Source organism: Colletotrichum graminicola, assembly GCF_000149035.1.
Source record: "Colletotrichum graminicola M1.001 genomic scaffold supercont1.52, whole genome shotgun sequence".
Taxonomy (NCBI): Eukaryota; Fungi; Ascomycota; class Sordariomycetes; order Glomerellales; family Glomerellaceae; genus Colletotrichum; species Colletotrichum graminicola.
In genome coordinates this window covers 237,908-305,294 of record NW_007361056.1, presented here as the reverse complement: position 1 = coordinate 305,294, position 67,387 = coordinate 237,908, and the positions used below count along the sequence as shown (strand labels likewise).

The 67,387-nt window shown below is 55.7% G+C and overlaps 18 protein-coding genes across 18 annotated transcripts; 9 read left to right on the top strand and 9 right to left on the bottom strand.

The window, feature by feature from the left end:
* Positions 1 to 6,327: 6,327 nt before the first annotated feature.
* On the bottom strand, positions 6,328 to 6,642 carry GLRG_09825 (uncharacterized protein; the record flags this gene model as incomplete). Its single annotated transcript, XM_008100510.1, has 1 exon — positions 6,328 to 6,642. A coding segment is annotated over one exon (315 nt), but the record flags the coding sequence as incomplete, so codon positions are not given.
* Positions 6,643 to 8,089: 1,447 nt separating this feature from the next.
* On the top strand, positions 8,090 to 8,546 carry GLRG_09824 (uncharacterized protein; the record flags this gene model as incomplete). Its single annotated transcript, XM_008100509.1, has 1 exon — positions 8,090 to 8,546. A coding segment is annotated over one exon (243 nt), but the record flags the coding sequence as incomplete, so codon positions are not given.
* A 2,099-nt stretch (positions 8,547 to 10,645) lies between these two features.
* On the top strand, positions 10,646 to 18,906 carry GLRG_09823 (alpha-1,3-glucan synthase; the record flags this gene model as incomplete). The annotated part of the gene is made up of 7 exons (XM_008100508.1): positions 10,646 to 11,149; positions 11,210 to 11,470; positions 11,550 to 14,587; positions 14,654 to 14,895; positions 14,972 to 15,309; positions 15,995 to 16,339; positions 16,426 to 18,906. The coding sequence occupies 7 exons, from the start codon at positions 10,646 to 10,648 to the stop codon at positions 18,904 to 18,906; spliced, it is 7,209 nt and encodes a 2,402-aa protein (XP_008098699.1).
* Positions 18,907 to 19,578: 672 nt separating this feature from the next.
* On the top strand, positions 19,579 to 20,045 carry GLRG_09822 (uncharacterized protein; the record flags this gene model as incomplete). Its single annotated transcript, XM_008100507.1, has 3 exons — positions 19,579 to 19,658; positions 19,720 to 19,912; positions 19,995 to 20,045. The coding sequence occupies 3 exons, from the start codon at positions 19,579 to 19,581 to the stop codon at positions 20,043 to 20,045; spliced, it is 324 nt and encodes a 107-aa protein (XP_008098698.1).
* A 523-nt stretch (positions 20,046 to 20,568) lies between these two features.
* On the bottom strand, positions 20,569 to 20,748 carry GLRG_09821 (uncharacterized protein; the record flags this gene model as incomplete). Its single annotated transcript, XM_008100506.1, has 1 exon — positions 20,569 to 20,748. The coding sequence occupies one exon, from the start codon at positions 20,746 to 20,748 to the stop codon at positions 20,569 to 20,571; it is 180 nt and encodes a 59-aa protein (XP_008098697.1).
* Positions 20,749 to 20,818: 70 nt separating this feature from the next.
* Positions 20,819 to 22,343, bottom strand: GLRG_09820 (homogentisate 1,2-dioxygenase; the record flags this gene model as incomplete). The annotated part of the gene is made up of 2 exons (XM_008100505.1): positions 20,819 to 22,151; positions 22,276 to 22,343. The coding sequence occupies 2 exons, from the start codon at positions 22,341 to 22,343 to the stop codon at positions 20,819 to 20,821; spliced, it is 1,401 nt and encodes a 466-aa protein (XP_008098696.1).
* Positions 22,344 to 23,500: 1,157 nt separating this feature from the next.
* On the bottom strand, positions 23,501 to 24,294 carry GLRG_09819 (uncharacterized protein; the record flags this gene model as incomplete). The annotated part of the gene is made up of 4 exons (XM_008100504.1): positions 23,501 to 23,668; positions 23,726 to 23,909; positions 24,021 to 24,072; positions 24,168 to 24,294. 4 exons carry the CDS (start codon positions 24,292 to 24,294, stop codon positions 23,501 to 23,503), a joined length of 531 nt encoding a protein of 176 aa, XP_008098695.1.
* A 4,025-nt stretch (positions 24,295 to 28,319) lies between these two features.
* On the bottom strand, positions 28,320 to 29,018 carry GLRG_09818 (uncharacterized protein; the record flags this gene model as incomplete). The annotated part of the gene is made up of 1 exon (XM_008100503.1): positions 28,320 to 29,018. The coding sequence occupies one exon, from the start codon at positions 29,016 to 29,018 to the stop codon at positions 28,320 to 28,322; it is 699 nt and encodes a 232-aa protein (XP_008098694.1).
* A 523-nt stretch (positions 29,019 to 29,541) lies between these two features.
* On the bottom strand, positions 29,542 to 30,857 carry GLRG_09817 (kelch domain-containing protein; the record flags this gene model as incomplete). Its single annotated transcript, XM_008100502.1, has 2 exons — positions 29,542 to 30,637; positions 30,703 to 30,857. 2 exons carry the CDS (start codon positions 30,855 to 30,857, stop codon positions 29,542 to 29,544), a joined length of 1,251 nt encoding a protein of 416 aa, XP_008098693.1.
* A 1,677-nt stretch (positions 30,858 to 32,534) lies between these two features.
* On the top strand, positions 32,535 to 34,323 carry GLRG_09816 (uncharacterized protein; the record flags this gene model as incomplete). The annotated part of the gene is made up of 3 exons (XM_008100501.1): positions 32,535 to 33,568; positions 33,647 to 33,890; positions 33,955 to 34,323. 3 exons carry the CDS (start codon positions 32,535 to 32,537, stop codon positions 34,321 to 34,323), a joined length of 1,647 nt encoding a protein of 548 aa, XP_008098692.1.
* A 335-nt stretch (positions 34,324 to 34,658) lies between these two features.
* On the bottom strand, positions 34,659 to 35,879 carry GLRG_09815 (glucose N-acetyltransferase; the record flags this gene model as incomplete). The annotated part of the gene is made up of 2 exons (XM_008100500.1): positions 34,659 to 35,305; positions 35,369 to 35,879. 2 exons carry the CDS (start codon positions 35,877 to 35,879, stop codon positions 34,659 to 34,661), a joined length of 1,158 nt encoding a protein of 385 aa, XP_008098691.1.
* Positions 35,880 to 37,246: 1,367 nt separating this feature from the next.
* GLRG_09814 (WD domain-containing protein) lies at positions 37,247 to 38,881 on the top strand (the record flags this gene model as incomplete). Its single annotated transcript, XM_008100499.1, has 5 exons — positions 37,247 to 37,296; positions 37,323 to 37,462; positions 37,519 to 37,981; positions 38,017 to 38,389; positions 38,435 to 38,881. 5 exons carry the CDS (start codon positions 37,247 to 37,249, stop codon positions 38,879 to 38,881), a joined length of 1,473 nt encoding a protein of 490 aa, XP_008098690.1.
* A 3,911-nt stretch (positions 38,882 to 42,792) lies between these two features.
* On the top strand, positions 42,793 to 44,100 carry GLRG_09813 (TfdA family Taurine catabolism dioxygenase TauD; the record flags this gene model as incomplete). The annotated part of the gene is made up of 3 exons (XM_008100498.1): positions 42,793 to 42,960; positions 43,034 to 43,766; positions 43,853 to 44,100. The coding sequence occupies 3 exons, from the start codon at positions 42,793 to 42,795 to the stop codon at positions 44,098 to 44,100; spliced, it is 1,149 nt and encodes a 382-aa protein (XP_008098689.1).
* A 1,508-nt stretch (positions 44,101 to 45,608) lies between these two features.
* On the top strand, positions 45,609 to 47,740 carry GLRG_09812 (major facilitator superfamily transporter; the record flags this gene model as incomplete). The annotated part of the gene is made up of 8 exons (XM_008100497.1): positions 45,609 to 45,878; positions 45,955 to 45,984; positions 46,054 to 46,116; positions 46,176 to 46,223; positions 46,285 to 46,478; positions 46,552 to 46,716; positions 46,781 to 46,966; positions 47,029 to 47,740. The coding sequence occupies 8 exons, from the start codon at positions 45,609 to 45,611 to the stop codon at positions 47,738 to 47,740; spliced, it is 1,668 nt and encodes a 555-aa protein (XP_008098688.1).
* Positions 47,741 to 48,253: 513 nt separating this feature from the next.
* Positions 48,254 to 49,428, top strand: GLRG_09811 (uncharacterized protein; the record flags this gene model as incomplete). Its single annotated transcript, XM_008100496.1, has 2 exons — positions 48,254 to 48,610; positions 48,682 to 49,428. Coding segments are annotated over 2 exons (1,104 nt in total), but the record flags the coding sequence as incomplete, so codon positions are not given.
* Positions 49,429 to 49,926: 498 nt separating this feature from the next.
* GLRG_09810 (uncharacterized protein) lies at positions 49,927 to 51,234 on the bottom strand (the record flags this gene model as incomplete). The annotated part of the gene is made up of 1 exon (XM_008100495.1): positions 49,927 to 51,234. One exon carries the CDS (start codon positions 51,232 to 51,234, stop codon positions 49,927 to 49,929), a length of 1,308 nt encoding a protein of 435 aa, XP_008098686.1.
* A 1,137-nt stretch (positions 51,235 to 52,371) lies between these two features.
* On the top strand, positions 52,372 to 53,046 carry GLRG_09809 (cytidine and deoxycytidylate deaminase zinc-binding region; the record flags this gene model as incomplete). Its single annotated transcript, XM_008100494.1, has 1 exon — positions 52,372 to 53,046. One exon carries the CDS (start codon positions 52,372 to 52,374, stop codon positions 53,044 to 53,046), a length of 675 nt encoding a protein of 224 aa, XP_008098685.1.
* An 8,046-nt stretch (positions 53,047 to 61,092) lies between these two features.
* Positions 61,093 to 62,307, bottom strand: GLRG_09808 (vegetative cell wall protein gp1; the record flags this gene model as incomplete). Its single annotated transcript, XM_008100493.1, has 1 exon — positions 61,093 to 62,307. One exon carries the CDS (start codon positions 62,305 to 62,307, stop codon positions 61,093 to 61,095), a length of 1,215 nt encoding a protein of 404 aa, XP_008098684.1.
* Between the last annotated feature and the right edge of the window lie 5,080 nt (positions 62,308 to 67,387).

Here is a 67,387-nt window from a genome sequence, read left to right as displayed (position 1 = left end):
TTCCAATGCTTCACGAAAGTACTTACTAGCGAACGAAAGTCGTAGACTCAGGGAGAAAACAAAATAGCATGACCCACGTCTGTCTGCTCCTGGTGGCACTGCCATATTTCGAAGAGTGTATGTCCGGAACTGCGTGGAAGGCAGAAGCCATTCTTGGTCAAACTTGCAACTTATAAAAACGCAGTCCACAGTAGAAGAAACCAAGCAGACTTACAGTATCGGAACGGCTCATGAGACTTGGACGACGTGTACGGTGGCATGCTACCAAAAGGATTCACCGTCCTTGGGTTCCTGGGAAGCTGCCAGACGGTATTCCACCTACCCCTTGCTACGAAGTTGGGACGGGACCTGCTTGGAACGCTACTATCACCGGTTTCGCTGATCCATCGTTCAAGCGGTGGATAGTCGCATGCCGTATCTGTAATGAGGCATTTTGTGCTGTCATAAAGATCGGAGAAGCTTTGCTAGCTTCTGCTTGCCACATATAATAAAGATCTTTCATACGGCCACCCTCGCAAGCGGTTCATAGGCTCTGAAGTTTGCGGCAAGATCGTCTGATTATCATGCACCGCGCTTATAAAATGAACCTGCCTCTCATGCATTGCGCGTCTACCCGGCCCAGAGGGGAAACTATCGTGACAGGTTCAAGTTGCCGATCTGGTATAATGAAGGGCTAGAACAGGCACGGGAGCACTACGAGAACTCACCAGATTGGGCTTTTCTCGTCGCATCGATGGTGTCTCGCTTTGTAGGCGCCACACCCTGTCCGACTGCGTATGTGACGCTGCCTTCGTCGTGACGACAGCTGGGGCGCTTGCAATATGTTGCACCCACACGACGCGCGATGCTTTTGATTTTAATTTGACGGTGTATCCGGATATCAAGCTACCTCCTAAGCATTTCCAGAGCGTGAATGAACTTGGTGACGGGGTTCAAAGCCTCCAACCAAGATAGCTAGTTAACATCTCCTTTGTCCATTGTGTGGCAACGCTAACTGACTAAAATCCGAGGGGCAAGAAGTCTTGATACGTATAATATACACCCATAACACAACCTTCCGAGTTGCTCCGGTCTTGTACTGCCGCAGGGGTTGGTTAATTGCTAATCTCGAAATGCCCAGGCCAATACGACGGCCTAATAAAACACGTAGGATGTACCAATGCTTGCATCCATCCTGCCATAACGCATTAGTACTAAGCTCTTCGGGTGTGTTTGACGTGGGTTGCGTGATGCATCATGCCCCAGGACGGCGTTAGCCGGTCATTTCCTAAAAAGGCTGCAGTTGCCTAACTATTAAACCTGTTTCACATCTTCTTACTGATAACGGTCGTGTTAGCCCTGAGGGAGAGTTTACTGCGAGTGGTTTGTTTAATATGGTGCGGGGCTTAATAACCACTTAGCATTATGATAGTATTAACTGTTTTTTGCCCGAAAAAGAGCTGCTGACTATGTTTAGTATCCTTTACGAAGGCTTTGTTAATATAAGTAAAACCTTCTGTTTTGAACTCTTGAACTGGGAATTGGGATGTATGTTGATTGCAAGAGAGTCGAGTGCCCTGTCCAAGATATCTATAAAAGACGAGGATGTTGCATTTGGGAAGTTGGAATACCCAACCTTATATCTCATTATACCTGGAATTAGTACTATAAACTAAACCCTGAGCCACGGACATCAGATCTCCGACGTGTGGTGGAACGATCCGATCTTTAACAAGGGCAAAGACTATCATGGGTGGAGCGGGTAGGGACAATCCAAGGACGGAAACATCTTATTCACCGTTGAATTAGCTCGCATATTGAAGAATCGCGGGATTGTGTCTATCTGGCGAGTGTACCACCAAACTACCAGCATGTGAACGCCGCCTAACGCGACATCAGTCCACCCCGGAAGCATTGCAAATACTGGCCCCTTCAACCACGTCCCCATGACAGAGTTGGAATCGGGTGACGAAATATCTAGAAAGAACACTGGGTTGCCTTTTGCAATTGACACGCCATTCAAGACGGCTTCTCAGGGATGTTCGTCTGCTTTGGCGGCTGCGCTGAGTCCCGAGCATGCAGCCCACGCCAATATGGGTTTCAATGCGGGTGTTAACGATGCAGTTAGAGCACCGCGCTTCCTTTTCTATCTTTCCTAATACCACGCTCTTTGTCTCTCCCTGATTGCCTTTATCTCTCTGTGTGTTTCTCTCAATAAAACTACTAGCAGCCATGTATTCTCTCCGAGGAGACTGAGGCTGCTGTTAAAACCCACTGCTATCGTATCTCTGCACATAATTGACGTATTGTCAACTCTATGGTGTATCTTTGAAGTATTGCATGCTACGAATTCAACCGTCTGTTACGACCCAACAGACATTACTGACCAGGGGCAAGAGGCTGAACCAAAACTCAACTTTCCCCTTTAAAAACAGGATCAGTACACGTATAAGACAGGGTGAGTGCGCGTCTCTAAACGCTAGTTACTGTAGTCAATAGAGTTTGAGATGAAGAGGCAACGTTATAGCAAGGACTTACTTTGTGCCGTGAAGTATGACTGAGATAGGAGCTTTGCTGTCACGATGGCTTCCTACAGCACCTGTCAACTATCATGTGCCATATCACGTAGCGTTTCACTCTTTACTCACATTGTACCTCTATAGGGCTTTCCCTTTAAATTTATTTTTCTCATAGGAATAGGCGTTTCTTGATGCTATTCTTAAATGACCTGCTGTGTGCTCTAACTCGTGACATTTCCCTTCTAATAATACAAGGGCCATGCTTGAAACAAGGAGTCTAAGAATATGACATCTAAGACTTCATAAGGTCCGGATTGGTTAGTAGTTGAGTCGGTGACGATCACCTGATACCTGTTGTTGTATGTTCTTTTTTGGAAGGGGGTATAATTCCACATGGGATGTTACTGAATAGTGTGTGGCCTGGAGAGGCAGACGTAACAATCAGGTTCAATAGACACAAGGTTAGTAATATCATTACTCTATAAACCCAAATGACATCCTAATATACAGTAAATGGGAGCTCTGTGCTGTCTAATATATTTTGTGTATCTTCAGATGCAGCAGATATGGTTATAGTATAGAGGAGAGTACAATACTAACAAGAAGAATCAGAAAAGGGGGGGGGGGGGGGGGGGGGGGGGATATTTATTCAGTGCTAAAGTTTAAGGTCTGTTTCATGTTAGCTAGAAATCTAAAGTAATTAACCTTTCCAAGTCATATTCATCCAGTCCCTATTCTTGAAAGCTATCCGTGTTGGACATGGACGGATGGAAACAACACATTATGCGCAACCTGTTTCGCGCTGCAGTTCAGATGTGAGCCTGGCCACTCAAAATGACCAAAGTCAATGCTTGGAGATAAGAAGTTCAGCACTTGGTTATATCTAGAAGGAGTTAATCCGAGTTACGCCAGTGCCTCCGAACCTGTGTTGCTGCGAATCTCGCACTCACTGCTCAAAACCAACGAAACAGTAGGGTGTCTAGCTGATCAAGTGATGCTTGTAAATGACCGTCGAATTCGTTATTGGTGTCCCCTATAATACCAGCCTTGAGATTTTCTTAGAAGAAGACATAAAGTTTGTTTTCGTGGGTGCAGCGGGCCCCAAGACTGTCCTTTCCGTTGTGTGCCACGCAGATGAATGCTAGACAAACACGTTGCCTCATTGATGCGTCCTTAGTGTACATGAGTCTGGCAGAGCCTGAGGCTGTTACGGGAGGTGAACCGCGGATAAAGATGTTATATGAGACCGCAGGCTGTAAGTCATGGAAAAACCTCGCTCACGACGCGGGGCAACAGTTGACCTCAGTCAAAATAGCACTGCGATGATATCTTATGCATCCAAAAGTCTCGAAGAATCTGTATCTTGACGACTTTTGAAGGGTCCTCCATGCATTGTGACCTGCGTGGTAGTTAAAGTTGTCTAGTCTCAAGTTGGGTGTGGCGATGATGTTGGTTCCTCATATCAAGTCCTTGGTCATTACCAAGCAGGGATCTTCACAAGGACCGTTTCGTGCCTGGCAACTTATGGTGTGTGCGCGGGCAGTACTCACCAAACACGGGCAGGTTGGGACGATGAATTAAATCCACGTTATCTCGAGCTCCATCAACAGCCATTCGCGGCCTAAGAGGACTCATTCCATCACCTTGCAGTATTCCCAAGCAGCTGTCTACTCGACATAGCCAACTTCCATAGAGCATATTGAGGATGGTATGGGGGGTCACACGTGGAACCGCTGCTCGAATATGGACGGTTTGATACTTGCTTGCCACAGGGTTGCTGATGAAAGTGATTGGAGCGTGTCTATTTGCATCCTCGAAGTCATCGGAACAAGTTCACGACATGGTCAAGGATGCGATGACGGCGTTGGGTTGTGTTGAAGAGCAGCACGGCAGGTTTCACAGATGGCATGTTCACCAAGCGGAGAAGGCTGGTCTTTCGACTGGTTTCAACGTCTCCTGGGGGTCGAGGGCACAGCTCGTCATCAAAGACCAATTGATGCGATGCGCGCGTCATTCCCACCGCGCACATTCTGGGGTTGCCGAGCCAAAGTCCTAGTCCAGGGCTCAGTAGGCAACGTGCTTGAAGCTCGTGATAATGGCTGACAGACACAAGTGCCTCCCACCATGCAGGATGTCTGGTTCCGATTTTCGTATCAGCGACTTATGGCACAATCATGATCGTATTCGTCCAGGGCCATCGCGTATGCAACCATGCCACGAACGACATAGGGCGGAATCACATCATTCATCAAGGAAGTGAGTCAGCTCCCAGCCATCCGGCCACCGCACGTGCTCGAAAGATAAGAAATTGGTGCCCCCACCCTCCGTGTTAACCGCCTCGGGCGGGATTACCCTGCATGATGGCGGCACAAACACGCCGTGAGGTAGCACTCAAGACGACCGTATCTCCTTTGGACCTTTAGAAACGAAACTATTCATCGAGTACCACCCGCGCGGCGCTCTCCATTGGAGGTCTGACTCGGGCCACGAATCGTTTCGAAGCGCGGAAACAGGTCGGTAGAAACAGCTCGTAACGGGCGGCGGGCGGCGGGCCGCAGTCGCTTGCGCCGTTTGCTCCCGCCGAGGACTTGATGCGTCTAGGGGCGCAGAATTACTTTTTTTCCTGTCTGTCTTTCTTTCTTTCTTTCTTTCTTTCTTTCTTCCCTCCCCTCTACCGCCACGGCATGGGTATATGACTAGGTATCATGAGAAGATAATCAGGGCAAAGGGGAAGAGAAAAGAGCATAAACGTGCAAAGGACCTAGATGGATCGCCCCCCCCTCGGGATCACAAAGCAAATACTCGCAGGTTACCCGCATCACTCGACCAAGCGCGCACGGCAGAGGTGCACGACAGACAGTCGAGCATTTGCGTCAGCCGTCAGTCAGTCCACACCGACACACACTTTGGGCCGGCGAACCCGTATTTCCACCTGCCACCCGCCGCCAGTGGCGCTGGTGAGCCAGATCCGCGTCATTCTCTCCCGGAACACCCGCCCTCGTGGATTGCCGGCGGTGTCTGCTAGTGGGGTGGAGATGCTCTTTCGGACTTGGAGCGAAGCCGTTGTGGATGACACGAACTATAGCGCGCAGTAGCTCGAGGTATCTCGGCGGTTCTTTGTTCAGGCACCAACGGGGCACACCATACACAGCACGTAAACCAAGGACGCAATGAGAAACAATGCGTGATGTGGCGATGGGATGGACTTGACTGAATAAGCTGTTTGCTGAGCGACACACACACACACACACACACACACACACACACACGCTGCTGTGGTAGCGAATGGTGCCAGGGCTCCACGCGGGCTCTCTTCTGGATGTGTTCGTTCGGGTACGAAAGGGATGGGACAATATTAATTAGAGTGAGGTCGGAGCGTTACAGTACTACCGAGATGATGGACCAATATTAGGACGATATTTCCAGCTGAGTATGAGTCCAGACTGAATGCGGAATAGTTGTGTAACCTTCTGATTGTAATATGATTGCAGCAGCAATAATTGGGCGAACAACGCACGATGAACCAGGCCCCGGAATCCGACCGCTGGGCACCACAACCTAGCCACGATGTGTACATGTTACCGAGCTTGCGCCATTGCGGCGGCAGATCCCTCCGGCACTCTGGCACCGTGGGGCCCTTGGGCCCTTGGCGGGGAAGCTTGCCAGATCGCTGGCGACCAATATCTCTGATGAGCTCAGGAGAACAAAGAACATGGAACAAAGAAAAGGCTGGCCCCATTTGCCGACAAAGACTAGTAGTAGTATGTGACAAGACCAAAAGCCGTTGAGAGGTGAACCCTAAAAAGGGGAGAGCGGAAATACCGGAACCTTATGGGCACTTGTCAGCCTCGACCTTTCCTGCTTCATCTCCTCCTTTTACGCCCACAACTCCATCAAATATGCTTTGCGACTTGGCCTGCGCGACCTGCGAGTGTTGATCTGTTCCAGATTGATCGTGATCCGTCTTGAGGTTTCGAACCAGACATGGACTGAAAACCCGATGCTCCAGTATTTCCTGATTCCAAGGTACGGTATCCGTACGGATAGGTAGATACAAGTAGTAGAGGCTGGGAGGCCCCCAGCCCACCCGAGCGGAGCAGGGGAGGGGTAAGAAATTCTCGAGTTCACTCAGCTCAATGTCTCGGCGGTCAGCCAGGCTTGTGGGGACCATGAGCCGGGCTGGACGTGGGAGGAAAAAAGAAGACAATAAGAGAAGAAATAACGCCAAGAAGACCGGGAAGGGTAGGAAAAGGGAAAAAAACACGAGATGGCCACTGGGGGGGGGGGACCCGCGGTGCACACTGCACCACACACATACCTAGTTGATTGAAAACTCATCCACAGCGTCGTACAAAACAAACTGCTGGGCCCCAAAACTTGGCACAGCAAGTAACAGAGCGGAAGGGATATACGACGTACACGGCAAACAGGCCAATGGCAGACGCCGCAGTTAGCAAACAGAAGGGTTCGTTGCGGTTCTACCACCGATACCAGAGGTATTTATAGCAACAATCACCACAAGGGGCGCAGGCACGAGGCCTGTAGTGCTACGTGTACATGCCTATACGGTGCAACCCAGCGCCACTGCCAGTAGCACGGCCTCGTGCAGTTCGTGACGAGACTCGTCCTGTCCTTGTCCTAGGGAGTAGAGAGCCGCCAGACCGCCAGGTTCGAGAAGCAAGGCGCCATGGTTGAGAAGCAAGGCTGTGTGAGGTTGGCGCCGCTTTTTGTCTCTGGAAGAAGAACTTGAAACAGAGCCCATTTAGATTAGACCACACTGCAATGGAGGGTACGGTGGGTTGACCAATGGTGATGGGCTGTTCAGGGGTCACTTATCCAACTTTGCTCTGCTTGTGGCGGTTCATCGGTATAACGATATTCTTCTACTACCATGTGTATATCGATCGATCAGGATAAGGGGAAGAGGAGGAGGGATCGCAGCAATCGGGTGAGTGAGAGGCAGTGGTGTGCTCGGTCTGATGAGCCGAGGCGCCGTGGCTCTCCAAGCAGCAGCCTTGCATACCTACTGTACGGATAGGTACAACTTGGATATGGTTCGAGTGTGTGTGTGTGTGATATATCCGTAACGGGCGGGCGTCTGGAAAAAGCACATACAGGCGTGGATGTATGCGATGCGATGCGATGCGCGCCACTTGCTTCTACGAGGATGTGACGTAAACCAGATACACAGCAATTTACCACGTATAGTGCATCCGCACATGGTGTACGGATACGGAGTACGGAGTATCGCACAAGTAAACGCTTCTCCACTGCGGACCGTATTTCCTTTCCAGCCGCGTCATGCTAACCCTAGATAGGGGGTGACTGACCAAGCTTCTGGCCAACGGGGGCGGGATTTTATCGTGGATACGATAACCCTGCTGACGAAGCCTCTTGACTCTCCACCATGTGGCGGGTTGGCGCCTCATCGATTGGACGAACGGGGAGGATGCCCCCACTGCTGCGTGAGAAGAAGAGAGTCTCTGCTGATTAACCTTTCTGCTCGCTCTCATACTCTCTCTCACTCTCTCTCACTCTCTCTCACTCTCTCTCACTCTCTCTCACTCTCTCTCACTCTCTCTCACTCTCTCTCACTCTCTCTCACTCTCTCTCACTCTCTCTCACTCTCTCTCACTCTCTCTCACTCTCTCTCACTCTCTCTCACTCTCTCTCATCCACTCTCATCCACTCTCACCCTTCTTTCTTCTCGCACCCACCCAACTGGGACCAGGGTCCAGCGAGCCTTGCTGTTAGAGTTTCAGCTTGCAAGGACCAGCTTAGTGCTACACTTCCCGCGATTCCATCGCCCAATTCTTGCTGCCTACACTAACTAGTATGGTACATAGGTAGTAGCACACAATCCAGCTCGACGGTTCGGATGGAATACGAACATCAGATGAGCAACTGACAAGACGCTGTGGGTAACTGATAGCCGCCCGCCGTTGAGTTCACCTGTGCACTATTACCCGCGGGCTTCAGCGCACCGAAGGCGTCTATCATCGCCAGAGCTTAACGCCCCGGCATCGTCCAAGTTGCTCCTTGAAGTATTGGCGATCCTTTTCCGGGTTAGGGGGGCCCGGAGGTCGAGAGAAGGATATTTATCCATATTAGTGTAGTACACTACCGTGCCTAGGCGGGCAAAGCAAGCAGACAATCATGCATGGTTCAGGTAGGGCTACCTACGGTGATACTTCAGTATCTCTCTACACATTGCAAGGATGAGAAAAGGAAGGTGACCGATTGTCGGCTTGACTGATAACCAACCGATAACCCACCCCGTTTGCCATGTCTGCCGTTGCAGTGAGAGCAAGCCACGGGTTGCATGCACCGTTTCGCCACCAATGAAGCTGTCGCAGACCCTGTCCAGGCTAAGCCCATTACGTGACGTAAAAAACCGTACACTCTGTCGACATTCGACAAGACAGGGTAACCAACCGAGAGGGATTCCATAATCACGCTCAGTTCGCTCCATCCCAGCCGCCGGGAGTGGGGTGTTGTGGCACCGCCGCCTCCTGACTCGCTTGGCGGCTCCGTCTCCTTATCAAACACGCACGCACACACATGGGAAGGAAGAGTCTTCCCGAAAATTCTCTTACCAATGTGTGTGTGGGCATGAATGCATGAAAGACAAAATGGAACAGGGAAAGAAAAAGACATGTCAAGGCTGGAGAAGAAGGAAGAAGGGGGTCTTCTGCCGCGAATCCAGAACTGAGAAACGCCCAGAACCACAATACGCTCGCTACTGGGCGGTCTTATACGAACAAGTATGCAATGCCATGCAATGCAATGCTATGCAATGCTCCGATAGCACTCGGTCTCTCCTATCCTCCCCTCCCTCCTATCTTCTGTCCAACCTCCCCCTCCCCAACCGGCATGCACAAGCCTCTTGTTTTTGCCATGTGTTGGCGTTCAAGCTACTGAAGCTTTTCTCTGCCGGCTCAGGGTTTGCCTGGCCACACAAGTCGAGTCATCCCGGGAGGATTCTGGGATCAACTACGGAGTAGATTCTCGGGAACAAAACAGACACCCATGTCAGTCCAAAGATGTACTGGGTAAGACGCAGCAAAGAACCCATCACTCTCAACAGGGCCGACTTTTCCTCCCCCCCCCCTCCTGCGCAGTTCCACCCCCTGCTGACCTGTGTTGCTAAAGTTCCTTTTACGCTACCCATCCCGGGCACCGCGGAAGAGTTCGTCAGTTGGTACTGATGCTATTAGCATACGGATACGCGTGAGAAGGATGCCACCGCCGCCGCCGCCGCCGCCAACTGTGGACGACTTTGAACGAGGACCCCCCCCCCCCCCCCCAAACTCTCCAACACCCGGGTTCCCGACCGGGACGATCTCTCTTGTTGGCCAGAGTCCACCTCGAGCTGAACCTGGCCTATAGCCTGGGAGGATATTCATAGTATCCAATCGGCCAGCCTCCGCAACCCTGCCTGGAAAGCCGAGGGACACCACTGAGAGGGCCATCTCCATACGTATGATGCACACATGAGTAAACGTCGAGCTCGTATCCTAGAATGGCAGTCTCCGCAGGTGAAGGACATGACGGCTAACCTAACTGATGTCCCTAGTTTTCGTGAGGCGATGCTGGCCATACGGGGCGGGTCTGACTATGTCTCCATGCATCCTCCTGCCACCCCTTACCACTCAACCTACTCACACGCACACGCGCGCACACCACCGGCCGAAGACATGGGAGGCCGGAGCAAGCAGGCCAGCAAAATGCCGTGGTGTTCAAAGATTTCCACCCCCCATAGTAAAAGTAGTCCATAGATCCCGTAGACCCCCCAATCTCTGACGTACGTTGCTTTCTGGTTTTCCTGCCTAGCTCTCGTTTCTGCTTCGGGCTGTGTATTTTGTGGGAAAGGGAGCATCTCTACTATCGCTCATCCATCTTTCCCATCCATCGTCTCTCGTTCAAACCGGATCCCCAAACACTGGCATCACTCGCTTCCGCCAGTTCATGAATGCTGTTATAACTTATTGACTTTGTTCTTTACCCCCTCTCCCCCTCCCCCCCCCCCCATTGAGTGCATCGTTTTGTCCGGGAGCTATCGTCATCGGTATTGAAATCAGCCAGCGTCTATCCCCTCTCGCTTCGAGGACGCACTTGGGCGTCCTCTCTCAGAACAACCGTCCAATATGTGGTTCGGGGAACTGAAAGCGCTCTTACTACTGGGCTTCCTGTCCCGTAATGTTAATGGCCTCAGGTACGAGGAGCAGTTCGTCGACTACAACCTAAACCAGAATAAGGATGCGACAGATCCCATATTCTACAATGGAACATGGGAGGGTCACGAGCACACGCCGTCGCCGGATAACTGGCGGTTCCCGTTCTACACCATCATGCTTGACAGATTCGTGAACGGCAACCCGGATAACGACAACGCGAACGGAACCGTACTCGAGCAGGACATCACGGGCACGCAGCTGCGATGGGGCGGTGATGTCGCCGGCCTGGTCGACACTCTGGATTACCTGCAGGGCATGGGCATCAAGGGAATCTACTTTGGAGGATCGATGCTCATCAACGCGCCATGGAACTACGACTCGTACTCGCCGTTGGATCAGACGCTGCTGGATTTCCACTTTGGCAACATCACCGAATGGAGATCGGCCATCCAGGAAATCCACGACCGTGGAATGGTAAGTCGGACAGGCACAACGTGCCTCTCAAGAACCATGCGCGACTGACCTGCCAAATAGTACATCATCTTCGACAACACCATGGCCACCATGGGTGACCTGATCGGCTTCAAGGACTACCTCAACAGCTCGGCGCCGTTCGAGCCCCACGAGATGGAGATTGTCTACAAGACGGACCGACAGTATCTCGACTGGACCTTCCCGACAGCGTACAACGAGACTTGCGAACACTTTCCTCGTCTCTACCTCGAAGAGGGCAGGGAAGTTCCCCAAGACATCTACGACATGTTCGGAGGCTGCTACAACGGTGACTTTGACCAGGTATGGCTTTATTCCCATCCCCCCATTGATTCGACACCTTCGATAGGCGGCGTGATAACTAACCGAGACACCATGACAGTTCGGTGACACTGAGGCCTTTGGCGTATACCCAGATTACCGGCGTCAGTTGACAAAGTTCGCCTCCGTCCAGGACAGACTGAGAGAATGGGTCCCCGCCGTCAACCAGAAGCTTGCCCACTTCTCGTGCATAATGATCCAGATGCTGGATATCGATGGTTTCCGATTTGACAAGGCGCTGCAGGTTACGGTTGACGCCCAGGGCGACTTCTCCAACAAGATGCGTGAGTGCGCTCGCGCCGTCGGCAAGGAAAACTTCTTCCTCCCCGGCGAGATCACGGGCGGTAACACCATGGGTTCCATCTATATCGGCCGCGGCCGCGTTCCCGAGCAGTGGTTCAAGGACATCAATACTGCTTACAACACGACCCAGGACAAGGCAAAGGACATGGACATCTTCATCCGCGACGAGGGCCACCAGGCCCTGGATTCCGCCGCCTTCCACTACTCCTTCTACCGTTTCCTCGTCATCTTCCTAGGTATGGACGGTACTGGTGTGGCCGGCTACGATGTGCCCAGTAACTTTGTCGAGGCTTGGAACGAGGTCCTGCGGTCCAACGATATGATCAACGCCAACACCGGCGAGGTCGACCCCCGCCACATGTTCGGTGCCATGAACCAGGACACCTTCCGCTGGCCTGCCATTGAAGTCGGTCACGAGCGCAGTCTGATGGGCTTGTTCATCACAACGCTTCACTTGCCCGGCATTCCCATGCTCACGTGGGGTGAGGAGCAGGCGTTCTACGTCCTCGACAACACGGCGCAGAACTACATGTTCGGCCGTCAACCCCTCGCCTCCGCGCCCGCCTGGCAACAGCACGGATGTTACTCCATGCCCGCAACCCTCTATTTCCAGATGCCCCTCACGAAAGCACGCGAGGGATGCCGTGACGACACCGTCTCTTATGATCACCGCGACCCCAGCCACCCGATCAGGAACATCCTCAAGCACATGTACCATCTGAGAAAGGAGTACCCCGTTCTCCAGGACGGCATGTGGCTCGAGCAGCTGTCGAACCAAACCGATGACCTCGTATACCCTGGTAACTCCGGAATGGTCACCACCACCGGTCTCTTCAGCGTAATGCGTTACCAGCTCGGCGTCCAGGACCTCGGCGAGAACCCCGTTCCCATCTGGTTCCTGTACCACAACTACAACGTCACCCGCGAATACAAGGTCGATTGCAGCAAGAAGGAGGAGGCCATCATCTCCCCCTTTGAGGCCGGTACCACGGTGAAGAACCTGTTCTTCCCCCACCAGGAGACCACGCTCGACGCATCGACCGTGGCGCTCCCTTACGCCAACAACAAGGGCTTTAACGGCTGCTTCACGAACATCACTCTGGCCCCATTCGAGTTCCGCGCCTACGTACCCAAGGCCGACTTCAAGAACCCCCCCGTTGGCGTCACCAAGTTTGTTCCCGGCCATGATGCCCGCCTCCAGTCCAACGAACCCGTCAACACCGTCCCCATTGAGCTTCATTACTCCGTTAAGATGGACTGCGATTTATTCAAGAACGCAGTCAGCTTCCAGTCCCACACCGACGACAACAGCGTCCCCTCGATTGACGAAAGCTCCATCCAGTGCGCAGACATATCCGAACGCGTCTCTGAGTGGACGGGCGCCCTGCCTTCTGTGTTTTCGTGGAAGGCCAACCTGGTCAATGTCAAGCATGGTGTGCACCAGGTCGTCGTTAAGAACGCAACCGTGTTTGGCGGGCAGACGTCGACAAACGTCACTGACAGGTTCCTCTTCCGCATCGGCTCTCTGGACAACGGCATCGTCTTCCCCCACGAGGCCAACTACTCCACGACCCTCCTGACCAAGGACGCCGACGGCACTCTCAGACTCAAGCACACCTCGGCCGGAGCCAGCAGGTTCCGCTACTCGACCAACTTCGAGTCCTCTTGGAGCGACTGGGCCCCCTACGAGACCGAGACCAAGGTCGTCAAGCAGCCCTGGAACGGCACCAAGGAGCAGGAGTGGAAGGGCGAGCACGTCGTTGTCCAGTACTACAGCAAGCTTCTCGGCTCCAGCGCGTACAAGGTGCACGCCGACCTCGACTATGACATCCCGCGCCGCATCCCTCACATGTACGCCGTCGGCAAGTTCAACCAGTTCGGTTTCGACAGCGGCTTGTCCATGTCCCTGAAGCACGAGAGCGCGTCGCAGTGGGCGTGGCACTACATGGACGAATGGCCCAACTACTTCAAGTTGAGCATCTGGGGCATGAACCCGGACAAGCAGCCCGACCAGTCCTTCATCTACGGTGACGTCGACGGCGACTACGTCGTCGAGCGTCTGCCTCCCTCGTCGCTGTTCCAGAACGCCGTCAACATTACGAAGCCCCCTCCCAAGCCGTACCTGGCCTTCCGCGTCGTCCTGAACGATGCCACCCTGCAGTACCAGCTCATCCCCTGGGGTAACATGTGGGTTCAGTTTATGCTCTGGCTTCTGCTCCTCATTGTGCCCGTCCTCAGCGGTTTCGCCGCCGTGCAAGCTTTCAAGCGCTCCTTCTACAAGGTCAAGTTCAACGAGCACGGTGTCCACGAGACCTCCAAGCTCGGCATGATGGTCCAGAAAACCCGCAACGCCTTCATGGGCGCCGCCGGCGCCATGCCCCTCAACATGCGCAGCTCAACCGACCTCGTCTCCGCCGCCGCCGCAGCAACTGCCGGCAACAAGCGCCGCAAGGTCCTGATCGCCACCATGGAGTACAACATTGACGACTGGAACATCAAGATCAAGATTGGTGGTCTGGGTGTCATGGCTCAGCTGATGGGCAAGGCTCTCAAGCACCAGGACCTCATCTGGGTTGTGCCCTGCGTCGGTGATGTCCAGTACCCCCTGGACAGCCCGGCGCCCAGCATGTACGTCACCATCATGGACTCAGAGTACGAGATCAAGGTTCAGTACCACATTGTGGACAACATCACCTACGTCTTGCTTGATGCTCCCGTCTTCAGGAAGCAGACCAAGTCTGAGCCTTACCCCCCGCGCATGGACGACCTCGAGAGTGCCATCTACTACTCTGCTTGGTAAGTTTCGTCATTGCCCCCCCTGCCATCGAGTCTAGAAGACAGCGTCACTAACCGGTTTGATAGGAACCAATGCATCGCCGAGACCTGCAACCGTTTCCCCATTGATCTGTACCACATTAACGATTACCACGGCGCTATTGCTCCTCTTTACCTGCTTCCCAAGACGATCCCAGTTGCTCTGTCTCTTCACAACGCCGAGTTCCAGGGTCTCTGGCCGATGCGCACTCCTGAGGAGAGCAAGGAAGTCTGCAAAGCTTACAACTTGAGCATCGAGGTCGTTAAGAAGTACGTTCAGTACGGCTCAGGTAAGAACCCCCCCCCCCCCCTCTCCCCATCATCCACGCTTCCCGCCCCCTTGGCACGCGTCCTGACAAGAAGCAGTTTTCAACCTTCTCCACGCTGGCGCCAGTTACCTCCGCGTCCACCAGAATGGATTTGGTGCCGTCGGTGTCTCCCGCAAGTACGGTGACCGTTCGTTCGCTCGTTACCCTATTTTCTGGGGTCTGTCCAAGGTTGGCCAGCTGCCCAACCCCGACCCCACGGATACCGCCGAGTGGGACAAGACCGACTTCATGAACCAGCCCAAGATCGAGGTCGACCCTGCCTACGAAGCCGGCCGTGGTGACCTGAGAAGACAGGCTCAGGAATGGGCCGGACTCAACGTCGATCCCGAGGCCGAGTTGTTCGTCTTCGTCGGACGTTGGTCTCTGCAGAAGGGCGTATGTGACCCCCCCCCCCCCCCCCCCCCCCCCCCGTTGGAACGTAACATAGGTGCGTTCGGCATCTCGCACCAGCAAACAATAAGCCACTGGTAGGCACAAGTTCAGATCTTAGTCACGGACTAGCCCTGAACTAAACATAAAGGCTCAAGTTCGACGATAATAGTTAAATCCGTAAGGAAAAGTTTGCTTACTAGGTATGACACAGTCCTGAAGCCTGCCTTTCACGATCCTCGCGATTAGTTGGGACGCGGGCGTCCTATGCGCCGAATATCAGAAGTTGATGAAAACAGACATAATTACACATTAAAGTTTGGTTTGAGCAATACTCGTAACTTGCAAGAAATGAGAATGCAGAGGTAGCAAGCGCGTTGCGTACATGGGTCCAAGTGTCGGCAGTCACCGAAGAGCAGACGAGACGGTATCTGGGCACAATTCAATAGTTGGGTCCGGGAAGCAGAATCAGGTCTCTAACAGAACGTCCTGTTAAGTTCGCAGCCGAGTCATACCTATGCTGTCAAAACATTGTATGGCTATGCACAGTAGGCGATGTCGGTGGACCGCCCTGAACGTAAGTCCTAGACCTTGAACTTCGGAGCCAACAAGCACGGGAACTTGAAAACAATCGCAATAGTTCGCGGGAAATGGCTGTTCTCGAGCTCAAAAGGTGCTAACGCGCAAATAGGTTGATCTCATCGCCGACATCTTCCCATGGGTCCTGGATACCTACCCCAAGGCTCAATTGATTACCATCGGACCCATGATTGATCTTTACGGACGCTTCGCCGCTCTCAAGCTCGCCAAGCTCATGGAGCTCTACCCCGGTCGCGTGTTCTCCAAGCCCGAGTTCACCGCCCTCCCGCCTTACATCTTCAGTGGTGCCGAGTTCGCCTTGATCCCCTCCAGAGACGAGCCTTTCGGTTTGGTCGCTGTCGAATTCGGCCGAAAGGGAGCTCTGGGTGTCGGTGCCCGCGTCGGTGGTCTCGGTCAGATGCCCGGATGGTGGTACACGGTCGAATCGACCAAAGCGGTATGTCTCCTTTTCCCTTGCTTTTCTACCTTGTGGAGAAGAAAACACAACGTGACTGACCTGGACCCCCCCCCCCCCTCTCGTAGGCCCATCTCACCAAGCAGTTCAAGCATGCCATCAAGGACGCCCTCGAGACGGACACCAAGACCCGAGCCATGATGCGCGCCTGGTCCGCCAAGCAGCGATTCCCCGTTGCCGAGTGGCTCGAGAAGCTCGAGAAGCTCCAGGGCGGCGTCATCAAGGCGCACGCAAAGTACGGTAAGAAGGGTGTCAAGAAGGGCAACGTCCTCGTCAAGCACAGCCGCGCCAGCTCCATCGCCGCCCCCCTCCGCAACGACGTCGAGCTCGTCGACCGCACCCCGGCGTGGATGCGCCAGGTGTCCGACTACGACGACGACGCGACCACGCTCCACGGCGGCCGCAACACCTCCGGCATGCAGACTCCCAGGTACCCCAGCACTCCCGGCTCGCCCTCCATGTCCCCGGTGGCCATGTATGCCGACTCGCCCTACAGCTCCCGCGCGGCCTCGCCGGGGCCGTACAACCGCGATCCCCAGCATGGCCGCAACGTCTCGGGCAACTCGGCCCACGAATTCGGACACGGCCGCAACTTCTCGCTTCCGGGACCTGCCGGGCAACAGCACCACCAGCCGGCGCACAGCCGCGACGCCTCCGGTTTCTCCATGGCCGACACCCTGCCGCTCCCGCCCCCGGGACTAGGCCTGGGCATGCAGCAGGACAACACCTCGCGCGCCTCCATGCTCAGCGTCGAGGACGTCGTCGGCGACAGGCACGACTACAAGCTGCAGCAGGTCGACCCCTTCTTCACCGACTCCAACGGCGAGTTCTACCACCACTTTGAGGAGAAGCTCAAGAGCCTCAACGCCGGCAACTCCATGTCGGACCTGTGCATCGAGGACTACCTCATCAAGAGTGAGAAGGAGTGGTTCGACATGTACCTCGACGCCCGGCTCGGCCGCGCCGCCTCCCCGTCGTCGCCGCGGGGCAGCTCGAGGTCGCGCCCCTCGTCGCCAAACGCCTCCAAGCTGAGCCTGGGCGTGTTCAAGAACAGGTCCTCGTCCAAGCTGAGCCTGCCCCTCGAGCGCGAGCGCGGCCGCAGCAGGTTGCCCTCCGGCCTGATGAACAGCCGCGTGCCCTCGGACAACAACGGCTACAACGACCGCTCGCCCCCGGACTCCCCCGGCTCCTACAACGCGCAGTTCGACCTCCCCGAGGACTACGTGCCCCCCACCGGCTTCAAGAAGTACCTCCAGTACCGCCTCGGCGACTGGCCCGTGTACTCGATGCTCCTGGCGCTCAACCAGATCATCGCCACCAACTCGTACCAGGTGACGCTGCTCACGGGCGAGGTCGGCCAGACGGCCTCCAAGCTCTACATCATCGCCTCCGTCTACCTCGGCTCCTCGCTCGTGTGGTACACCATGTCGCGCACCGTGCCCCTCCTCTACCCGCTGTCCGTCCCGTACATCGTGTACGGCATCGCCTTCATGCTCCTCGGCTTCTCCCCCTTCGCCGCCGACAACAGCGGCCAGGTGTGGCTCCAGAACGCGGCGACGGGGCTCTACGCCTTCGCGTCCTCGTCCGGCTCGCTCGCCTTCGCCTTCAACTTCGGCACCGACGGCGGCTCGACCGTCCCCAAGTGGATCCAGCGCCTCGCCATCATCCAGGGCCTCACCCAGCTCTACACCCTCGCCCTCTGGGCCTGGGGCAGCCTCGTCTCCGAGGCCGAGGCCAACAGCGTGGCCAAGCCCACCCTCGCCGGCTCGCCCTGGCTCCTCGCCGTCTGCGCGCCCGCCGCCCTCCTCCTCTGGGCCGTCGGCGCCATCCTCTACCTCGGCCTCCCCGACTTCTACCGCGAGATGCCCGGCCCCATCCCCCAGCTGTGGCTGACGCTCCTGAAGCGCAGGACCATCGCCTGGTACCTCATGGCCGTCTGCATCCAGAACTACTTCCTCAGCACCCTCTTCGGCCGTAACTGGTTCTTCCTCTTCTCGTCCCAGCACGTGCCCGTCTGGAGCATGGTCATCCTCGCCCTCTTCTTCTTCATCTTTGTCTGGGCCATCGTCCTCTGGGGCCTGGCCAAGGCCAGCGAGAGCCACCCGTGGCTGTTCCCCATGTTCGCCGTCGGCCTCGGCGCCCCGCGCTGGGCCCAGATCTGGTGGGGCACATCGCGCATCGGCGTCTACATGCCGTGGGCCGGCGGCGTCGTCGCCGGCGCCGTCCTCAGCCGTATCCTCTGGCTGTGGCTCGGCGTCCTCGACGGCCTCCAGGGTGCGGGTATCGGCATGATCCTCATGCTGACCCTAACTCGTGTTCACGTCGCCGCCGCCTGCGTCGGGGCCCAGGTCCTCGGTTCCATCTTCACCATGCTTGGCCGCGCCACAGCCCCCAACAACGTCGGCCCCTCGACTGTCTTCCCCGACATCAGCGAGGGTCTCGGCGTCGCCTTCGCCAACGGCTGGTTCTGGGTTGTTTTGCTACTCAACCTGTTCATCTGCTTTGGCTACTTCAAGTTCTTCAGAAAGGAGCAGGTCAGCAAGCCTTAAAAGACATGTTTTTTTTTTTTTTTTTTTAAAAAAAAGGCTATGAAATGTGTTTTCGGTTATATGGGAGGATAGAGCATTTCCTGTAATTTTCTTTGAGTAGATACGAACCTCGTAGTAACGACCCCAACCTACCACGGTAATAGCGTTAATGGCATTGATTCAATAACCCTGTGTGGTTCTGTCTCAAGCTGGGTTGCCCCCGGCATGTGACGATCACTTCCCACTTCGAGAATGCCCGTCAATGTCCACCGAACCAGAACCGCTTGGAATAAATCGTAATCAGCGTTTGATTGGTCCCATGTATACGATGCAATCTAAAAGAGTATCGGCGACACCCGTGACGGGATAACCGAGAAGCGGTTCTTCAACCCTCAAAAAGGCTTTGTTGGGGAGGGTCTTCGGAAGCCCGGCTCTGCAGAGCCACCATGGCCCAGCATCCTTCCATATTGCGCGTTATGCATGTCTTTATAGTTTTCCCCGTCGCAATCAAGGCCGATCCGTCCAATAGCTGCAGCGTGAATACCTTCTGAACGCAATTGTATTTATAGTGCCGGCCTTCTCCTCCTCTGGTTTGTAGTCTCTGTCTAGCTATGCTCTCTCTGTAGGAATACGTTACCTCGTCCCGCTCCCTTGCTTTCTTCCCGTCAGCACTTCGATCCCGCATATACCATCATGAAGCTGTCAGTAATCCTCGCCACGTTGGCGCTTGCCGTCTCTTCGGCGCAAGCGTGTGCCAAGTACAAGAACTGCTGGTGAGATTTGGTCCCCTCTAGCTTGCCCGGCAGGGCCAACTTGACTGACCTTTTTTCCAAGGTGCGTGAGGAACAACGTCGAGTACCAGGGCAGGATCCAAGACATCGCCTCGGACGAGGACACGGTGAAGGCCTGTGCCGGCACCGGGGATCCTGGCTACTACGGCCAGAACTTCCAGGAGTGCCACCGGTACAAGCACGGTTGGTGGCCCTTTACCAACTTCAAGGCCATCAACAACTGCGAATGGACAGATGTAAGCAGGTTCCCGCCGACCGGCGACGCCCCCCTGAGGACGACAGGGACGCGATGGCTGACGTTTTTTTTTTTTTCGATAGAAATGCGTTGCTGCCGGCGCTACCATCGGATACTGCCGTGATAAGATTTGATAGGCTGCCAACGGTGAGAATAGCCCCGATCAGTGTTGTCGGCACGATTACTTGGACGGGATGTTTCCTCCGGATGCCGGTCATACTCTCTCGCGCGCGCGCGCACACACACACACACACACACACACACACACTCAACCACGCTCCGGCCGTGGCCACTTCTGAGCCGAGAGACTTCTGAGCCGAGAGACTTCTGAGCCGAGAGACTTCTGAGCCGAGAGACTTCTGAGCCGAGAGACTTCTGAGCCGAGAGACTTCTGAGCCGAGAGACTTCTGAGCCGAGAGTGCACCTAGCACCAGGCAAAAGGATGTAAAGGAAGCGGTCAGACATATGGGGACAGAACGTGTTGATACCGAGAGGGCCGAGGTTCGCTATCCGTAGGAAGCCAGCCCGAGAAAAGGCTCGACTCGACGCCAAGCGCCAACCCCCCCTTGTTCGTATCGCCGAGAACCTGGAGACCCAACCCGTCATCTGTAGCCGAGGGAACGTGGAAGCTGGGTTTTAAAAAAAGACTGTGATCGGCTAGTGAAAAGGAAAGGAGACCATGTGAAGACGGAACATGGTGAACACTGGCACTCTCGTGCATACATATAGAGAGACGTTGGTTTGAAAATGAAAACGGGTTGCCTTTCGACCAACTACTTTTCTGCTATAGCTGTCGCACCAAGCGGGGAGAAGGTGATACTTCCCCCCCCAAGTCATATACGTCGTCAAGATATCCAACTTTTTGAGAAACGCCCCGTGTCAGACCGCAGCCCCGGGCCCGAGCCCCTCACTTTAGCAGATGCCCGTCGGACGGAACCCCCTCCGGCCTCTTCCAGTGCACCGGCACGGCGCCCCAGCTCTCCTCGCTGTACTTCTGCTGCACCTTCTGGCACGTCCGCAGGCCCCACTCGGTGACACCCACCATGGCGCAGCTCTCGAACATGAAGGCGCAGCTGCCGGCGCCGACCTTGGCCGGCTTCAGCTCGGCGTTCCTCGCCCCCTCGCCGCTCTCGGCGTCCGGGCCGTGGCCGCTCATGGTGTTGTGCAGGCTCGCGCCGCCCGGCACGAACCCGCCGGACCCGCCGCGCTTTGCGTCGTAACCGCCGGTGATCAGCCCCATGAACTCGGACATGGTGTTGCGGTGGTAGTAGGGCGGGCGGAAGGTGTCCTCGGCCACGAGCCAGCGCGGCGGGAAGATGACGAAGTCGGCGATGGCGGTGCCCGGCACGCCCGAGGGCGCCGAGAGGACGGTGAAGATGGACGGGTCCGGGTGGTCGTAGGAGATGGTGCCGATGGTGTTGAAGCGGCCGAGGTCGTACTTGTAGGGGTAGTAGTTGCCGTGCCACGCGACGACGTCGAAGGGGGTGTGCTGCTGCGTGGTCTCAAAGTAGTCGTTGTTGAACTTGACCGTCACGGTGTAGCTGCCCGACCCCTCGTGAGCCGTCGCGCCAAAGTCCTCGCTGAAGCAGGCCACGGGCACCTGGAAGTCGCGCGGGTTGGCGAGGCCGTTGGTGCCGATGGGGCCCAGCTCGGGCAGGACGAAGTGGCCCTGGTACAACTCGAGGGCGTAGCCCCGGGCCGGGCCGGCCGGGAGGTGGACCTGGTACTTGATGCCGCGGGGGATGACGGCGACTTCGAGCGGGCGGACGAGAAGCCAGCCGAGCTCGGTACGGATGTCGAGGGGGCCCTCCTGCGGGACGATGAGCAGGTCGCCGTCAGCCGAGTAGAAGGCGGCAGTGTCGTCCATGCTCTTGCCAGCGGCGTAGACGTAGATGCCGATGCCTTGCTTCAGCGTCGGGTCGCCCGCGCCGGCGACGAGGCGCATGCCAGCAACAAAGTCCCAGTTCGTGGCCTCATCGTGGTCGAACGGGTCCCAGCGCAGCTGGTTGGGGATATACTGCAGCTTGGACGGCTGGGCTCTTGTCTCGGGCGACGGGGCGGTGGTCGCGGTGAAGGGCGGGTGGGCGCACGAGGGGAGGATGCGGTAGAGCCAGGCCTGCTTGTTGTCGTGGCGCGGCGCGGTGAAGGAGGTGCCCGAGAGCTTCTCGGCGTAGAGGCCGTGGGGAGGCTTTTGTGGAGAGTTTTGGCCGATGGGAAGGGACCCGGGGACGGCTTCGGATCTGTGAATAGGGAAGTGTCAGCGTGCTGGCATCGTGAGGGGGTTCAGTCGGCAAGGTTGATATATAGGGATGTGAATGGAATCAAGAACGCCACGGAGGGGACGGCAGAATGTGTTGCACGTACTCGAGGTGGGAGTCGAAGCCGATCTGGTAGCGATACTTCTCGGGGAAGTCGAAGCTTGTGACAGGCATGATGGCGGAGGGATGGGAGGGTTCTCAAGCTTCGGGTGAGTCTGGCTTGATGGCCGGTGGTGGTTGGAGATGGGATCGGTCTGGTCGGGACGAAAAGGAAGGACACGGCGTTCTAATATCCTCCCCCTCCCGCCTCTCTAGCTCCCCGCCTCTCGGACCATTCTGTATGACGTTGGGGCAAGATGTCCGTTTTGGCAGTGATTCCAGTTCCGCGGTCGACGGCGTGCTAAAGTCGTCGAGAAGCGACGACTGCCGATGGTAGCCGGGCAGGGGTGGCGGCATCGGTTCCTAGGCTTTCCAATTCCGATTTCCGGATTGGAGACGTGAGGGGAAACCCGCTCGGGCACTTGCTCACTCAGGTAGGCAGGACAGGGCCTTGGAAATAGAGATGGCGGGGATTATTCCGTAGATTGCCTTTCGGATTGGATTCGTACGTCCAATGCCCTCGTAGAGCTTGTTATGGGACAAGACTCCATTGATGCTAGGCAGAGGTCGGCTTGTCTGTACAAAAAGGTTGTTTGTATTTAGTCAGCCTCGGTGGAGCCCGACAGTTTGATGGCGGCGGCGGCGAAACAACGTCTCGAGCTCTGCAAGGAGCATCTTTACCAGGCCGAGGCATAGGGAGTAAGTCGATGGGCATGCCGTGTTGGTCCAAGTTACATATCCGTTGGTGGCAGTTTAGATGATTCCCGCTCGGTGCGCTCAGGACCCTAGTCCAACCGGGTTGTGTGGGTCACGATGGCTGCAGGAAAGCCGGAATGGACGCACCGGACGACATGCCACTCCGATGACAGAAAATTGAGCTTCACATGCAACGGTGGGGGCGTGGCTTTATTCCGCGAACCACGTAGACAGATATATCACAAGCTTATGTACGGTAAAAGTGACGAGGTCAACGAGTCTATTGAGCCAATGGCCAAGCTGTTACCACTAAAACCCATTCGCTCAACGGCCTGACGACATCGACCACCATACTAATAGCTGTACACCTTGGGAGCGTCAAGCTCCAAAGTAGGCATCGGTGACCTGGGGTACACCCGCGTTTGGTCAAATTTATCGCAATATCCCGTTGCGCCAAGTCGCCGCTCCGAGGCAGAGCGAGGCAGCTTCTCGGTCACCAAGTATTGGGCCAGGTGCCAGGTGACATGCGGGGGGCTTTACTCTTCGGCTTCGGCCTTCTTGTTCTTCTTCTTCTTGCCGCCGCCGCCGAAGGCGCTGCCTCCTGTCGCGGGTTGCTTCTGGAGGTGAACGACCAACCGGGTCCAGCACTCTTCCTTATCCCATTCGAAGCCTGCCAGGTACGGCTTGTCGAGTTCGTCATCCGCCTATTGTGGATTAGCACAGGTCTACTTACTTATTTTCGGGAGATGGTGGTTTCTTACCCTCTTCTTATATGCCTTGTGGATGGCGTCCAGTGCGTCCTTTATTGTTACGCCCTTGAGGTTGCGTGCCGTGACTTCCATGCCGAGGGGGAAGTGTAGGTCAATCTTCTTGACTGGCGGCTGCGAGAGCGGCAGCTTGAGGATTTCCTTGTCCTCCACTGTCGAGGACGAAGTGTTGATCTTCCTGCAAGGGGTCAGCCATTGGCACGGAAGTGGGAGACCCCCCCCCCCCCCCCCCCCGACACCACGTCATTCAAGGACGGATGACATGCTAAACTAAGGTGACGTGACTTACCATCCTGTCCGTTGCGTTTCCGGGGCGAGCTCCAGCTCAATCTTTTGTTCTTCTATTACAGGGCACCCAATGTCAGCGGGGTCCCGAGGCACCCGAGTAATCGCTCGGTGAGGATTTGGCGAGGGCAGGGCCGGGACGGGGACGTACCGAGGTCTTTGATGTTGTAGACGCCGGGGGCGGCGGCCGAGGATTGACGGCGGGTCTTGTGCTCCTTTGGGGGGGACTGGGAGAGACCTCCGACAGCAGAGTCGACCTTGGTAAGCGGTTCCGTCATGGTGGCGATTGGTTGTGGTTTTGTGTAGTGTTTGTGGACTGTCTGGTGGAAGCAACAAGGTCAGCTACCGAAGCTTCCGGTGCATGTGAAGGGTGAGCTTCCTCGGATCCAGGAACGAGAGCTCTCTTGGTTGCCAATGGATGGGGGAAAGGGAGGGGTGGCTATTATTACCTAGTGATGAGTAGGCGGTGTTTGAGTGTGAGATGGATAGAAGGAGGAGAAGTGGGATGGAGAGGGGATTAAGAAGGGAAGAGGATTGGGGGGAGGGGGGAGAAGAGGAAGGTAGATGGATGTCGATGCGGTCGGGCGTCTGACCTCGTGGTGCCGGTCCAAGACAGGCAAAAAAGAGAGGGGTCGAGAGGGGTGAAAGGGGCAGGTCGAGGAAGGATAGGCAGTATAGCTAGGATGTATCCGATGTTCCGACGGGTAGTGTGAAGGGCGGGAAATACATGGCGATGTATTGAAGTACTTGGATGTATCTAGGTATTGGATGCGTAGCGGTGCCATTCAGGTCGAGCTATGGCAGGGAAGGGCAGGACAGGGCAGAACAGGGCAGGACAGGGTAGAGCAGAGCAGAGCTCAGCTGCCTCCCTCCCTTGTCCATGGAGAGCGAGGGCGGGCCGGGTTAGACTGGTGATGCATTACGGTTTCGTCAGACCGGGCGGGGTAAACGCCCATCAATGGCGCCGGCAGAGGATCGCGTGACACGGGAAAGCTCATGAGATGAGATGCGTTGCGTTGCGTTGCGAGGATGCAAGCAAGCAAGCAAGCAGCGACGGGTGGTCCGGGCTGGCAGGGAAGGGATGACCATCCATCCTGGGTGCCTGGATACCTCGGCCATCTTTTGGTGCTCAGAAGAGAAGAGAAGCGAAGCAAGCGAGACTGACTGATTGACTGACCTGCTGCTCTGGTGTCGGGCATGCGACACGGTGAGAATGGGATGAGAGTCAAGGATGGGAGCAGCTCATGGTGGTCTGTCACTGGTCTGTCATTCGAGTTGGCTGATTGTCCGAAACGGGCATGGACCAAGGCACATACGGGGGGGGGGGTAGGTATCTCTCTACCTACCTTGCCTGTGTACGTACCCAAGGTGGGCAGGTGGGCAGGTGGGCAGGCATATAGGGTAGGTACCTACTTAATCGTACCTACCCAGGTAAGGTACCTACCTACCTACCTAGGTAACCTTCCTTCCATAAAAGTCTGGGGTAAAAATCCGGGGAAGGGGCCAACCAGAAAAGGCAGAGAGAGAGAGAGAGAGAGAGAGAGAGAGAGAGAGAGGAGTCGGAGACGGACTCTGCTGCACCTGAGGGCAGTACTACCTAGGTATCTACGGATAGTCTGGCGCTTTAAACATGGCCGGGCCCACTCCTCCCGTCTTGTCTCGTCTCGTCATGTCATGCTATGGGGGAGGAATAAGGAATCCCCCTTCTTCAAGATAACATCCATCTACACATTTCCCATTCCTCGGCAGAGTCCCACAAGATGCTCCAAACATCAGAGCCAGAAACAGGAACAGGAACAGGAACAGAAAGATCAGACCCTGGCGCAGCAGACCAGCGTCATGTCGTTCCCACAGCGGGGTCGCGCTGGCATCCAGTGGAACCACAAACAGCCCATCCCTCACCTGATTCAAACAAAAACCGCCACTTTGACCAACCTTGCCGTGACATACTGTACGTACGCTGTACACGGCACCCCCCACACCCGTCGACTGGACTGGCACACTACCTACACTGACTGGTGAGGAGGCCGACACTCACGGCGCATGCGATGACGAGGACGGGCTCGGAATCGAGTGACATGATTTGCCAGGCCACTTGGATAGACTTTCGATCGACGCCCTCCGGAGGGCCCTTCATTGGACTGTGCCGGCCCCAGTGCCGCCTGAGTTTGTCACTCCAAGTCACCATCTCCCTTGAGTAGGTAATACCTGCACATGCTCCTCCTCCTCTCCGATAAGTGGTACTACCTAGTTCCATCATCAGACCCTGATATAAGCCCATCTGCATCCCTACAGCTCTCTACTTTTCCACCGTCCTAGCGCAGTTCCGCTTTCATTGCTGCAGTCTAATTACTGTACGCCATGCCTTCATCCTCCCAGTCTCGCCCTGTTTTGTTCATCTTCTCCTTCAACTTCAACCATCGTTTCTAGCCCGGGCTATCGTGACCCGCATCACATCGCATGCTTTACGTTGACAAAGTCGTCTCGAATTGAGCAACAGAAGCAGCTACATAATGTCGCCACGGTCCCAGATTCCCACGCCGTCCTAGTGTCTCGTTCACGTCTCGCCCGTACGCATCACATGACATGACATGGCATCGTATCGTATCTAGCTATCATATCCTATCGTCGGCACCTGCGTCCTCTGCTACGTCCACCTTCGCCACGTTGCTCCCCGTACTTCTCGTCTCCGCTGTCGCTTCCTTCCGCCCATTACCTGAAGACCTCACGCCAGTTCGGCCATGCCCGTCCGTCCGTCATGGCCCCAATGCCTCGAATTTATTCGCTCCTCCTCAGTTGCTCCGTTGCACCCAGTTCCACCACGCATCCACGTGAAATGCCTCAATGACTCTACTATATCTCGCTACCTTTCGTGACGATTGACTACGGTGAGTGTTGGTTGGCCCCCCTATCTGCCGCTAATGGTTCAGTTGGACCATCACCGTCCCGACCAGCCAAAGCACGAATGCATTGTCTCTCAAACTGCCTGCCCTACGGCACCGAATAACTACGGATGATTCGGCCTGCTTGCTGCGCCTCGCTACACCCCCCCGTCGTCGACTCTGACGCTCCCGATCCCCTCGGTCCGCCTTGGTGACCACCTCAAAACTTCCCTGATGGCGTTTCCCCGCATCAACAAGGTTCAGACAGTGTTGTAATGGGTTCTACAAACAGCCTAAACCATTTGCGCTTTAGGTGGACAAGCTCAGATCCATTCATGCCCCGAGTTTGGTCTGGCTAACATCAAGTGGCAGAGCGAAGCAGGAACCCGGTGTTGGCCTCGCTAGGCCTTCAAGTACACATGGTACCATACGACGGCCCATTTTCTTTTCCCAAGGATAACCGCACATCGGAACCAGCCTCCAGGTTACGGCTACGACGAAGCGCGTGGAGAGGAGGGAGGAATTCGATTTTGGAGAGAGAGTGAGGGCAGGATGTTAGGGGAGGTGGCAGGACGGACGGGAGCTTGGACTCTCGCCACCAGGCTTCACGCAGGCGGGCAGACCATCACTGAGCGGGGTCGCCCCTCAATAGCAGCTGCACCTGCACTAACTGCGCTAGAGAGCGTGGAAGGTGCAGGAGCTAAGAGAGAGCTTTCCCTGAGCTGAGTGTTCAGCACGTCGCCAGACATGACATGGTCTGTGCGCATATCGCTGTCGATAAGCCATCTTATCTTATCTTATCTCAATCCACAACCCCGCTCTGCTTCTGGGTACTTCCTCCACCGTATGTGCGCTCGTGCTGTCACGGACGAGCAACGAACAAAGTCCAACTCTGACCCCGTGAACGACGTTTGCTTCGTTCAACCACCCTCTCTCTCCTGTGGCTGCTACCACGAGTCGTAACCGCCCAATTTCTCAGCATCTGTTTTCCGGCTCAGACTAGAGATCCCTAGCTATGGCTGTCTTGACCACCACCTTGAAGGTACTTACACGCGATCCTTGGCGGGGCCTTTCTCTGCTCCCGCAAGCCAGCTTGAGCTGACACCCGACCAGGCTACGCCTTCCTCCATAGCTGGGAGGTGCTCATCGACACCATGAGCGACCCCGTCTATAAAGACATGGTCTCGCTTACATGTGGCTCAGCTCGCGTGTAAGAATATCCAGGCGAGAAATCGTCTGGTTGTTCAGTATGAGGTGGCGCGTAATCAGAAGTAGGTCAAAGTTCCCATATGCTCTGATGCTGACAACAAGTTCACGTCGAATTCTATATATAGGCTTGAGTGAAAGCGATTTAGTCCTAGGTACCCTTTATTCACGACGGGCGTCGTTCATCCAATGACGCCTGCGACTATGCCCTGATTTCAAACAACCCTGTAACGTCGAGACATTATTGTCTTCAATCTTGTCGTTCGCCCATCCATAAAGCTCCTTTTCAGTGAATCCGGCATTGACTCGGATTCGTTTTGTGAGTTGCCGCCGCTGCTGACCAGTCCGCCGAGATCAGTAAACCCCAAGGGGGAAGACTCGTCGACAAGGACGGCAAATCGGTGGCTGTACTGCTTCTGCACCGCATCGAAAGCGTCGTGGTGGAAGACCAGCGACGCCTCCCCGTTCCACGCGCAGGCCTGCGCCATCCTGCCAGCGACGTGCTCGATGCGGAAGCGCGCCAGCACCTCTCGCTTGCGGGCCCCGACGACGAGGTGGGCAGACCACCCGCCGGCGCCGGCGCCGCGCAGGGCGTACTGCTGCGCGTGGGCCCAGCCGTGCCACGAGAGGCTGTCGGGGCACGGGTACGGGATGGCACAGCCCCTCTGCGGGACGGCGTCGTCCGCGGACACGCGCAGGCCCTCGCGCAGGAGCCGGTCGAGGTCCCGGGCCTGGACGAAGAGGACGGCCTCCCACGCCATCCGGCTGCGGTCGTGTCCGATGCGCGGGTCGACGACCGAGTAGTGTGTCAGTTTCATGTTGTGGTAGAAGTCGATGAGGGCCTCCTGCTGCGCGGCGGCGGGATCCTTGCGGGAGACTGCCGCCCGCCATAGCTTGCTTATGATGAATCCCATAGATGGTGGGTTTGCTGTGTCGGGGGCTCGGCCGGCTCTCTCCTTCTTGAGATGTTGAGATGGGCTTTGTTCTGTATGGCATGTGGCCGTCTGGGAGTTTAGCTCGGGGACATGTCGCCGTATCAGGAGACCAGTGACGAGGAAAAGGCGATGGGAGTGCGGCAGCAGGTAAACGGTCCATCGCAGCCATCTCCAGTAGAGCGTCGCTGGCAGTCGATTTGGGTTTGGGCTTGCCACGGATAGGGCCCCAATCAACTGCGGTACAACCACGGAGTGTGCCGGTCGGGGTAGCGCCGTAGGAATCAGAAAGGCATGTTTTCATCTTTGCTGGCACTGCGCGGCCTTGACACAATGGTTGTGGATGTCCATGTTCTAACTACTGCTAATTTGGCGGTGGTACCCAGATGGATGCATGCCTGCATGGGTGGCCAGGCCGTGTTTTTTTGCTCTCATTCAAGGTAATGTTACATCTACTGGGGAATCTCTTTGCTTCGTTCATGCCTTCCGAACATTGACCAGGAATCTACTGAATCTGAAGAAGCCAACCGTCGCCCTCTTTGCCCAACGCACTGACGCCGCCCCAGAAGACGACACTCTTCGCATCGGCGGCGTATGCGCCGAAGAAGCCTCGAGGGCCGGGGTGAGCCTTGCCTTCCGCCCTCACCTCCTCCGCCGTGAGGAGCTCTACCTCGGCCCAGGTGAACTCGCCGGAATCGATGCGCGGAAGCTTGTCGCGGATGGCGTCCTTGATGGCGGCCGCACTGAAGCCGTGGGTCGGCAGCTGCAGGGCCCAGATGTCGGTGTAGAAGTCCTTCTCGGCAGAGGTGCTGTTCTCGCCGAACATGTAGACAAGGTAGTGCCTGCCGACTCCGGTGTTGACGGGGACCAGGGCGCCGCCTTCGCGGGGGCGGGGGCCGGGGGTCAGGGGGTTCGTGGGGAAGCTGGCCGTCTTCCACTCGAGGGCGTTGGGCTTCTCGCGGTCCTCGGCGTTGGACTTGAGGTCGAGGTAGTGGATGGCGCCGCTCATGCCCGAGTCGGCGCCGACGGTGTAGAGGACGTTGTCGACAAAGGCGGCGGCGAGAGGCGGCTGAGGCGACGGCGGCAGCTCCGTCCAGGCGAGGGTGTCAAAGTTGTACATCCAGGTCTCGATAGTGGCCTCCTGCCCCTTGGATGTGCGGCCGCCGTGCAGGACGAGGAAGTCCTGGGCGTCGTCGACGAAGATGTGGTGGTCGAACCTCGGCGTGAGGCTCTTGCCGATCTGGCTCACCCCCTCAATCTTGGTCCACTTCAAGCTCTCCGAGTCCCACAGCCACAGGCACGTCTCTGGGATCGGCTTGCCGCTGGCGTCGGCGCCGCCCTGGACGATGACGAACTGGCCGCGTGCTGCGGCGGCGTGTCTGGAGCGCGGGGAGGGCACGTACGTCTCGCCGGTTCCGGCGTCCTGCATCGCTAATGCGGGATAACAGGCATAGGCTGCGACGGGCTCTCCCTTGGTCACGGAGGGCAAGGAGAGGACGTGGAAGTCGGTGGAGCTGAGCTGGCCATCGGCCGCCTCGCCGCCAAAGATGCAGGCTTTGTGGTTCACGACAGTAACCGAGTGGTGCGAGCGTGCGAGGGCGCTGCAAGAGCGTGTCAGAACATGTCACTCGGGGGGGTAACGGAAAAGAAGGAGCCAAAGGCTTACGAGACATCGAACGCGGGGGACTGGGTGGTGGCGATCTGGGACAGGGAGACCTTCAGAGGCTGGGTCGGGCGTGCCACGGCGGCGACGACCCCGACCTCGACACCGGTCGAGACGACCTGCTCGGCCACGAGAGCACCTGCAGCGACTTCGGCCATGGTAGTTGTTGCTTGGTGTCCTGAAATATGGAGAGGTGTGTGTGTGTGTATGTTGCGTATGTGATCTTGTAAGCTGCTGGCTGCAAAAACTGGATTGAAAGGTCGTTCGTAGAAAGGGCGCCCGGGATATGTGATTCGGATTTAGAGTGTGATGGATGGGCGATTCGATGTTGGGAAGCTGAAGTTGTTTGGCCCAACAGAATTGTGATTATTGGTTTAGTCTGGAAGTGTTAGGGATGCTGCATCTGACGATCAGGAACAAACTGGGGGGGGGGGGGGGGGGGGGAATACGTTGTTGAATGACGTAGTGCCTCATGCAAACGACAAATGACGTCACGTTTGATTGTCTCTTTCCGCCGTCGAAACAAATTGAAAAATAAGTTGGATTTTCTTTGCTAGTTACTGTGGGAAACAAATTGAGAGTGATGCAGGAACAGGAACTCCGCAAGGGATGGGTTCCGGGACACGAACAACGGACGAGGACGAGGCCGCTGCTCCCGGGCCGAAGCGTGTAGTTCCGCGCTCGCCGGCTAATCAGTCACCACCTCCTGGTTGTCCCATTCCAGTGCAAGGTAAATAATCCTTGATGGGATTTCGACCGGCTCTCGGAAGGTCACATTAGCTGGGACTCTGAGCCGCATGTTGCAGATATTCCCGACTAGGGCAAGCAAGGCGGCAAGCCCTTGAACCTGGCCTACTGGACTCCCGAGACCGTGCTTCAAAGCGGGTGAAGTTGAAGGCAGTCCAGACGAGTCCTCGCAAATCAAAAAAGCCTAACAAATACAACGATGTACATCCAAGGTGCAAGGTGAATATCCTATAATCACAGACGTCCCGGTTCTGAGTGGGCATGTCATGCATGCTTCTGCTACCGTTTTCATGACAGTTGTTCAAATTCAGATCTGCTTCGAGCTAATGTCGACGCTAACCCGCTTGAGGCACGATGGGTATTTTCCAAGCTGATAATCTCATAAAGGCATGCTGATACTAAACCTTTCATGACGGCCAAGCCCCGGCCCCGCGCCCTGCTGGGCCGACATTCTCTTGGCGTGCGTTCAGCTGAAGCCTTTCCGGATTCCAAGAACCCGCCTATCCCATGGACGATGCCCTGCTGTGCCGTTCTATTAAATATCCATTTGCTTGCTACTATTCTACTCCGTAAACATGAACCATTCTCAACACATCGCTGGAAAGCAAGCGCAGATGGATTCGGGAGAATACCCCTACTTACCACCGCCCCCGGGACAACGGGCCATGCCGCCTCCGCTCCCGCCCCGCCCCGTTAGCCCGACGACCCGCTATTCTCGGCCACTGCCGCCACCGGTCTCGCACGCACCATCTCCCGCGCCCGACAGGAAAACATCTCACGATACTCATCCGAACATTGACCAAGAAAAGGTCCACCATGCTGCAACGCAAGTTTCTCTTAGCCGCGAACCAGCAGATTCCCCAACACCACCGGCCAACTTGGCACCGAGATCTGGGCCATTCCATACGTCCGCACAACAGTCGGATTCCCAAGATTTGCCTGTATCTGCTCAACGAGAACCAACCCTAAATATCGATAGACTTTCTTCCCAGTTGCGACAAGCTAGTATCCGAGACAGCCCTCCAACGACACAAGACGCACAGCGCTCTGAGGACACGGCCCTTAATGGATGGATAAGGACAGTGCCAATGCCTGTCGTATCCGAAGACGGAAAGCCTAACGATACTCTCTGGGACTGTCCCGAGCCACGACTCGTTGACTACGAAACGGACTGGTATCGTATTCGTGAAATCCCAAACTTCACCACCTGTGCCTGCTGTTACGAGACGTACCTCCAGGCCACCCCCCTCTCGGCTTCTTTTGAACGCGTTATCAGACCTAGAGGTGTCTGTAGCTTCAGGAAGTTTCGAGTAATCCGGTTCCTGATCCCGCAGTACCTCAGAACGCCAGATCCTCAACCTCTTCGGGATTACATGGCGAAGCGTATTGGTATCCAGGACTGTTACGGTGTTGGAGGCGTCAAGGGAACGGCAGGTGTGAAGTGGTTCAAGCCGCTCGATGATAGACTCAATGGCTTCATTTCATGCGAAGCATGTTATGAAGAGGTGATTCTAGGCACGGCATTCCACCGCCACTGGGCGCCCTACGACAAGCCTCAGGCAAATGACGATCTCTGGGCATGCGATATATGCATCCCCTTCATCGGCCGGATCTTGATCAGCTATTCCATAGCCCGTACATGGGAAGACTGGATCCAAGCCACTATCAAACACATGAACCTACCCATATGCGACAAGGAGAAGGCCGTTTCTGTATCGTCTCGGAAATGGGTGCGGCTCTCCGGCGGACGAGTCCCTGATATCAGATTATGCGAGAGATGTTACGAAGAACATCTGGCACACACTCCCATCGGTCACGAATTCGAACTTATCCCACCAAGGTCCGGGCCCAACGAACTGGATTGGATGGAGGTAGTGTCGGGCCACCACCTCACACAGAACTCGGAGCGCTGGCTTTGCACCATGGCGAATAATATCCCGCTTATCGCGGTCGTGTCAGCTGCCGTAGGTCGGAAGGACGTCAACGCCATGATCAGAGCGGCCGAGGTCATTGTCGCTAACCCTCCGTGTAGCGGACGGGGGATCTCGGGAGGCACATGGTACACGCTGGCTGGCGGCGACGTCGGCGACGACTTCAAGATCTGTGCCGCATGCCGCGCCGGGTAGATCAGCCCTTGAAATCTGGATGGGTTCTACGAGGTCGCAAACGGCGTGGACGCAGCGCAGACTATCTTGTGCAGTCTCCATCCCTCGGCTCCGCGATGGATACAGCAGGTCCATCGACTACAGGAGGCTCTCGAAGTGGGCGTATGGTCGAGGTATTCCAACCGAGTCCGCACGTTCGCCGGCGTCCCGCCCTGCGCGGGACACAACCACGTCGAGAACCGCAAGTGGTACGGCTGGGAGGACGGCACCATCTGCGCGGAATGCTGGGTCGGCTTCTGCAGGGACGCGCACCCCGCCGCCTCGGGGGCTCGCGATGGAGTACAACGGCCGGCTCGTGCCCGGCGCCAGGATGTGCTATATGTACTCCCCGCGCATGCGGCAGAAGTGGATCGAGGCCTGCGAGACAGGCGACGCCGGCGAGCTCGTTGGGTTTTCGAGGACCAGGCTCGAGATGTACGTGCAGACGGTGGTGCAGATCCGGAGGTTGAGGGAGGTGCATGAGGTGCAGGTGCTGGAGTCCATCGGCGCCGGCAACCAGAGCCTCACGTATTCGTCACCGCAGAACTTCCGTGTCTCTGCCGGCATTACTGATGGGTACCCGCACGGCAACGGCACGCTTGGGTGGCATCCGACGGTGGAGGGTGTCCAAAGTGCGGCATATATGAGAGACATGTCGAGTTTGGGCGGCCAAGCCTGGAACACTCTTTTCCAGATTGAGCACCTGCAGAACCAGTGGCTGCTTGTTGAGTGAGGCCTCCGTGAGGGTTTCTCGTATCTTCTCTGGTCCCGTGTGCTGGGTGCATGAGTGTCAAGAGGCGAGGGCGGATACGACGTCCTTCCACGACGAGGTCATGATTGACTGCTGTGAGATATCTTGGGCTGTGAGAAGTACGGATATCATTTCGCCAATGCATTGAATAAAATCAACCCCCAACTACACAAGTCATTTATCCCATCTAGGGTCATTTATCATACAAGAAATGGCTCGAATGTCTTATCTATACATCATCTGCTGCTTAAAAAGCGCCGTGCACCGTCACCGGTTGCCCCTGGTCGAGAGATTCTCGCAAACCCGCTGCGAGTAGATTAGTCTTCCGTGTACACCAAGGGTCCTGTGTTTTCATGTTCTTGCGAGCTCACCTTTCTACGGTCCCTAAAGTCTGTGTAAAAGCCGAGCCACAGATCTCTCGTGGTGCAGTCTTCGGCCCCGTTCTTGGCCACGCATTTGGGCTGATGCGCCTGCACGAGCTCCGGCGGGGAGTACAGCCAGGGCTTGTGCACCGGCCAGTCGGAGAAGTGGAGGAACTTCGCCTCGTTGTAGACGGCGACGGCGTCGAAGGCCTCGTTGGCGTTCCCGAGGTACTCGGCCATGTGGTCGCCTCCGATGGTGCGCGTCAGGAGGTCGTAAGGGCGGTGGGGGATGATCAAGGCGCTGTTCCTGTACAGGGTGTTCACGATCTCCATGTCGTAGTCGTTCTGCCCGGCGCTGTCGATCTCTGCCTTGACGCGCGCGAACTCGGCGGCGCTCGGCGTCACGAGCATGACCTGGGAAGAAAGGATGTCCTTCTCCGGGTACAACCAGTAGGCCAGGGGCATGGCCACGGGGGCGGGCGGCAGGAGAAAGAGCTCGTCCACGTTTTGGAGGAGAGTGGAGTCAGAATCAAGCGACAGGACGCGTTCGTACTGCGTCTGGTTGAAGGCCAGCAGTTTGGTGAAGGAGTCAGCCCACGTCGCTGATAGAGCTGTGCGTCAGCACCGTGGTTCCGAAGCTGCAGGCATCACGAGGGTCAACTTACAATCCGCGCTGTCCCTATGTTGGACAACGATAGGTACCAGTTTGACCCCATAAGCATCCCTCGCGCGGATGAGAAGTCTCGCATCCGTTGTGTCGCCCTCGGTCGCTTGGGGGTCGAGCATGGAGGACGGATACATCATGACACGGTCTGCCTTGCTTCCCACGTGGTCCAACCTTTCGAAGAACATGACCGAGTTGCAGAGATAGTGCGAGTCAGTGACGTACTGCACGTACGCAAACCGAGACCAGTCAACATGGTCTTGCCCGGGCACAGCGCCGACTCCGGATGAGGCGGACGACCGTATTGCCGGGACCCGGTCCGGGTTTTGGAAGACCAACGTCACAAAGAGTATTCCAACAACGGTGGCCACGACTGCGCGAAAGCGCTTCGAGCACAGGACCTCGGATAGGCTCGGCCGGGTCCTTTTTGGCGAAGGCAAGGCGGACTTGGACGCATCGTCAGCGGGAACGCGGGAGTAGCTCCATTGAGACCGCAGAGCTTGAAGGGCCATCAGGATCGATTGAAAAAGAGAACGAAGAACAAGGGAGAGGAAAAAACAGCCATCGAGGTGAAGTTCGCTGGTGCCCGGGCGGGTCATGCAGTGCGTCTACGCCCCAGCATATAAGGAATATGGCCATGTGGGTATGTCTCATTGAAGCGGACAACTGACCAGTCAATGATGCTCGTGGAGGGGATACATTGCGCAGGGGGAGGCATTGAGACAAAGGCTCTGGCAATCTCGGCAAACGATGGGTGAGAAGCGGGCGCCTCGTAAGGGTGGAAAGTGAGTTAAAGTCAAAACCCCTCGTCACACTATATTGGCATACATCTAAACAAGGCATACGGTGGCTTCTAGTTGCACAACTTCAGCATAACGCATCAAGCCAATTTCCCCGGCTCTGTTTGGGTTGCCGGCTCTCCGTCGGCATACAATAGTGTGTACACATTATGCCAGGATCAGGGTGAGGGACTTGCGAGACGGCAAAGCTGCGTTGGTAGCAAGGTTTTAAAGGACGATTGCAGGGCACGAACGGTTGGCCAATGGCAACGGTTACCAACGAGATGGTTATAAGTCTCAATGAAGTGTATACCGTCATGTTGACTTTTATGGGAAGGCCTTCACCGCGGACAGCTCAGGTCCACGTGTCTCTTTCCGCAGCTGAAACAGCAAGCAAGCAAGCAAGCAGACTGATGCTATCCTCGAATGGCTATGCATGCCCGGCGTGCTATGTAGGTATTGCTTGCTCTGCGTTGCCATTCTGGGCAGGTGGTTTTTTATCGCGCGTTTTTATAGCGGGGTGGGGTGGGGTACCTGCAGCTGTTGGTGGGCTGGCCCGAACCGCTGCAAAGGACGAAACCATCTCGACCCGGCGCCAGCGCGCACAGATGTCTAAACCTGTACATAGTAGGGGGGAGCGGGAGCTATCTTGGACAAAGTTTGGCTCCAAGGCAAACCGCCACGAAGCTATAGGTAGCTAGGTAGCTGTAGCTAGCTACCTACCTACCTACCTACCTACCTACCTACCTACCTTTGCCCCCACTGCCTGCTAATACCTATTCCAGGTGACTCACCAACATTCACCGTTCGGTATTACATCGTGTACCAAGCATCTGAGCAGGTGCGTGTGTCAGCATGTACCAAGTAGGATAAGCTTACCTAAACAACCATTAGGAAAAGCCCTCGCGAAATGGCTCTCTGCCATCCAATCATGGGCCTGCCAACAAGACACTGGACACACACCACCCCGTCGTCCCAACCGCACGAGTAGGCAGCCACTACATCAGCACAAACCCTACGGAGTAGTGTCTCCTCATTAGCCTCGTAGATCGTCCGTGCAGCCTGGGCTCCATCGCTAAGAAATCATTCTTCAAAGAGTCATGGAAAGAAAGGTGGACCCGGAGACGCCATCACCCCCACGCCTGCCGTGGTCGGCAACACAAGTCTAGAATCCAGCCCTGCCGGTGGTCTTTTGAACGCCCGAGACGACGCAGCCAAAGAGCCTTCTCTATGGGATAGGGCCTTCCATGCTCTGGCCGAGGAGAAGGGGGAGCTCGTCTCCGAGTACGAGAGCCTCCTTTCTCGCGCCTTCAACCGTACGCTTGCAACATATCATCCTACTAGTCCATGTTTATCGCTAATTCTGTCACAGCCAACCCCCAGCCCATTCACTCCGCGAGCGAAGAACAGAACGCCGCTGCGGTTTACAACCCGATCCCCAGCCATGATCCAGTAGCACGCGAGCAAAGCCTGAAGCGCATCATCGAAATGGGCCTCCAGCATATGGAAGACAAGAAACTGCGCACCACGGTCCTTGGTCACGAAATCTCCCTAAGCAACGTCGTGGCCAACGCCGCCGGTGCTGTCACATGGGCCGAGAAACTCACCAAAAAAGCCGTAAAGGATGTGCCCTACGCATCCATCGTCATGGCCGGCGTTTCCCTTATCCTGCCCCTCCTGAAGAATCCCCTCGCTGCCGACGCTGCGAACAGCGAGGGGCTGACATACGTCACGCTGCGAATGCGATACTACGCCGCCATGGAGCAATCACTCTTCCCCAAGGACATGGAACCTGCGGCTCCTTCCTGTCGCTTCGACAACGCGCCATCTTATTCGTCCATCAATCGGCAAAGGACTATCTTGCAAACAGCGCATCGAATGTCATTTTCCCTAAAGGGGAAGAATATGCTCATTACACCGTCTTTTCGCGGTCATTACGAAGCATGACAAGCACATTGGATCGTGAGGATATCTACCATCTGAGCGAACCTGGGTATCCTGCCGAAGACGTCAAGACACCAGACCCGGATCCACTGCGCCCTGTTGGGTACTCATGTGTATACCGGGCTCACCATCTACTCCACTGTCGTCATACGGAATCAGCCATCAGAGACCTCCAGGAAGGTGGCATAGTTGACGGATTTTTCCGCACTCACTTCCTCCCGTGGCTCGAAGCTCTTAGTCTTCTGAAAGCCATGCCACTAGGAGTGGCCGCAGTGCTCAAAATGCATAACCTCCTCAAAGTAAGCCCTTCTTCTACCAGCAATGGCGTCGCTAACGTAATATAGAATTCAACCCATACAACGTCTTCTCTGACCGATAGGGTTTGGGACGCAAGCCGATTTCTCCAATCACACAAATGGGGAATCGAAAGGTACCCGCTTCAGGTGTATACCTCCGCACTGATATTCACTCCTTCCACAAGCATAACACGGAGACAATACCTGGAAAGACACCAATCCTTGTTGACCGTGCTCCCCATGGTCGATGAAAATTGGAGTGCATGTCTTCAAACGTTGGAGGGCCATAGTGATTATGTCACTTCGGTGGCCTTCTCGCCAGACAGCCAGGTGGTCGCGTCAGCCTCGATTGATAGAACAGTTAAGCTCTGGAATGTCCAGACAGGTGTAGAGAAGATAACACTTGAGGGCCATAACAATAAGGTTACCTCAGTGGCCTTCTCGCCTAACAGCCAGGTGGTTACGTCAGCCTCATATAGCAAAGTCCAGCTCTAGGACGTTCAGACAGGCGTAAAGAAGACAACGCTTAAGGGTCATAGTGATTAGGTTACCTCAGTAGTCCTCTTGCCTGACAGCCAGGTGGTTACATCAGCCTCATATAGCACAGTTAAGCTCTAGGACGTCTAGACAGGTACAGAGAAGACAACGCTTAACTATAGTAATAAGATTAATATAGTAGTCTTCTTACCTAACAGCCAGGTGGTTATATTAGTCTTATAGAAGGTAGTTAAGCTCTTGGATATTAAGATAGGTGTAAAGAAAATAACGCTTAACTATAGTAATAAGGTTTTTTTAGTAGCCTTCTTGCCTAACAGCTAAGTAGTTATATTAGTCTTATAAAAGACAGTTAAGCTCTAGGAAATTGCTGCCGCCAAATGCTTTCAAGAAGTTGAACTTCATGGTATCGTAAGGCAACCACGCTTCGCCGAGGATGGTCTATTACTTCTCACCAACGTTGGTGCTATAGTAATTGAGAGGAAGCCATCTGAAAGGACTAGTGAGGGCGTTGCGGACCCAGACTCATCTCCAGTAGGAGAGCCTATTCAGCCAAACAATAGCAATTGCCGTAGTTATGGTATTAGCTACGATCGCTGCTGGGTTACTCGGGATGGGCGCAATTTGCTCTGGTTACCTGCCGATTTCCGGCCAGACACGTCAAATCCACAGCACTATTTGGTAGCAATTGGCAGCGGGTCAGGAAAGGTTGTAATAATGCAGTTCGCATAGGAAGTGGTCAATCCTTCCTAAGTAGACCCTCCTTCACTATTTCCTAGAATATGTCAATGTCATCTCTTCCTTTCCGGTTTTTCTACAAAAGGGTTCAAGGGGGCCTAGTATACTTATTCTAAGCTCTCTAGCTTAACTGAGAGCGTCGGAGAAGAACGACACCAGTGATGGCCTCACTTCTCGGGGTCCCCGTAGCAACACCCGGCGCAGCAATCACGGGAAGTTTTCACCACAGACAAGGCCGGCCGGTGACACCGCACCGGTAGATGCTCCATCTCCTTCTGGCCTATCTGAAACGTCAACACCAAGCCCAAAAAATAAAGCAAAGGAAGCTTCTAGTTTCTCAGCAGGAGCCAAGGCAGGAATTCCAGCAGCAGGCCACTAGGAATCTACTGCTCTACTTCCAAGTCTACAAAATCTCTTACTGCCATGATCAGCTTCATGTTATTGGTAGGCTACGGAGGAGCACAATTGGTGGTGGGCAATTTCTGGAAACCGGCTGAAGCTGAAATCATGTTCGATGTGCGCTAGGTAACACGACATATGTTGCTGCTGTTGCAGTCTTTAATGAAATGTCATTTGTAATATATTGCTTCAAGGCCCTTTAGAGAATACCATAGAGGAGGCTAAAATTCCAGTACCAGCCAAGGATCTTGAGGAGCATGGTACCACACAATAGAGCAGGTGGGCAAATGTCCCATAAAAATACAGCATTCAACTCCAAAGGAAGACGGACCATCTCATGTACAGTGGGGTGCCAAAAATCACGGTACACCCCACTCGATAACGCGTCACGACGCGTCCTCCAACATTCATCCCCCTTTCTTATTTTTCCCATAACTTTAGTAAATTATAGCTGATTTATAAGCCTTTTGTTCTTAGCTTTTAGAGAGTTGCAGTACTAATTATAAGCTTACTAGGGATTAACGTTTAGTAATTATTACCCTTGTGTTAGGCAGCCAAAGTTACTGCGACGCGGCTGCCCTATTTAACTGCTCTGTCAACGCAGTCGCGGCAACACTTTAACGATAGAGAAAAGAGCAATCCATCAAGGGTGCACACCAGAAAGGAAGGCCAGAGAAACTCTCACGTACCCAGAAACAGGGTATAGTTAGGTCAGCAAAAATCAATAACTAGTACATATACTAACAGCTCCTTTATAAGTATAGCAATATTATAAGCCTCTAGACCCTTAAGCAGGTTCTATAAAGCGCTAACTATCACAAATAGAAGGCAATAAAGAGGCTATTTATTATAAAAGAAGCAGCTGCTTCTTAGCTTTAATTTACACATACGTAGCTACAAAATATTAAAGAATTAATAATAGTATCCTTAGCTAGAAACCTAGTACTTATTAGAGTCTCTAAGCTAATTTTATAGGTAAAGTCCTAATTCTTAGATAAGTCTTCTTATTAGAATAACACAAACAATCTAACCACCTAGGTATTTAGATTACCTTAAGAATAATAGCAAAAGGAGTTTATTAACCTTATAACTTATATTAAGGCTAATATTTTAATAATAGTGTAGGCAATAGTATAAGAGGATAGCAGAAGTAACCTAGTCTTCTTAGAGAGGGATAACATATTAAAGAAGAAGGGATATAGTGCTAACAGCTATATCTAATGCCTAGAAAAAGGGTATCTACCTAGCAGTAATAATATAAGGTATTTTATTTAGGATAATACCCCTATTTACACGTTAGCTAACACAACAAAATAGCTCTTAGATAAGGCAGTCTCCTAGATTAAATAGCTACTATACTTACTAGATCTTAACCTTATTAAGTATTATTAGTAGATAATAAAGTCTAACCTAAAAAGACTATACCCTAACGCATTCTATCTTAAGAAAAACTAATTAGATATAGAGTTATTTAAGGAGTAAATCACTAAGGCGTAGGAAGCTATCCCACAGGAGAAAATCAAGGTATTAATCTAGTTATTACTACAGCGCTTAGAAGCAGTTATAAGAGCATAAGGCTAGTATACATAATACTAATAAGTAACCTTTTGGCTTTATTTTAACTATAGGTTTACTATATATTTCTAAAAGTTAATGGTTTTGTGAGTGGTGGCAGTTATGCAGTGGTAATGTTAGTGGCTGGGAAATTAGTGGGTGTACCGAGACTTTTGGCACCCCACTGTACAATGGTCAGCGGAGACCCTTGACATGGTGTATCTGGGATATCCTAACAACGGGAGCTCTATTAAACTACTAGGCAATGGAGTAGTTTATCGGTCAATGCCGGCTCGTTCCGGACAATGTACCCGATGTATTTCCTGATCCCAGAACCGGAGGAGACCGGAACTACGGTACTACAACAGATCCCGATATCCCCGTCTGGTAACTTGTGAGACCATTGGCCGGTCCTCAGGTCTGCAACTTGACCCACTTGATCTGGGGAAGATTCGGCTCTTCACCCCGTCTCAGGTGGAGCTGGCCTCCGGAAGTGGAACAGTGGCGATGGCCTCGGATGCATTATCTACTTACACAAACCTCGCCGCCCTTTCCAGAAGTTCTCGCATCTCGAATCTTCCAGTTACAGAGCGAGACATATCGAGATCAAAACAGACGAACCCCATGTTCTAGGGCGCTTAAAGCTTCCGGAAGGCAAAAGGTAAAACACATCGTGCTGTCATGCCATGCGGATTGCGGGGGTCGTCCGACGCACACGGGTTGCATCAGCGGATTGCGTGCTCAATGCCCCAGATAGCAACATCGCAACCACAATTGATAATCAGCAGCGCCGTCCTCGGCGGTGCCTTTGGTGCGGATTACACCATTTAAGTGAATTTGTTCCAAGTGGATGTCGTCACCCCCTCCATCCTAGAGAGCCCCGACTCCCCCCATCCTTTGCCTCGTGTGATAGTGAACGCCAATGGTATTCTGCGGCTGTGCCATCTGGCGATCGGGACCGCATTGGCCTGCACTGCGTGCGTTGTTTTGAGGAAGAGGGGTCCGGGGGACAACGCAATCGAATCCCTGCCAGCATGCAATTGTCCCAAGATAAGCCCTCCCCTCTGGTACGCTCCGACGCCGATGCTATTTTGGAGGTTTTGGAGGGGTCGTCTATATAAGGCCGAGGACGGGACGTTGAATCCTCATGCGTGGATGGATGCACCGGTGGCAAATTTGATATTGAGCAACTTGAAGAAGAGACAAAATCTCGAGTCAACATGGCACCTTCAGCAACAGAAACTACCACGGTGACCGACCCGGTCAACCTTCCTGTGAACAACCTCCGCCTGTATGCCGACGGCTCCGGTGATTACAAGGAGCTTTCGCCTGTTGTATACGACAAAGATGCCGAGGCGAAGGGAGGAGACGGCCACAAGGGCGCAAAGGTTTGTGCACCTGAACCTTTGGTTGATAATGTCTAGGAATCCTACGAATATGACTGACTTTTCAACCCCGCAGTATCCTCATTACCTCCCTACGTGGAACCCTGAGCAAAAATACCCTCCCCTAGAGCCCTTCCAGCACTACGAGCATGGAAAGGACGCCGACCCCAGCTACCCCGACCTTCTCCCCAAGGAGGCCGAGGTGACGGACCTGACGCCCACGATCGGCACGGAAGTCAGGGGCATCCAGCTCAGCAAGCTCAGCAACGCCGGCCGCGACCAACTCGCCCGGTTCGTCGCGGAGCGCAAGGTCGTCGCCTTCCGCGGCCAGGACTTTGCCGACCTCCCCATCGACAAGGCGCTCGAGTTCGGTGGCTACTTTGGCCGTCACCACATCCACCCCACTTCCGGGTCCCCCGAGGGCTTCCCGGAGATCCACCTCGTCCACCGCGCCGCGGGCGACAGGTCGGCCGAGAAGTTCTTCGCCACCAGGACGAGCTCGATCGCGTGGCACTCGGACGTCTCGTACGAGCAGCAGCCGCCGGGCACGACCTTTCTGTACATCCTCGACAAGCCGGAGACGGGCGGTGACACCCTCTTCTGCAACGCCGTCGAGGCCTACAACAGGCTCAGCCCGCTCTTCCAGGAGAGGCTCCACGGCCTGCAGGCCGTCCACTCCGGCATCGAGCAGATCAACGCTTCCGTCAGCAAGGGCAGCATCAAGCGCCGCGAGCCCGTCGCAAACACCCACCCCATCGTACGGACGCACCCCGTGACCGGTGAGAAGGCGCTCTACATCAACCCTCAATGTAAGTTCCCCCCCCCCCCCCCCCCCCACGCGAACTAAAGCAAGCACCTTTTAAGCAACCCGGACCGGCTAACTGTGATTCGTTAGTCACCCGTGAGATCGTGGGTCTGAAGAAGGAAGAGTCCGACGCTCTGCTCAAGTTCCTTTACGAGCACATTGCGTGGGGCGCCGACTTCCACGCCCGCATCAAGTGGGAGGAGGGGACCGTCGTCGTCTGGGACAACCGTGTCACTCAGCACTCTGCGCTGATTGACTGGAACAACGGCTCGCGGAGGCACTTGGCTAGAATCACGCCGCAGGCTGAGCGGCCATACGAGACCCCTTTCAAGGGTTAGAGAGTCCATGTGATGACGAGGTATGAGTTTGTAGCGTGTACATCAAAGAGGCCAATTTGGTCATGAATGATTTAGGGCCGAGGAGGCCCATGGGCAATGGTTGAGAACTGCAAAAAATGAAAGATAAAAACCAGTCAAGAAAAAGGACTGGTGTATGATGAATGCCACTCTATTACGAGCAAGAGAATACAATATTGTCTGTTTCGATAAAATAAAATCCAGTACGTGATTGATGTTGGACCGATTCAAAGCTGATGCCAAGTCGGTTGGCACCACCATCCTAGCTAATGTAGAATTGAAAGTGGACAAGAGAATCTAGACTTTTCTACCACAAGGATACATACTGTAATGAGATCTCATCTTGTCACTTTCCACTAAAGCCATAGTTGTCTCACATGAATGATCGTTTAACCCCAGGCCAGTTGGGTTTGCAGTCCGAGCCTTTCCAATCCATTCCCGCCCCTTGCTAGGGCTTGAACGGACATGCGTCAACCGTGGCAAGATAAGCCATACATTTGAATAGTAAATAAACTTAATGATTATACGTCACAGGCGCGCGATCGACCCGAGGGGTTGGGTTGGGCGTCGGACGCGGACTACCTCTTTGCCGTTCCCTGATTGGTCAATTACCTCTACATCGGATTAAAAGGAGTGTCGCAATTCCATGGCTGCCATCACGCAATTCCCTCTACTCCAAGCCTTTTTCGTTGGCAGAGATGCGGGTGTTCATTCATGCCGCCACCCAAGGCCTCTACCAAGTCGCTAATCTTATCCTCTACAAGAGGCTGACATGGTTTTACTCTCGTCATCGGACGCATTGTCCACACATGGTAATCGGCTCGTCCTCTTTATAGTATCGCGCAGCTTTCCCCAGCCGGCATCTGGTCACCTCGACCACCCCCCCTCCCTCGCTGGACCCCGACACGGGATATTCCTCCCGCTCAACTCAGTCCTTAATAACTCGGCTTTGAATTCTCGCTCGTGGGGGTTTAGTCACTGGCGCATACACTGACTGCCCTTTAGACCAAAGTTGCTGGCCAAGCAATCCACGACGACATATGTATGACATGGGCCGGGCCACTATGGATCACACCCCTCCCCACACTCGACATCTCGCCTCGCTGGGCCACCGGTCTGCAGCGCAATACTCTCTCGCAATTGCATCATAGATAAGAGGTGTGATTTTTTCAAGAAGACCAATTGAATATGAGGTGATCGTTTCGATACATCGCGCTAGGATGAAGGGTTTTCTACCCGTTCTCGGCACCACCCCCCCTCGTCCTCACAATGACGGGAAGACAGCAACAGATCGGACTTGGGACCACCACCCAGATTACCGGGACCTTAGGGGGTAATGTATAAAAGGTTCTTGCGTACCCGCGGACCGGGCTTCGTTGCCGGTACCTGTGCAGTTGTGACGTTGTCAACGAAGCTCTGAAGGCTCCTGCAAGACTCGCATACAGTTTGCCAACCGGGTTGCCAAAGGTGTTTGCAAGTCGACTTCAGCCATGGGCTCAAACGTAGCGGAAGGGCCCTTTAAGGACCCGGTCAAAGAGGCCGACACCACGCAGTCGCAGGTCGCGACAGACACCTCGACCTCTTCGTTGCGAGAACAGGTCGCCCAGCAGCACGGCTCGACGGATGAGCACGTCTTCTCGGACCCTGTCACTGCCGACTACTGGCGCAAGGTGTACGAGAAGGCCCAATACGAGAACCGCCATCGCTTCGACCCGAGCTACCAATGGTCTGCCGAAGATGAGAGGAAGTTGGTCAAAAAGGTAGTGTTACTGCTGCCATGTGGATGTGGGACAATTAGGATGTCGAGCGGGAGCTAACTGAACTGAATCTGCTTAGATCGACAAAAGAATCATGGTGTGGGCTTGGGTTGGTGCACCCCTACCCCCCCCCTTTCTGTCGAAAGTTAAGAAACGGCAGCTGATTGGTGATACACAGGTCATGTTCTGCGCTCTCGACCTCCACCGAAGAAACATTAACCGTGCGATTTCGGACAATATGGTAAGAAGCACCCGGACGACGACAGCTCGTACAGAAACGGTGACTGACATGGACAAAAGCTTCCCGAACTTGGAATGACAACCAATGACTTCAACTATGGACAAACAGTCAGTCTCTTCCCAGAGTGACGAGATGGTGGTGGCGTTGATGGGCTCACACGCCGTGTAGATTTTCCTGTTGTCGTTCCTCGCCGCCGAGTTGCCCAGCGGCCTCATCAGCAAGAAAGTCGGAGCTGACCGGTGGATCCCGTCCATCATGGTCGGCTGGTCCATCACGGCCGGTTCCCAGGCTTTCCTGTCGAACCGCGCGGGGTTCTACGCCATCAAAGCCCTGCTGGGCTTGTTGATGGGCGGTTTTATTCCGTGAGTCTGGCATGGTGATGGTGGTGGTGGTGGTGGTGGTGGTGAAGGCGGACAGTTACTGACTTGCTTGTAGCGACGTCGTCCTCTGGCTCACGTACTTTTACAAGTCTAACGAGCTGCCGCTCAGGCTTGCGTGGTTCTGGACCGCACTAAGCACCGTTAACATTGTGGGATCTCTGGTCGCTGCCGGTGTCCTTCAAATGCGAGGTGTGGCGGGATGGGCTGGCTGGAGATGGCTGTGAGTATACACCAAGGGCAGAACGGGGGTGCGATCGATCCTCATCAGAACTAACAACGACTAGCTTCCTCATTGAGGGAATCGTGACTCTCTTCATCGGCATCTTTTCCTGGGGCCTGATGCCTCCCGGTCCCACCCAGACCAAGAACTGGTTCCGGGGCAAGAATGGGTGGTTTACTGACCACGAGGAGTCCATCATGGTGAACCGCTTGCTGCGGGACGACCCGAGCAAAGGTGACATGCACAACCGGTACGACGATTCTTTCTCCTCCCCCTTTGAACACCATGACACAGGCTGATACCCCCGAGTAGAGAAGGCGTCGGTCTGTCCCTTCTCTTCAAAGCAGTCAGGGACTGGGAGCAATGGCCTCTGTACCTCATCGGCTTGACGGCGTATATCCCGCCCTCGCCGCCCAGCACGTACTTGTCTTTCATCCTGCGACAGCTGGGATTCTCCACGTTCCAAGCAAACCTCCTCGCCATCCCCTCGCAGTTCCTGTTCGCGGTCAACCTCTTGATCATCTCCTGGGTGTCCGGGCGGGCCAAGGAGCGGGCCATCGTCTCGTCCATCTCGAACTGGTGGATCTTCCCGTGGCTCGTGGCGCTCGTGGCGCTGCCGGCGTCTACCAGCACCTGGATCCGGTATGCCCTGCTGACGGGCCTTCTGAGCTACCCGTACTGCCACGCCATCCTCGTCGGCTGGAACGCCAAGAACAGCAACGCCGTGCGGACGAGGGCCGTCAGCGCCGCGCTGTACAACATGTTCGTGCAGGCGGGCAACATCGCGGCGTCCAACATCTACCGCGACGACGACAAGCCGCTGTACCGCCGCGGGAACAAGATCCTCCTCGGCGTCTGCTGCTTCAACATTGTGCTCTTCTACTTCGTCAAGGCCTTTTACATCTGGCGCAACAAGGTCCGCGACAGGCGGTGGAACGTCATGACCAAGGAGCAGCAGGAGGACTATACTCTCAACACCACCGACGAGGGACAGCAGAGACTCGACTTCCGCTTCGCTCACTGAAGCTTTCCGAATGGCAGGAGGCCGAATCGCAAGCTTCGTCTTGTAGCCATTTAGCCCGCCAACACTATCCATAAGAACCCGAGATACGCCTCCCTCCCCTGTAGATGCTGGAGGAAGAGGGGCTATCACGATCTCTGGAGTACGACGTTTTCGGGCCCTCTAGCCAATGTTGTAAGAGTTTTATGTTGATAAACCAAATACTGATTCACCAAAGTGTGTGTCTTCTGGTTGCATGTTGTAGCGTGTGAGTGTAAGAGAGAGCAATGATAATTGCTTATTCTCTATCAAATTGTTTTAAATTGCCAACCAAGTCTGTGACAGCTTACGTAACGACTATTTGCTTGGCATTTATGGATACTCTCCTATCATCAGGCAACAGCATCCAGCCAGATTCTTCCTTTTTCCCTTGAGATTATGTTGGTTCATTCTTGGTCAAATCCTCCAACATCAGCAGCAACCGGGTTCCGACTGCAATTGAGCTTCCCGAGGTGTGTGTGAGCGTCGAAAGCCCACATGGAAGCAACTAGACACACCTTGGGGCAACTCACGATGAGCATTCTTCCTGGGACAAGAGTGCCCTGGATCTCGTCGGACGTTACCAGGAATTGTTCCGTCACCGGCGACTACTTTGCCTGGATTCTGACGCAGGAGAACGAGCCCCCCTTTCCCGGAGTCGCCGACTTTTGGCGCACAGCAGTGGGACATGGCGACGTTGGGCTTCCGTCCAACGCCGAGATCATCGAATGGCATGAGTGGGCGCGTTCGAACAGGACATTGCTGGCTGGCGACGTGAGCCACGACAGGCTCTGCTTGCCAGAGGTGTGTCGATCCGTCGGCTCAGAGGTTGATGGGGGTCTCGCAGGGCACGGGGTAAGTCTATGATTCGGGTTGGGGGTGGCTTGCTTGCTGCTACACAATCATCACGTACTGACATGTCCCAGCTACTCGCCTCGTACGGCTTTGAAGCCGTCATGTTGACAGTCTACTGCCTGTTTGCCGTCTGGCGGTCCTTCAGCCGCCGCAAGCCTGCAGACAAGACGTCCGAGAATCCCGACGCGCCCGCCCCGGATGACAAGCTCGGCATCTCCGCGCGCATCAGCGACGCCTTGCGGTGCACGACTTACGATTTCTTCACCGCCGCCGCCTTCCTCTCCCTCGGGATCCAGTCCGCCGTCATCTACTTCCAGACCACGCCGACCGGTCGCCGGCCCACCTCGTCCCTCCAGCTCATCGTCTCCGCCGCCGCCTTCTACCCGCTCGCGGCGATGCTCCCGCTGATCCTCGCGTACGCCCGCCGCGGCTGGCTGAAGGGCGCCGTCCTTGTCGCCCTCTTCGTCGTCCACACCGCCGCGTGGATCATGTGCCTGGACAGCGCGCAGGTCGAGTACTTGGACGACATCCGCGTCTTCGACCTCTGCCGGCAGAACCACCCTCCGCAGGTCGCGGTCGAGGCAGCCATGTTCACCATGGCGGCCATGGTGTGGATGCCGCCCCTCTTCGGCCTCTGCCTGAGCGTCGCGCTCTGCTTCTACCGGTGCAACAACCGCAAGATGTGGCAGGCCAAGTGGCTCAACAAGGTCGCCGGCTGGGCCATGCTTCTGTATGCTGCTGCTAACTTCATCTGCATGTGGGGTGCCTGGATCGTTCTCGTTGTCTTCTTCGACAGGACGCCGCGGAGAGCCGAGGATGCCTGGAGTCTAGGCCAGGCCCTGGCTCTCACCCCGTGGGTACCGGTGCTACTGGAGTTTGCCTCTGTTCTGTTCTGTAAGTCATACATACCTGTCTTTTTGAGGAGGAGGGGCTTCGCTGACATGTTCCAGTGGGGGCCGAGGCTGGCTTCGCCGGCCGCCTGCCCGTTGAGTTCCGGGTGGTGCGGCAAGAGAAGGTTCTTGATCAACAAGAGGGCGCCGCTTTCTTGGACGATGCTCGCGTTCAACAGGCGTAGTGGCGGAGCAGACCTGAACGGGCGTGGAAAATGCGGCGAGGGGTGTTTTGAGACCTAATGCACAATCGAGTCCATCTTGAGCATGTTCTGTGTGAACCCCGGCAGTCCAGTTGCGAAAAGTTTGTCGTCTTAATGAAACCCCGATCTTGCGAACCTTGAAAGACGGCATGAGTGTCGCAGCCTGTACGCCCTAGCCGTCTTTTTTTTTTTCTCTTCCTTCTTTTTCCGAGAAAACAAACGCTCAACGAGGCTTCGCGCCGGCGCGATCCAGACACTTCCACGTCCCCGTCTCGGCGACCCTCTCGTAGCGTTGCGAACGCGTCTCGAACAGGTAGGAAAAGATGCTCTCCGTCTCGCCGCCGAGCACCGGTAGCTCGACGACGTCCTCCTCCAGCAGGACCCAGCCGGCGTCGTCGACGAGGTGCCAGAACTCGTTCTCGTCCGGGTGCCTCTTCTTCCAGGCGACGTAGACGTGGGTCCGCACGGGGCCGTCGCTGCCCCCCCCGGGGCGGCTACTACGGGAGATGTTGTGCACGTGGACCGCCGTCCAGGTGTTGATGAGGGAGGGGAGCACGTCGACGTTGTAGGTGCAGTCGCTCATGGCGATCAGGTCCCACGCCCTGGCGCCGGCGAGCGGGCCCAGCTCGCCTTTGCGGCCGTCGTCCCAGTCGAGGTTCTCGTACTCGGGGCGAATGGACGCCGTGCCCGCCGTCGCCAGGCGCGCCATGTTTGCCCTCGCGCGCTGCTCCGCCTCGGGCAGGTCCGTCATGAGGATGCTGCTCTTCCCCTCCGGGTCCTCCCTCGTCATGATTTGCGCGAGCCCGTTGCCCAGGATGCCCACGCCGCAGCCGAGCTCGAGGACGTTGAGCGGGTGCCCGCCGAACAGCAAGCCGCGGAGGCGGTTCATGCACCAGGGGCGCTTCGCCGCGTCGTCGTGGCCGTCCCGGTCGTTGGCGAGCCAGAGCGTCGAGATGGCCGTCAGCCCGGCGTCCCAGATGTGCCTCGCGATGCTCTCGCCGATGTCCTCCTCGATCTCTACGCACGGCTCCGAGTCGCGGCCGCCGTGTGCGAGTCTCCGCACGCACGTCGTCGGCGCCTCGCTGTGGTCCGGTGTCTGAACGTCGGCCCACACGGGCATGACCTTGCCGCAGTCCCCGTCGAGTCCCGCAAAGACGACGTCGGTCGCCGCATCGGCCGACTGTCTTCCGCTCGCGCGGACGAGGACCCTCAAGGGCCCCAGGCCGGGGTTCGGGAGGGCCGGGGTGGTGAGGTGTTGGGCAGGAATGTCGGCCTTGAGGACGCGCATGCCCGGTGTCCAACGCAGAACCTTTTCCGCTGCCAATAGTAAGGGGTCGTCGGCTTTGGGCTGCTTCGAGGGCTGTTCCCAGCCGGCGCTGATCTTGAGCTTGACGGGCTCATGGTCGTCCGGGTTCAGGAAGGAGTCGCCGAGATCCGTGGTGACGGTCAGGACGACGTTGAGAGACCACGGGTGTTTCCTGCCCTTGTCGTACGTGAGCTTGGGGGCTCGGAGGAGTCGGATGTAATGCATTAGGGTCTTTGTGCCGGGTCGGGTCGTAGTGTTGAACTCATCTCCTGGTGAGGGTATGTATGTGTATGTATGTGTGTGTGTGTGTGTGTGTGTGTATCTACAGCTGGTGAAGAAAAAAAGTGAGCGTGTGCTTAGTCATCGGCCATTGACCAGTGAGATGCGTCAAAAGCGTCACTTTGCGTCGCAGGCCAGGCCTTGACGTGTGTTCCGGGCTTCAGGCACAGCTTTTTACGTGGTACACGAGCAAGACGGTGTTTATGGTTCTCGAAGGGATCAATGACATGACGGCCAATCCGTTAGTCGAAAGTGTCTTGGTTGTTAAAACGGTCCTCATGGGCGAACACCCTCAGAGGTGCTGTAAACAAGGTACGAAGGCACCGAGTGCAGTGCCAGGTCCACGAATGCATATACCGCTTTGATTACACAGGATCCGGCGGGGGTTCGACCAGTCGCACTTCTGGTGAAAAGCAAATTAAAACGAAGCTGCCGGGATATGGACCACGATGTCTGGGCTTTCACCGTCTTCTCCCACTAAACCATCGTATTTCCGGTCCCCATCTATGATGGGCGACCGGTGACCGGCGGCACTGTGGATCCGGGTCCCCCGCGGCCTCTACCAAACTGGAATTTCTCCCTCCACGAGCACACAGCTTCGAGTATCAATCCGTCAAACCCAGTGACGCTCCCAGTTCCAACTTGTCAATGCAGGGAGGGAACGAAAACGCGGCCATCAAGCGACACCTTGAAACTCTCATCTCCGACTCCCCACCAACTCACACACACACACACACACACACACACACACACACACACGCAGAGACGCGGAGGTCGCCGCGACCAGACGCAGCAACAACTCATCCCGCCCGCGCTACGGACGCCTCCGATGGCAGGGAGGTCGGCGCCTTATCCACCGCGACTGTTCGTGATAAGCATCGCGGTTGATTAAAAAAACACCTCGGCGCGCATCAATGGATGCGATCCAGAACTTGCACTTACACTCACTCATGACCCTTGACGCAGTAGTAGTAGTCTTCTAGCTCAACCACCACAGCCAGTCAGCCAGCCAGCCAGCCAGCCAGCCAGCGACCACTCCGACGTCACTCTAATCGCGGGCTACCGACCCCGAACGTCTTTGCAATGGCCGATGAAGCTCTCCCGCCCCGCGACCCCGAGACCATCCTCTCCGCCCTCCTCTCCCTGACCGAGGACCGCATCGTCCCCCTCACCCGCCGCGGCGTCAGCTCCGGCAGCAAGCTCTTCGGCGCCGCCATCCTCTCCTCGACGACCCTCGAGGCCCTGACGGTCGCCACCAACGACGAGCGCGCCTCGCCCCTCCTCCACGGCGAGATCAACTGCATCCAGCAGTTCTTCACCGACGTCTTCCCGGACCCCGCCACCCGGCCGAGCCCGCGGACCGCCTGCGTCTTCTTCGCCACCCACGAGCCCTGCTCGCTCTGCCTCAGCGGCATCGCCTGGTCCGGCTTCCGCGAGGTCTACTACCTCTTCACCTACGAGGACAGCCGCGACCTGTTCGCCATCCCGCACGACATCGACATCCTCGACGCCGTCTTCCGCGTCCGCGCCGAGGGGGAGCCCGACGACGCCCTCGCCCGCCGCCCCCTGTACAACCGCGCCAACAAGTTCTTCACCGCCCGCAGCCTCGCCGACCTCGTGGCCGACCTGCCCGAGGGCGAGCCGAGGGCGCGCTGGGTGCGGGAGACGGAGCGCGTCAAGGGGCTGTACAACGCCTTGAGCGACACGTACCAGGAGGGGAAGAAGGCCGGCGCGACGAGCTCTAGCGTGTGGAAGTAGTAGCGCCGGCGCCGGCGGCGGCTTTTGTCTGGGGTCTCGTGACGGCCAATACTAAACGGTTTGCTGCTGCTGTATCGGCGCCGTCGACGGGCCGGCCGGTCGATTCCCAGCAATGCTTGGACCGAGCTGGAGCTTCTAGGTCCAGGCTAGCAGCAACATGGTCTCGCCGGCGTCGGAGGCTAGGATTATTCACAGTTATTGTCGGCAAGACTCGTTTCCCGGTTGTCTTTTAGTCGTGAAGCAAAAAGCCACGCCAAACGTGACTCTGAACCTGGCCCCTTTCCTCGCGTAGACAAGCAAGCCATGCACCCCCCTCCATAGTCTAGGTCAAATGGAATCCAAACCAGCCAGCCCTCTTCACAAAGGAAAGGCCACGAGTCCTCCGTGACGGCCTGGCCTGGGGGAAAAAAAAAAGGATTCCTGCAATGATCCACGGCGCATGCGGCACCAGCCATTGCAGAGCGGGGGACCGCGAACAAGGGACCGTTTCTCCGAGGCAGCAGCAGAAGCAGCAAGGTAACGCACCTCTCGCCCTTTTCAACATGCCTAGGGATATCCTTACGATAACCCTCCCCCGCTCGCTCTTGAAGATTCCCTCCCTTGACTCTTCCTGACAGCCACAGCCAGAATCAGGAAGGACACATCGCACTGTGCCGACGATGCAGCGGTCGCGGACCAAGCACATTGCGGCGGATATGCATGGCGGGGTAACCAGAGACCAGCCCCTGTCGATGAAGTACTATACTTCTACCTATACCCGTACTTGTATACCTCGAGTTCTTCACGCCCCCCCCCCCCCCCCCAATTGGGTCTTCAGCGGAGCAGAGAAGCAGATGTCATTGGTCAAAGGACACGTCGCTCCCATGTGGCGTGGCCCCGCGGCGGCCATCAGAACAGGTTGCCACTCGGTACGAAAGGCAGGCGCATGCGAGGTTTGCACAAGCGTGTCCTCGGGGCATGCTGCGGAACGGGCTCGCCCGGAGCGATGGCCTGGCGAGCGAGGGTACGGATGGACTGAGAGTGATGGTAATGTTGATGGGCTTCTTCTGCTGGCCGGATCGGCCGGGCTCGTTCCCAGCTGGAAGGGTGAAGGGGAACATGTTTGCCAAGTATTACGAGCCCTGCTGCTGCTGCTGCTGTGCGAGCCATGAGGACCCTGACGATACCCTCGGAAGTGCAAGACGTTGCATGATGAGACTAGACGATGGATAGACGATGGGCCGATTCACTGGCGAGAACCAAAGAGCACAATAGAACACAGTAGAGCAGAGCAGCGAAGATGGAAATGCGGGAAACCCTCCATTCTCCTCCCCCACCCGCCCCATGCATGACATTGGATGGCGGGACAGTTTGTCCGCAACTGACAAACTCCTCATCCTCCCCTCCCTGTCGCCATGCCATGTCTTCTTGTTCGTTCTCCAACAACCCCTCCTCTTGAGACTGCGTGCATCAAAACCCCTCAATCCGTAGTATCCCGGCGGATATTATCAACACATGCTGAGCATCGCGAAAACCCGCCCCCGCTAACCATCCGCCGCGCCCACTGCATGCCAACGACGCGACAGCCGCTGCCAGAGCAGGGTGAGCAGTGCAGTATCCAGAGAGGGAGGGAGGGGGGGGGGGGGGGGGGAGTGTGCAGCGGACGTGATGAGTTCCCTTTCTCGAAACCCGAAAGAGGTGATTCGGTGACGACGATCCCGTCAGTTCAGCTGTGTGTGTGATGGTTCTGTGATGCCCGTGATGGGCTTCTACCATGTGTATAGTTCTATCCGTACGCTGCCATAACCTGGACGAACGCTTGGAACGGGCCGTCACAGCACTGGCAGCAGGCTTGTTCCATGCTTTTCCTCCCACCTTCTTGTACCTATACAATGTAGTATACCGGGGGGGAGGGGAGGGGATATCTTGACCCCCAGGGGGGCCCTGAAGGTGCGCGAGAAATGACGCAAGCTCGCAAACGTGTGTGTGTATGTGTGTGTGAGTGTGAGTGTGAGTGTGCACCGCACCAGGTCAGCCTGCCATTCTCATCCCCCGAAATAACGGCTTGCTTCGGAATGCCGTGTGCTGATTGCTAGACTGCACGGCGTCTATTCTCTGCGTGTGCCGCGCTCTGCATCGGCGTGGTTTGGTTCTGCACTGCACACGCCAATGCAGCACAACCCGGGTTTCGGGTGTTGGTTTAGCAACTCACGGGTAGGGAGGGCACTACAGACAGGTTCGTTGGATGGGCAGAGTCGGTCGCACCGCATGTCAGAGCAAAGTGGTCAGCTTATGTCGGAGCCTCGGGTTGGTTCTGTCTGTCCGTCTGTCTGTCCATCTGTCTGTCTGGCCATCGTTGGGCGTAATACCCGTCGTATGTGCCCGTCTGAGAGAGGCTGAGCCGGTTACAATGACTCTTACTGCTTGCTTGCTGTACGGATACAGGTGGAGGAATAGAGCGGCATGTCTTGACACACCACGGTGGGCGATCATGTCAGTCGCGCCAGGCCGAACGGGCGGGCAAAGCAGGGTTCACGTTCGGCATTAGAAGGAATGGAACACTTGGCTACGTACAGAGCTTTGCCTGCCATCATCGGCGTCGACCCGTCCAAGGTTTTACCCCCTCCTCGAGCCAACCCCCTCGTTCAGTGGGTAGCTTGCCCCTCTCCCGTTTCAATACCCCGGTTGGACGGGTCCTTGGCGGGTCTCTCGATAGGCCATCGATCTCAGGTCTGTACGTGATGTGATTGGGTTACCCCATGATGGCCAGTCGGGGGTGCTCAAACCCTTTGTCCTATCATCAAGAAGCTGGCGCGACTGCTTTAGCACGGGAGAAAACCCCCCTATGGTGAGAGTCGTCGCCTAGTGTATAATGAGGGAGAAGCAACCCTGAACCACGACGCCAATGCTGGCGCTGCGCTGACGCATGTCTCGAATGTCTTCCCAGCCTCATGTGAGCGACCAACGCCGTTGCAAGGGAGGGGAGGCGGCATCAGAGACACCAGCGCACGCAAGGGTGCGATCAAAAACCAAACGCAACATCACTGTCTCTCACCTCTATGAGTGAATCCTTGCAAGTTCAGCCTCTTGGGTATCAACCTCTAGACACGCATGTCCTGGCCTCTTCCCGCCTCGATCCTATCCGAAGACTGACCAACACGTAACCTCGGATTCAAAGACTGATATGCCATTGCCGTCAGTCATACTGCATCTTCCCGTTGACATCCCACAGCCCTCCCCCGCCTCGTAAGGCGACCAGCTACACCATGGCAATCTGCGGCCCACGGACGGGCCCATCTGGCCCCCAAACCTTGCCCGTCTTTTGCGTCCCCCTCCCGTCCAGATCCGAAATGTGCACTTCCCAGGCTAAAAACAGCGCCAAAAATAGCCATCCATCGAATCATGGAGCAAGCCACCGTCACACCAGAGGTTGCTTCGCGTTCGGGAGTACCTCGCATCTTCTTCACGCAACCAACTGATGTATGTATTCACAGCATCCAGCCATCTCGCTGCGGACCGGGGAGAGAAGATTAATCACAAAGTGACTGACTACACTGAGACCTCCCTACCCAGCAAACAGCCTCCAGCCCCCTCCCCTAACCCCTGAGGGGCGTCTAAGAAAAGAATACCAAACCGCCACCTAAATGAAGACGGCGTGAAAAGCAAGCTGACAGCTAGCAGCTAGGGGGGAACGTGGTGTGCCGTGTGCCCTGACTGCCGACTGCCATGCCACATCGAACGTGATTGGAGGGCGAAGCGCTGAGCAGTTCCCGGCACATCTCACATCTCGTCCGGACTCATGTCTCTCTCTCTCTCTCTCTCTCTCTCTCTCCCATCCGGGACAACCCTGTCCTGTCCCCCCCCAGCCTCGCCGAATTTCCTTTTGTTTCCTACAACTGCCTATATCGTGGCTGCATCCAACAGACATACAGGCCCTGGAATCAAGGTGACAGATCGGGTGGGAAGAAGCAAACGGTCACCACACGCTCTCTCACACAATCACACGCTCATACACTCAACCCGCACACCCACGCCTCCTATCCACCCCCCCTCCCCCCGCCGTGCCGCCCAAACGCCCGCCGCGGGAGACAAGAAGCGCCTCCATCACGAACTCGTCACACCGAGCCCTCCCGTTGCGACGCTCGGGGTCACTGGCCCGTGCCATGTACGTCCCTATTTCCCGTCTACTTTCCCGTCACGCAAGGCTCCAGTGGCGGCGCAGCCCTTGTCGCGGGAGGGGTTTGTCAAAAAAGGGTGCACAAACCAATCTAAATTGCCCCAAACCAATGTCGCCCCGGACGCAGGTGGACGACGTTTGCTACTCAGGTTGAGTATGCTCCCGGGACGGATATGGGATCGCGGTGGCACCCGGGCGATACCAAGAAGCACCCTTCTGCGAGATTCACCGTGTACCACGTCAAAACCGGCCCAGAGCACCAAAAGAGGCGCTCGTATCGAGTGGTACGTCCACGATATGGTGGCAGTGCAGGGCCCCCCACCCCCCTCGCTCGCCACCTGGCCGTATTGGCAATATAGATCTCGAATGTTTGGGTCGGCCTGCCGCATCCTCGGCGGATACACAAGGCCGATCAACAAGTTCCCGTTTGGGTTCTGGATCATGTAAACTGCCGCACCCAAGGCATGTCTTGTTTGTCTACCAGGCCGCCGAGAAGCAACCCCCCCCTCCCCCTTGATCTATTGATTGGTTTGTACTTGGCGCCGCAACCGGATCGGAAAAGAAGAAAAGGGCGGGCGTCCCACGCCGGTCCGATCGGCACGGGGCACACGGCCCCTTCAGCGCCGGCGTTTCGTCTCGGAGTCCCGCCTCGACCGAGCCTCCCCCCTCTGTCTCAGCCTCCCGGAAGTCGTCATGGGCCAACTTCAGTGACTCGTGTGTAAGGACAGACAGGCAGAACCCGAGAGGCTCAGGAGCTCCGCCTTCCTCGAAGAAAGACAAGGCCCAGCTGACGAGGACGAGTCTCAACCCGGGCTGGCTGGCGGCACATGACGTCCGTCTCGCAGGGCCCGCCCGTCACCCGTGATGATGACTACCCAACCTCTCGCCGCGCCTCCTCCCGTGCGGTAAATCTGAATGACGGACTGACTGACTGACTGACGCAGTTCCCGCCTCCGTGCAGGACAGCAAAGGGCGCGCGCGAGAACACAGCGCACTACTATCCCGCGCGCGTGGTGCGCTGCTCGGACCGCCGCCGCGAGGCAGCAAACGCACGCACGCTTGACATGCATGCACAAGCAAACAGAAAAAAACTGTCCAACGAAACGGCCGTGCCAACCCACCACCCACACGTTTGCCTTTTTTTGCTTTTTTCCATCCCTTTTCCATCTGAACCATGCCTCTCTTCCAAGGGAGCAATAACGTATGCTACAGCTGGCAGCCGTGCGGTGCAGCAAACGGCCCCGAGATGGGACGCGCGCTCCCTGCCATACTAGACGCACACACATGGCCCATGTCCCGGCATCTATCCCGTCCCGTGGGCAAAGCTTAGGTCGGTCTGCGATTCCGCTGTGGCTGGCTGGCTGGATTGGAAACGCATAAAATCAGAAACTTGATAGGGGGGGAGGAGGAAAAAGAAATGGAGAAGAAACAAGGGGAAAAAAAAAGAAAGAAACACGGGCACCCACACGCATGTTGCGAGGTAGAAGCGAGACACAAACGCAGAGTACACACGCCTGCCTCTCTCTCTCTTCCTTTCTCCCTCTCTATGTGTATGTCTACCGTCGACCCGCGATCAAAACGCGATCCGCGCACGGCAAGACACCTTCCCGGTCATCATACTACAAACGCCTTTTGATTCTATTTCTTCATGCCCACGCTCGCTACCATCTCCCTCTCCGAGCGAGCCACCTTTCAGCGAAGAATTCTTCCTCTTCCCAAGTCGGATCATCCTCATTCTCTCACCCGCATCGGAAGACGACATCCGATGATATCGCCGAGGCAGAGGTCGGGCGAGGGGGTGAGAGCTTTGCGTCGAGACGGCTCGACCCCCCCTGTGGAACGTCAATCCAGGCCTCATACATGCCTGTTGGGCCCAGGCATGCCAGTCATGTCTTACGAAAACGAAAACGTGAGCCCTATCGGACTTGTCTGTCTCGACGCCTGACCGTATGTGTGTGTGTGAGTGTGTGCGTGTGGCTGAGATTCTCTGATATATGGGGAAAAGCATTCCAGCGCGGCCAGCCCAGAGCCTCACTCGACCTTCTCAGTCTCGAGTCTCAGACTCATTTTGCCGTCTCGCAAGGAGGGGCGTGTATGTGTGTGAAGACCCCCCCCCCTCCTGACGAATGCCAGAGGACCCTTGTGTTTGAGACAGCCCAATACCCCCCCATGGTGATTGAAATGTATTTTCTTTCTACTAGAGTTGCTTACCCTAGCCCCGTGGCCAAAAGGGCCGTGACTACGCCATTGCCGAATGCCAGCCCAGGCCTGGTCAGAAATGACGGGCAATAGGTATGCAAGTGATATGAGCCCTCTAGATGATCCCCGCCGTGTGTCCCGGCACCCGCCCCTCTCTTCACCCCGTCTATCCACCCACCGCCCATCCCCTCCCCTCTCCCGTCTCCTCTCCCTCACAAAGATAGAAACCCGTCCCATTCGCGATTCCGCACAAAAAAAAGAAGGGGAAAAGAAAAAAGAACAACTCCAGACAACTGAGAACTCTCCCCGGTGTGACGTCGTGCCTCGCGATCTCTCCCCCCATCCCCCCTAGTCGCATGAACGTCTCGGTCCGGGGGTTTGTTTGTGGAGAGGCCGAGGGGGACACATCGCGGAGCAGGGAGGCTGGTCGCGCCCAAGGATGATGACCTCATACCCTAAAGAAAGGGGGGGGCTTGTCATTTCCGCGAACCAACGACCCATTGCTGTTACTGTTACTGTTGCTGCCGCCAACGTTCGTGGGTCAGGCTGTTTAGTTCGCAGCGAGAGAACAACCCACGGGGAACCAACCGCCATTGACAGTCATACCTATGTGATGATGACCTTGCCGTCCTCCACGTCTCCCGTCTTCTCTACCTGTAAATCGACACCCCAGTCACGATGCAAGAGGCACACTGTTGTTTATGAATGCTACTGTTTGATGTCTGATTTCTAAGCTACTCTCCGGCTCCCTCCGGCCCCGGAGCCAATAATAAGGAAAGGAAGGGGTATATCCAGCACTCCGTAGTCTTCCTGCTAGAAAAGAAAAGTCTTCGACTCTGCAATGATATCGAGTCGTGCGAACATGTTGTAATAGATGCGCCTCCAGTGCGGCCGACATGTGTTGCAAGCTGCAATCCGAATAAGACGAAACAAAAAACTTGCCAAATCCCTTTCCTGTCTAAACCAATCAAAACAAGTCATCGTTGCGTCCGTGCAAGTCGACGACGGTATTACATATAAATGCTGTTTCCCTGCTGCGCATAAAATAGACGACGGCGAGGGTCAGGTCCAAGAGTGAACGGCTGGACCTCCCAGTCAAAACAAAATTCGAGTTCCACGCGCGTGCTGTTTCTTTCCCATGACCGGACCGTGGTCCAGTCTCGCGTAATGATCATGTCGCAACCAAAGCATGCTTTTGATGTCCATCCCTCTAACACACAAGGGCGATGATGCCGTGCGTTCGTTCGTTCGTAGTCGTTCTCGTTCCCGTGTAGGTTCGGGCCCGTGTGGTATCTTGGGTATCGCAAAGAAAAATCCTTGGTGTGTATCCCCGATGCATAACAGCTTGCGCCAGATTATGTTTATGGTGATGATAAAAGAGAGAGAAAAAATCCAGATCCGGAGACTAAGGTAGAGAAATGGATGAGGAAACACTCCCTAGGAAAATGAGATCCGGTAAACAAATCCCTAATCGTACAATCGGCAACTCCCTCCGTCGGTTCGATGTGGGTTTTCTTGGTGTCGTTGTTATTGTTTTTTCTTCTTCTTGTTAATGGTATAATGAGCACTCCCGGTCCTAGTGGCAGTCCGCGGGCAGTTCCATGGGGTGAAAGAAATCCGCCCTTGGCATGATTGTGGCAGATAAAAGAGACCAGGCAGGAAGTTTCCACAGGGAGAGACAGGCATGTCCTCTATTTGGTCGGGTTCCGGAGAATGTCCTCACAGTTGGCGTCGAATCTCAGGTTGAAGAGACGGACACCCTGCATGAAGCGCTCCGTCTTGTCCAGCTCACGCTCACGGCCAAACAGAGTCTCGACGAACTCGACACCGGCGTTCTTGCCGAGCTGGGAGTTACCCTTTTTGCTGGCGGCCTTCAGCATGGGCGACTCGCACGTCTTCAGCAGCTTGCGGAGCTTGTCAGTGAGGCGCTCGCCCGATTCAATAAAGTCATCGATAAGTTCCCTGTTCTCCTTGCAGCGGACGCGTTCGACCGTCTCCTCGGCACGCTTGATCTTGCCGGCCAACTGGATTAGCAACAGCCAGAGCTCGCCTGCCATGTCTGAGATGGGGGTGGCAGGTCCGTGGTGGTAGACGGTCCAATCGTAGATCCACTTGCCCAGGGAGTTGGAGTCGAAGACACTGCCAAGCAGGAGGATGGGCTCCTCGGTGGGGTCCCAGTTCTTGAGGGAGTAACCGGGAGGGATCTTGTGCTTCTTGGCATCCAGCTCGTTGGCCTGACGAGGCGGAGGGGGCTTCTTGGCGTGAGAGCTGGCGGGACGGGTGGTGGATGGCCGCTGGGGCACCGAAGCCGAGGAACGACGGGCATGGGTGCTGGCCGCGGGGCGAGGGGCGCGCGGGTCATAGGGCTGGGCCTCGCGCTCAATGTAGGCGAATCCGCTCTGTGTGGGGTGGTGGTAATCAGTTGCATATCCTCTCCAGGCGTCTTGATAATGATAAGTGTCTTGAACGGAATGCCTCTTTGCCCTCTGGCGCGACTGTGCCTGAAGCACGTAGGTACGGCCATCCACCTCGATGACCTCGTCCTCGTCGGATTCTCCGTGGGGCGTCGAGGCCCGTACATAAACATAAGAAGATCGGCGCTCGCGCTTTGGTTGCGACGGAGTGGCCCATGAATGCTTGCGCGAATGATGACCACTACTCACATTTGCCGTGGCATAGTAGCCATCGCTCGTGTATCGAGGCGACGCCGTCGGCGGACGGGGACTGAACTCGCTGGGGTTGCGGAAGTGGGCGCGGGTGGCCGGCCTTTGGGGCGTGGCGCCGGGGTAGTAGTAGGATGAGGGGCCCCGAGGGGAGGGAGTTGGGGTTGCCGACTGGTATCGTTCCTGGGTGTAGTAGTACTCCTCGCCGGGAGTCGACCCGTAGGGGGATGAGTAGTTTGCCATTTTGCGTGACGGTTCTCTCTCTGTATGTTCGTCGGGGGCGTCCGATGATGTCTTGTTATTTCTTCTACTCGTCCTTCTCTAGCAGCTTCGTCTGCTAGGTTTCGAGAGATCCCCCCAAAATGTCGTCGATGGTTGCGTTGTTGGTGATGTCTGATGCCAGGGCCAGGTTATCGCGCCGATGTCGAGGCACGAAAGAAGGTGAAGCAAGTCACCTTGGTATGCGGTGGGAAGATGGAGGAGAAGGAATGTGTTTTCTGTAGCCGAACATGACCAGGTTTGATATAACTGCTGCAAATTACCCTCGCTGACCGGGGATGGAAGACCAGATTACCGAGCACGAAAAGAAGCTTCTCGACCTCGGAGGTGTGCGGTAGAAGATGCTGGGGGCTTCTGAGAAAAAAAAAAAAGCTTGCCAGCAACCAAAGTGTCGTCAATGACGTACTGTTGGGATTTGTTGGGTTTGAACGTCGTTTTGTCAAAGATTTATTATTGATTGGCAGAAGCCAAAAACATGAGAAGAGAGGAAAACTGGTAAGAGTGGTGAGGGAGAGGGCCTATTTAATTTACTACATGTGCCCAGTTTTCTTCTGTGGGCGAAGAAGAGGGAAGGTGTGCGTCGTCCCACCTAAGGGGGGGGGGGGGGGGGTGAGAATGGTGCTTTTCACAGGTCGGTGGGTCCAGGAGGAGGAACCATACTAGGGCCCTTATCCCTGCTTTGTATGCACGAGAGAATGACAAGGAACAGGGGTGCGACAGTAGAGGCTGACGCACACGGATCCTGTGCCCAATTTAGGGAGAGACACAGACAGAAAGTTTCTTGGTTGGGGGTGTGTCGATAGGAAGGTACTTTAACTACATTACACTTACCCAGCCAAGGTAGGCAGCTGAGGGTACCTACGTACCCACGGCTCCTGCCCTCCCACCTCCCAGAAAAAGAGAGAGAGGAGTATTACTCACCCCCCGGTCCTTCCGTGGATTCGTAAAGAATTGCTGATTAACTCTAGTGAACGGATACGGAGTACGGATACACTCTGTCTGGTTGGTGAAGGAGGCGTGTAGTCTACCCACCTACCCAAGTAGATGGATGTTCCAAGGCGCCCAATCGAACAAGACCTACTCTACTCCTCGACTCTGGACTCCTACACAACACCAGCCACACACACTGTGTCCATGTCCAAGATGCCTTTCCACCACACACGTCGGGTGCGCTTGCCCTTCTCTTGGCTGTGAGAGAGGCTGTTGTTCACCTCGCCGTCGCAAACCAATCGACGGCCCGTCTTCCGGCCTTGGACTGCTGTTCGTGCGACTATTGTAAGTCTCTCAAGCCAGGTGGAAAAGCAAGCAGCGACTCAGATGCTCAGACTGTCCAGACCAGCGAGCGCGCGCTTCACTTCAGCCAGCTGTCGCAACGCACCGGTGCACAATCCAATCAGTCCACTTCGCAACTTTAAACTCCCATCCACTTGTCGGTCCGCCTGTTCGCCCGGATGATAACAATGACTCCTGTCGCCCGCGCTCCCTGTCTTGCGCGAAGGAACCCTTCAGCCGTCCGCCCGTGTCAGTCAATCACTATTGCGCAAGCCAGCGTAATCGGGGCATCGCTCAACCCACTTGCGCTTTGGTTTGCTGCTGACTCGACAGAACCCCCTGGAAATATACACAATAGCTGGTAGCCAAACATCTGTCTGGAATAAGGGGAGGCGGCGAAGAATGCACCTCGTCGTCGTCGCCCTGGCTGTTTCGTCGTTTGCAATGTACTACAAAGTATGTAGTCGCCCTGTGTGCCATGTAAAAGGGCTGGGATTCCCAACGCTGGGCTCCTACGTGCGCGCGCAGAAGAGGGCTGGACCCCTTTTGATTGCTTTTTCGATTGTTCGAGTCACCGCCTGTGCTACGCACACTTACATACACACACCCCCTTTTTGTTCCTCTCTTGCTTGGCCGCGGGACGTGTCTGATCTCCGTCTTACTCTCTCAACCTTCCGCTTTGGTGTTCGGCGCGAGGTGGAATGGGAATGAGTGAACTGCCTGCCCGAAGCGGCGCGGTTGACACCTTGACACTGAGAATTGGCCACACCGGTATCAAAATCCCGTTACCGCTTGTGATGATGATGCCAGCCCCGGGGGGGGGGGGAGCGATGGGCACCTTGGGTGAGAGGGACCCGCGACTGGGAGGCCTTGTCGTTTCAATGAGTCAACGCCAACGTCTGTGAGACCCCCCTCGGCTGTTTGTTCCTAGTCGCCGGGAGAAAGATAGAGCTCTACGAATACGTCTTGTACAGGTAAGGGTCCGTAGTAGCGTACGAAGTAACCGCTGCCGTGTGGGTAAATTTGCCGGCGATGGGTAACCGAGATTGGCCCTTCGCACGAGCGGACAAGCGTGCGGAATCTGGGTAATTTGGAGATGGCTTCCACCGCAAATAAAAACAAGACTAAAACTTTACCCAGTTGGTGCCGAGGCGTAGCGGCACCTCTCACCGGGCCCAAGAGTGTGCCACTGAAACCGCCCAGGTGAAAATTTTTATCGGTCCCCTGGCGTGACGTGGCTGGCCTCTGTCCGCCTCTGGTCCTTGACCGCCGTCCAGCACAGGGTCGCGATTATCGAGAGAAGAGTGAATCACACCGTGTCCAAGGTGAAGGCAGCCGAAACACGAGCCAGCCTGACTGCCGATTGAGAGCCGGGGGCGCCAACCCAGCCACCAGTGCTGGTATGGAGAGGATACCGTTGTATGTCGCTGCAATATCAATCAGATTCCTCGAGTACGAGCAGAACCGCCGCAGGAATTTGGCCGACGACGGTAGGTGGGAGTCGGAAAAGAGTCCAAAATGCATGCGCCTCGGTGTGAGGTCACAAAGGAGGAATGACCAGCGAGTCTTGGCTTGCTAAGGGGGGTGGGGGCGTCGTTGGTGCCATAATGTTTTTGCGTGTGTTGTGGTCGCGCGGCCAGGTGCTGCCTTCGGCGCGCGCTCGGTGAGGCGGCGCGGTTCACACGGACTCGCAAGGTGAGGGTGATGCTGGCCAGCAAGGGGCCTGGCAGATGTCGGTCTGGAGCCCTTGCATTTTCTTTTCAGAGTTTTTTTCTCTTGCTTTCTTCTTTTCCTGTTTCCCCCCGTCTCAGGGGAAAATATCCATCGCTTTTGCAGGACGCTCCGTCTCCGGGAGCCGCAACGTTTCTGCAAACTGGTAGGGTAGTTAGACACTGTATTGAGACTTGTACGGTAACATTCGCCGGGTCGACGGATTGAAGGGCCTAGGACTTGGGAAGTTCCTGCGTACCAAGAGATAGAGACCGTAAAGTGTATAACTAGTCGACCGGCTAGCACGGACGTTGTCAGGCGTTGAGGCGAAGTCGACGCTTCGGTCCTATGGTAGACGAGATCTGCCGACACTCAAAATGAGCCACTCTGGTCTGTGTGGTGTTGTTGACGGTTCGAGGAGTCTCGCTAATGTTGACGCGGTCGATGCGAGAGCGATCAACTGGGCAGGCCTAGCATGGCCGGCTAAGTGCGGAGGGGGAGGTTGGAGGTGATGAATGCATGTGTTGGCGCTACGATGCAACAACAAGCCATCTCTCTGCTTGATGGATGCTTGACTGGCTGGTACGACCCGAGCGAACGAAGAGCCAGGGGTAGCAGGCGGCGGCGGCGACGACGATGTTGGCCTGGATCAGGTCGCGTGTACATGTGGGAGTATCCGTAGGCAGTAAACAGGATGACGAGGCTGTTCGGTGATGACGCTCTGGCAAATGACAGTTGGCGACGGCGACGACCGGAGAAGAAGGCAAGGTGTGCGCCTGAGGCAAGTGGTCGAGAAAGGAGTCAGGTTAGTCAGACAGAGAGGCTCTCTTATCGAAGCCAAAGTCGTCATGCAGGACCCAAACATGGGAAACCGATACACACGCACACACTACAGAAAACAGGCAAGAGGGAACACAGGGCAGCAGGATGGATGGATGTCAGACATAGACAGACAGTCAGGTGCAAGTACACCTAAGAGCCCAGAAAGGGCCTGGCGGGGGGGAAGTTGACTCGACGGTTGCACAAGCACAAGCACTTGGAGACCTTGCATGCACGATCGATCACGTTCAACGATGGAGGGGTGTCGAGAGGGATGACGAGCATCAAAGTGCATTTTCTTTTCATCGGATTCGACACGATATACCCCGTACTCTAGCGTGATTTGTTCACTCGTCTGCTTCCTTCCCTGCGCCATCCCAATTTTGGGGTTGGGGTTGGGGTAAGGGTAGGGGTAGGGCGCAGAGCAGCGCGTATTGGACGGGGAAGAGAGAATGAGGGTGGGTGAGGGTGATGAGGATGAAGATGATGATGAAAGTGCACTAGGTACACTGCCCATATTCACACCCTCGTGGATTGCACCAGTCAAAAGGAGGCTCAAGTGTGATGCAGCAGCAGGTGATGGGAGGCATGACTTGCAGCCATCAATCAGACCGTGTTCTGTCTTGATCAAGTGACCGACCAGCAAGCGCCGGGCGGCGAGGAGGGTGAGTGACGATAGGTGAAGCTGCTCGCTTGTACGGGGTATAGTACTACCGTAGGTATACGGATACTCCGTATCCGTATCCGTACTCCGTACTTGGTATGGGATTGGAAAAGAGGATAGGTATTATCCGAAGTTCATGCCTGGAGTGTAACGGTTCGCTCATCACATGCACCCCAGCGCGGGGGGTAACAGCAGAGCGGAACATGCAGAATTCAGAACTGCCAGGAAAGGCGGCCCCTCTCTTTCCAGAAAGGCACATTTACAGGGGATGGGACGGGGCCAGCCAGCTCGCTCGCTCAGTCATGTCATCCCTTCCCGTCCAGGCGTCCAAGCGTCTAAATTATTACCTACCAACCCAGTACGGATAAGGTGGCAGGGGTGGGAAGGATCGGCTCTGCACACCTGCAGGTTTTTGCTGTGATTTGATTTCTCTTCGGTTTATCCAAGGTACGGATACCGTCGATAGATACGTATCCACCCATGACCCACTTTGCCACACCTGCCTCGTGGCCCTCACCTTAACTCTTCACCTCGCTTACCTCACTCGCCTTACCTTCCTTTTCCAGAAGAGGCAGCCAA